The 62,997-nt window shown below is 46.1% G+C and overlaps 1 protein-coding gene across 28 annotated transcripts; it reads left to right on the plus strand.

Moving 5' to 3' along the window:
- The first annotated feature begins 23,360 nt into the window (after positions 1 to 23,360).
- On the plus strand, positions 23,361 to 50,777 carry TPM1 (tropomyosin 1). Of its 28 annotated transcripts, none has more exons than XM_073877128.1 (10): positions 23,368 to 23,598; positions 24,325 to 24,450; positions 24,655 to 24,780; positions 36,613 to 36,746; positions 38,824 to 38,941; positions 40,240 to 40,310; positions 40,567 to 40,642; positions 41,620 to 41,682; positions 41,973 to 42,042; positions 43,462 to 43,544. In XM_073877128.1, exons 1-10 carry the CDS (start codon positions 23,485 to 23,487, stop codon positions 43,542 to 43,544), a joined length of 981 nt encoding a protein of 326 aa, XP_073733229.1. In that variant the 5' UTR covers positions 23,368 to 23,484. The 28 variants fall into 28 exon arrangements, with proteins under 28 accessions (XP_073733227.1, XP_025740302.1, XP_073733224.1 ...); XM_025884508.2 differs by lacking the exons at positions 40,567 to 40,642; positions 43,462 to 43,544 and adding exons at positions 41,072 to 41,147; positions 49,900 to 50,777 and having other exon boundaries at positions 23,381 to 23,598; XM_025884507.2 differs by lacking the exon at positions 40,567 to 40,642 and adding an exon at positions 41,072 to 41,147 and having other exon boundaries at positions 23,382 to 23,598.
- The last annotated feature ends 12,220 nt before the right edge of the window (positions 50,778 to 62,997 follow it).

Here is a 62,997-nt window from a genome sequence, read left to right on the forward strand (position 1 = left end):
TACTTGTGAAGTTGAATAGACTCGTCTAACAAGGAACTTGCTAAAGCACTCCACCCACCCACCCAGAGATTAATCCAGAGCATGATCAAGAGACAACCTCCCCCAACCCCCAATCTGCAATGCTTTGCAAATGAGGCTCTTTGTGGCCTGTCCTGAGATCCTAGAGCATCCAAGATGGGCTACTTCACACTCTATTGTGGTCCTTACAGTGTGGTCCTAGGTCAACCAGAACTTTGGCCTGGGCCCCCGGCCAGCTGTATAACCTTGTGGCTGCTAGAGATGCATATTAGATAGAAAGCCACATTCTGAGATGCTCTGCATCTTTGGGCGAAGGGGAGCCATACGTGCTGTGTCACCTTTCCCAAGGATTATCCCAAGCCTGGGGTGTTCATGAGAAGCGATTTGCAGGTCTCATCCCAGGCCGCTCTAAGAATTAACAATCTCATAGCAGTCTGAGCAAGAATCTGACACCTCTCCTCTGCCTCTACCCCAAGTCCTGGTGATTGGGTGGTGCCACCTACGCTGGCTATGTGGGCACCAAAGCTAAATGGGCAACTGTAAGGTCAGGGAATCATCCTAACGTGGCAAGAAACCTCACTTGTTCTCAGACTCCCTCCTAGAACATCCCAGTCAACTCTATGGGGCCTCTCCTTTGCCCTCCAAAGCATTAATTTGACACTTAGGACATACATTTACTACATTAACAGCTGACTAGTACCCCATTTTCTTTCCCCAGAGTATAAGTTGCTGGGAACAGAGAGCCTTCTTACACTCTTCCTGTCCCCTGCACAACCGCATAGCACCTGGAGATGAATCAGAGCTTAGAAATATTTCAGTGGCTGCTCCATTGAGGGCATAGAGCTCAGGCTGCAGACCCTGCCGCCCACGGCCCCAAAGGGCAAATACTGTGGTGAGTGGAATGATGGGAAGCCAAGACCTCTCTCAGGGCAAGTCAGCTGACAGGAATACGCCAGCCCACCGTGGCCTGTGCGTTTTTCCAGGTTTCAGAGACAGGACGTATCCTGTGCCTGACCAGCAGGACGCGACCATCCCTGAAACAGCTGAGCCCCAACAAGTGTGCTGCTCCAAAAGTTGGTGCTAGCCCGCCTGCGACGTCAGGCCTGCCGGAGCGAGGTCTCAGGTTACACCCCCTCTCCAGCTCCTCAGCTTTGGATGGGAGCTGCCTTAGGACAGGGCCATCATCACCACCCCATTAGTGCAGGAAATATTTGCCAGAGAGCGTCACCGTCCAGGAGGAGAATGACAACTGAAGATCTACATTTCATTTGTTCCAGTACTGTTTTAGCTTAGATAGATTCCTTAATCCTCCCTCCTTCCCAGTCGGCTCAAAGACCTGCAGACTTTCCACACACTCCATGTCCCTTTTAAGATTAGAAATTGACCCAACAATAATGTCTCCTTGCAATATCCTTGCAAACGCGTGCCCCAGTATGCACCGCCTGGTGTGTTTGCAGGTCAGCACTGGGAGGCAGGACAAGGAGATGGTTTGGTTTGGATTAAGGGTGGGAATAGCTGCAACAGCTAACATTGTACTAAATATTTGACAAATACCGTAGCCTTAGAACCGCCATAGGAGGTGGGAATGCCACTTAGCCCCATTTTTAGATGACTAAACAGCAGCTTAGGGGCATTAAGAAACTTCTGAAGTCACCCAACTGGGAAGTGGTGAGACCAGAATTCAGATTCAAGTATGTCTGGCACCAAAGCACAAGCCCTTGACACTCACAGTCCACTTCCGTCCATATCATATGCCTATGATATACGGGTGGCTACGCCACGCGCAGGAAACATGGGGACGATCAAGATACCAACTTGACCCCCACATTTTCAACCTAGCCAGGAAAACAAATTTTAACATATTTTTAAATTCTTTATTACAATGTGATATTTGTAATAATACACAAATACATATAGGAGTGGTTCAAAGGCTGGTAATTCATCCTGTCTATAAGGGAAGAGGAGAGATTAGGGAAAGCTTCACCAAAGGACATTCCAAAAAGTGGAACTTTCTTTATCTATGGTTCAGCTTCCTTTCTACTTTGAACGTGTAATCTTTAGCCAGCATTCGTCCACACCGGCATCCCTCAACTGCACCATCCATCATCTGGGCAAGACCCAGGCAAAAGGGGCCCCTTCTCTGAGCCCTTGCTTTCCTGGGTCTCATATATCACTGACGCAGAATATGTTCATGTCTGAAAGAACACAAGAGTGCTTCTGTCACTCAGGATCCCGAGCTCTGCATGGCCATAGCACAGCCCATAACCCAAAACATCCACTCTCATGAGTAACGCCATTCAAGCCTCAGGGAAACACTTCTCCACATCTTTTGCCTTGGGTCTAAGAATCAAAAGGAAAATGTGCCCAAATGCCAGGGTTTGTGACTTGTGCTGAGCCCAGCATTGGAGATGGACTCCTCCCTTCAGAGGGTGGGCAAGGTTTGAGCAGTGGATGCATAGATAAGAGTAAAGGCAAATTAATTATTATATTCTTCCTCTCTGATATGAACACAACAGATTCGTGCACAGTGAAATATCTTTTCCTAGTAGTGCTATTTCTTCTATATTCTAAAGTGTGGTTCTAAAGACACTCAAAAGTTAATGGCGTATTCACAACAGTTACGCATGATGGCTGGAGAGAATTTTGCATTAGTGAACAAATCATACTTCAAATTTGTATATTTGCAGACCCACCCATAACATACTGGAAGCCTGATACTAATTCTTCATGTTGACCACAGGCAGACACTGAAAGCTAAAATTATAAATAGTTTTATTTTTACAAAAGTACTTTTAAAGATTTAACTATGTTTTCAAAAGGTTATATAACAATTTTTATCTAAATGTTGATTTTTCTAAGTTGATATGAATTTATTATCAGTTATACTTTGTCTTTTAATTTCAATAGATTGTTTTGCACATTTATTTGCATAAATATTTAGTCACTTGAAAACATTAGATGGGTTCACTCCCCATTCCAGTGCTCACTGTCTTATCTCCCATGGAATCCTTCCTGGGCCAGCAAACAGTGAGTTGGCCAGTGTGGTCTCATCATCAGCCCTGGTTCAGCAGGAAGCATGTAAAAGGTTCCCTGGCTAAGGCAGGAGAGGTTTCAGTTGCAAGCTTAGTTTGGTTGCTGCTATATATACTACTCAGTTTCTCACTCTGTCTTGCTTTGACCTTGAACTTCTAACTGTCTCCTGGTACCTAATTATTCACCTGGCTTCCTGGTCTACCTCTACTGATAGCTTCAGCCACTGTCCTCCTGAGCTAGGTCCTCATCAATCTGCTTTGGTGATCACAATCCCTGCTCCCTTCCCAGCAAGTACCCCCTGACATCCATTGGCCTGACCTGATGCAGTTCACTGATACTAACACATCCTTTAAAGATAAGGTCTCTTTTTCTCCCCCAAGAATATTCGGAGAATGGGCTTCTTCATCACTCATTTCATGTAAATCATTTTACAAACTATCCTGATTCTTGTCTCACCTTGCCCCCCTTTCAGGGTGAGTCATATAAATCACTGAACCTAGAAAGGAGAGCAGCCCGTTCATCACACTCTTTTTATAATTGGGGAAACTGAGGTACAAAGACAGGAAATGACTTGCCCATGATCACACATCAAGAAACTGAGACTAGCAGTTCTCCAGTCTCCTTGCCTGGCATCCATTCTCTTGTTCCACGCCACATTTTTGGGTAAGTGTGTGGCATTCCAACAGCACCCCCACCCCACCCCAGTAAGTCTCCCTGTGACATCCCAAAGGATAGTTATTGTGAATTGTGGGAGCCAGGAATTTGATGGTGAGTGCGTGAAGGAAAAGCAAGAGAGGTCATTTCGTAAATGACATAATGGCAGTCTCCAAAGTTGAGCTGCAGGTATTCTGCCACCCTGAGAGTCTGCATGCCTGCCTGGAGACTAAACATTTTCACAGTTCCTTTGGCCCAAGGGTTATTTTCTTGTTGGAAAAAAATGGAAAATCCTCCTTACAGATGGCAAGAAAAATAACTTCAGCTGAACTAATCCAGAGACAAAGATTCTTCTGAAACTGGAGAAGGATAGGGGAGTGAGGAGGAGCAAATATTTACTTTAACTACAGACAGAATGTTTCCTCTGGGTTTCTTTTTATTTGCTCATGCCCAGGAACCCCCAACTAGCTCATTAGAAAGAAGATGGGTCGCATAGGTCATAGGAAGAGCTGGGTGGTTCTAAGCCTGCAGGAGCCCAGGCTCACAGGGGTTCCTTGCCTGGCCAAGACTGTTAGGAGCTGCACCACATAGACCTTGGCTGAGAAGAAGACTATCTTTCAGGGGAAACCTCCCTTCACCCAGACGAGCCCCTCCCTAAAGATGGGATTGTCACCAGTCTAAGACCCTATTTGTTACTTATCTTCAAAAATGTACTTCTTAACAAAAAAACTGCCTTTGACACTGAAAAATTCAGTTGTTACAAGGTACTGCTTGATATCAGAATAATTTATGTCCATTTCATTGAATTCATAATCTATTAATTTCTTATCTGATTTTCTCTCAGTTATTTAGCTAAAGAAAAACTAGTTTCTTTAAGGAAAAAAATCCCAGTTTTAGTATCTATATTTTAAATATCACATCTATGAGACAGACCTGAAAAGAAAAAATGTAACTGTTGGGAAACACTGAAAATATCAATAACTTCAGGTATCATGGAAGAGAGATTTCTCCCGTGAGATGGAGGAAATCTGCGGCACCTGGCACCTGTTCTGAGAGCCCTTAATGCTTTTACCGCACATCTGTAGCTGCATTGTCGTGTGACTGAGAATGTTAAGAGGGGGTGACCATCTTCTAGAACTTGTGTCACAAAGAGACAGTTTTCACTTGCCAAAATGTTTGGAAATGACCCGGAAGCGTCCATGCAAGTGACCGGCCTAAGTGTCACCAGCTTCACAGTAAATCCACCCTGTCAACCAGAAAAGGGGGTTGGCCCAGCCTCCCAAGGGTCATTTCACCTCTACCTCAAGATACCTACCTCACAGCCCATGCGCCTGGGCAAAGCCTGGTAAACAGGGGTCACATCCTGATTGTGTATATGAGTGGAGCATGGGGGGAAGAGCAACAGACTCAGGACCATGTCCCATCTGATTGGATGATACTTTATATATCTGAAATAAAAGTGTATTAACAATACCATTAATACTTCTATAAAATAGTATTAATAATACTAGCCTTACCTGTCTCTCAGTGGTGAGGATCAAATTGTGTAAGATCTGGAAAAGTACTTTATAAACTACAAAGCACTTCCTGAAAGCGTATATATTGTTCATGCAATCATGTGTTCACTAAATGTTTATTGAGTATCTCCTATAAGCTAGGCTCTACTCCAGCACCAGAGATAAAGCATTTAACAAATATTATTATCTTTTTAATATATAAAATTGATTCTCTTTCTGGTCTTTAAGCTGAATGGTTTTTTGATGTGATGATCAGTCTCCAAAATGGCCCCCAATGATCCTTGCCTCTGTTATGGGATGTTGTCCCAACCACATTGAATCTGACCTATGTGACCAATGGAATATGGTAGAAGTGACAGTCTGTGACTTCCGAGGTTAGGTCATAAAATAAACTACTGCTTCCTCCTTGGTCTCTTAGATGACTTGCTTTGGAGGAAGCCAGCCACCATGTCATACAGACATTTATGGAGCCATGGAGAGGCTTGTGGGAATAAATGTGGTGTTCTCTTAGAATCTAGCACCAAAATTTGGAAGTAAATTTTTAGCACCAGACAAGCCTTCAGATAACTGCAGTCCAATTGACATCTTAGCTACAAGCTGATGAGATCTTAGCTACAAGCTGATGAGTTAGCAAACCACAGTTACCCAGCTAGACCACTTCTTAATATCTGACCCTTAGAAACTGTGACAGATAAGCCATTATATTCTTGTTTTAAGCCATTATATTTTGAGGTAATTGTTATGCAGCACCATCTAATACATTCATCAAATAATTCTTCTAAAAGGGTAAACGAAGAGAATTCCACATTTGATCTTGTATCACTACAAACTGGTATTTGTTGCCTTGCAATTGTCATTTGTTTGAGGAAACTTGTTCACATAGCACCACCCATGTAGCCTGAGCCTGTGTTGCATAAAGAATTATTTGTTGGCTGCTGAATTACTGATTTTAGAACTGCTGAGCACAACTATGGCTTATAGGGCAGGGGATAGATCACACAAGAGAGATGGTTGGCCAAGACAGGTCCACCAAGGCAGGGAAGGTGTTCAGGATAGTCTTGGTGATAAGTAATCCTGGAAGTCCAGAGAGGTGGGCTGGCCTAAGGGTAGTTTGAGGGTAACCAGAGGACATCCTGGTGGCTCATCAGAACACAACACTCAGGCAGATCCAGGCTGGAGAGTCTGGATTAAAGGGAGGAAAGTATTGGGCAAGTATAATTTGAAGGAAGAGCAAAGGACAGGTACAAAGACTCCAGGCCAAGACTTCAGACCAAGACTTTGAGGTGGGGTATGGGAGGCTAGATAGAGGAACCCAGTCAGAGACTTAGGGAATGAAGGTAGAAATGGTAAGCCAGTCAGAAGCCCACACCTGGAGCTCAAGTCCAGGTAGAGCTGACGAGTGTGGCAAGGTTACAAAAGGAACAGCTGCCAAGCTGACACAGTACCGATCCACAGAACTACAGCTCCAGATCCCTGCCCTTCTCCCTATCTAAGATCTATCTTGATCCCAGAACGTAGTACAGTGTTCAGAGGAGACGGTTAAAGAGGCTCCTGTCAGGTGAAGTGAAGAGAGAAGAGTAGGCAGACATCAGATTCATCTGCAGTTTGGGAGAGGGCTCTGACTGATGTATATTCCTAGATCTCTTTCCTCAGAGTAGAGACAGTCAAGGAGACATAAAGCAAACCATGAGTTGAAATGTTTATTTCAACCTCTGATCCTCCATCAAAACTGTTTGGGTTTTGTTGTTGTTATTATTGTTACTGGTTGGTGGACAAGTGGATTCTTAGGCTTTCTCTGTGTTTCCTTCTCCCTGGTCACTTTGGGATGGAGGGTCAGGTAGATAGATGGATTCAAACATTTAGAGAGCAGAGTGTAGGCAGCAAGCTGGCTAAGAAAAGCACGTAGGCATGAAGGTGAGTTCCATAGATTCTCAAGGGACTAGAGTGAATGTTCAGCTTCTGGCCCCTGAGGATCTGCACTCTCTTCTGGGGAATGAACCAGCTACTGAGTGTCATGGGCACCCTAGCACACCATCTCCCTTCACAGATCTGGTCCTGACTTGAGCCCAGCTTCTTCTCCTAACTCTCCCTCACCTGTCTGCTCCTTCTCCTCTTCTACCTTTTGGATTTAACCTCAGCCACCTTTTGGATTTAACACCTGTTATGGTACCCTTGGTTTTGGCTTTGACTTCCTCCCGCTATGATTCCTCATCCTCAACCTGACAAAGCATCCTTGAGCTGCTGCCCTAAGGAACACCCTTCCCCCCTCACCTGGCACTTGGACCTTCTTAGCCAGACCATCTTGCCTTCCCGCTAGTAGAGCTCCCACCGTATTCACTTTGCTTATTTCATCCTCTGATCCTCCATCAAAACCGGCTCCTAAGTCTGAATTCACCATGATTTGGGATAGGGGGCTATAACACAGTCCTTCCATATCAAAATCAAAGGGGAAGCTGTCTCTCTTTAACCATACCTTCACAGTTTTCCCTTTTGTAGACCCTGGACTTCTGGAGCAATAGACAATGTCCCCAAAACAATGAAAATCTAGTGATGACACCAGATTGTGAGACTCTGGTGGGGAACCAAGGCAGGAAACTTCACTGACAAAAGAAGGACTGAGTGCAGGAGCTCTGGAGATAGGCAAATGGAAACAAAATGCGGAGTAGTCAAAGTAAGGTCCTCACTTCCCCAAATATCCTTGCTTTCTCTTAACGCTGGATACTCTAACCACAAATATCACAATGTGAGATGACAAGCTCAAATCCAAATTCCCTCCTAACACTGCAGAGACTACCTGTGGTTTTGTAGCATCTCCTAGTTTTTCAAATATATCAAAGACACAAATTTTCCAGGCACTAATCCCAAAAGTAAACTCTCCAAAAAAAAGTTTATCACCCAAAGATTATGCAGATTGATGCTGAGCTCTTCCATGTCAACCTCTGCCGTCTCTCACCCTCAACACACAATGTTCAGGTCCAGGAGAGTTTTTCTATAGCAATTTCTCTACACAACGTTCACCATTGTTAGCTTAACTGACATGAATTTTTGTTCCTTGCTTGAGCTATAAGAGTTGTTACTACTGAAATGTTTCTGAATTCCATCAAATCAGGTTCCAATTCCCGATTAAGCCAACCTCAGTGCCAAGTCCCATGTCGGTCATATTTTGTGGCTCCCTTGCCCCTTCCCCAGGGCTTTCATGACCCATGAGAAAATAGAAGCAAGTCCTCTAGTTGAGGTCTAGCATGGTCAGTTAGGATCCCTGGCCCAAGCTTGTAGGATCCATTCAAAGGAGGGCCGTACCACAAACATATCCATGACCACCATGCCAAGCTCAGCCTTGGGACAGAAGCCAAAGCTCCCTAGGTATGGCATTTGCGCCATGGTCCTTAAGCATCCACCAGCCCATTCTGGTTCCTGTCACCCTCAGGAATGAAGGTCTCCCATCCTCTTCGCCACCCAAGCCCCAAGCCTGATCCCGTCTCCTCAAGGACAATCAAGCCTTCCTCCTAGCTGGGTCTATATCTTCCAAAAAAGCCCCAAGGCTTGATGCTTTTCCTCTTGATCTTTCAATCACACACACAAAAAGCTGTCCCTTACCAGCCCTCCACCCCATACCCCAGGACAAGTTGTGCAGGCCTCAAGAACAGGAAGGCTGGTACCCTACACAGTGAGGCTCAGGGGTTGGCGGGATTAACTCTGTTCTGCTGATGAGCCTGTAGCAACAGAAAGGACAAGACCCTCATTTTTCAATAACTTGATGGTTAATTTATCATCACCTTTCATGTTCTTGATTCTAAAATAATCTATCTCTTTAAAGAAGAAGATCCAGTGTAATAGGACTCACCCATGACCAGGCACACAACAGGGGGCTCAATGCAACTTTACCTATGAGGATTGAAAGATTGTGTGAAGTCCACCTTGCTTTTTTCAGCTCGCTGAGACCAGACTCATTCCAATTTCAAGAACGAAGGTAAGACTCCAGAAAAAGTACACCCAGGGACTGGCTTAGTAAATATACCTTACTAAGAATTTGTCTATTTTGTTTGTTGAAACAATTTGTTGTGTGTTTGTCAGGCACTAAGGAAGATTAAAAGAAGATGACATGGCCCCTACCCCCAAAGACTGTGATCTTCTAATTGGGAAGGTATGTACCCATGAGAAGGATGAAGCTTAATAATTGTAGAAAAATAACAATGCAAGTAAGGTCACAAGACAAATTGACACATCTCATTGGTTTCTTGCAGCAATCTTGACTAGTGTGTTATGACCTCCCATTTTGTAGATGAGGAAACTGAGACTCAGAAAAGGGATCCTGTCCTCCCATAAACCACACTTCTGGTGGTGGAAACTAACATGGGACCAGAGAAGCTGTTACAGCCCCCGCCACCCCCACCCCCTGCTAGCTTGCTCCCCATTCGCCCGCCCTGACCTGTAAACGTCCCAGCACATATACATACAACCTGCCTCTACCTTATGGTGCAACTGACTCTGCAACAATCTATAAAAGTTTTATTATTCCTTCTTCTAGAAAGTTGCTGGATCTCCCCAGCACTTGTAAATAATATGGTGCTGCATCCCTGCCCCCAACTTGTCCCTAACTGCAGGCACCCAGAGAAGCTGAAGAAACACGGTCAGGGGATTCTGAGATCACAGACCTCCACCTATAGGTTGATGACACTGCTGAGGTCCAGGAGAGTTTTTCTATAGCAATTTCTCTACACGACGTTCACCATTGTTAGCTTAACTGACATGAATTTTTGTTCCTTGCTTGAGCTATAAGAGTTGTTACTACTGAAATGTTTCTGAATTCCATCAAATCAGGTTCCAGTTCCCGATTAAGCCAACCTCAGTGCCAAGTCCCATGTCGGTCATATTTTGTGGCTCCCTTGCCCCTTCCCCAGGGCTTTCATGACCCATGAGAAAATAGAAGCAAGTCCTCTAGTTGAGGTCTAGCATGGTCAGTTAGGATCCCTGGCCCAAGCTTGTAGGATCCATTCAAAGGAGGGCCGTACCACAAACATATCCATGACCACCATGCCAAGCTCAGCCTTGGGACAGAAGCCATCTGCTACCACTTGTCAGAAAGAATATTCCCATGATTTCTCCTCCTCCCCAGGCTCAAGCTCATGTCCTGCCCACTGACAAGAACTCAGTCTAATGGGTTAGCCTGGTGATGGGTATTAAAGAGGGCACGTTCTGCATGGAGCACTGGGTGTTATGCACAAACAATGAATCATGGAACACTACATCAAAAACTAATGATGTAATATATGGTGATTAACATAACAATAAAAAATTTAAAGGAAAAAAAAAGAACTCAGTCTAGATATTACCTTCCCCTTCGATCCTTCCTCAGTTTCCTCCATCTGTATATGAGCTAACCAGTCTCTGAAACCCCAGAGTTTCACCTGGATCATTTGAAGGCATGCTTCACCATCTGCTGCTTCTTACAGTCATTTGTGGATCTGCCTTAGGGGATTGAAGTCAGAGCTATGAATCTGTGTCCCACCTCTGCCACACATGACCAGTGCACAATCGGGAAACTGAGCTAAAAGAAGTTCATCTGTAAAATGGGGTTTCTTGAGGATGAAATGAGATCATCAGGAGGAAAGCATTTTGTAAATGATAATAGGCTTTACTTGTGTGCTTAACCACTCTCTGCCCCAGCTTGCACATTCATAAAAATGAGGAGTAGGAATAGTGTCTCCCTCTTGGATTTGCAGCAAGGATTAAATGGGCTCACGTCTGTAAAGCAAACTGAGCACAGTTCCCTGCCTCCATCTCTGTTCCACACATGACATGATCAGAGCTGGAACCATAGACCCAGCATAGACCACCTCACTCTGACCACGAGGTTATGCAGGATTCAGGACACCTTTGCAAACATTCCTCCACATGGGTGACTTTTGGCATCTAGGCAGGAATTCCGATGCTCTGCAATAATAATCATCATCATAAATGATGGTCCCTGCATCTAGGAAATTAGTTTTTAGGGGCCAGGTCTGGCTGTGATAGAAGACTCCTCCCCCCACTCCCCCATCTCCACCCCAAACCAAGGAGAGACTGCAGAGCGTGTGTGTCTATAAAACCACAGCTGATTCTCAGAGCAAGATGAAAGGGCCGCCATCCTGAGTGGCTGGCCACCGCATCAGAGCCAGAAAGTCTCCCTCAGGAGTTCGGACAGCCTTGGTCCTCCATGAGTACTGTTATCTCTGAAGTGCTTCAGTTCAAATTTGATAAAGAAAATGAGTAAGTCAGTTTAGACTTTGGGTCAAGGATCTGTATATGAGAAGGAAAAGAAATCAAGACTATCAGAGCTGGAAGGAGCCAGTTTGGACCATGGTCCTTGCTGAGAACCTCCAAGCCAAGCCCCTCCCCCTTCCTCAGCAGCACTCCCTCTTTTCAGGGGAGGGGGTGGCCCCCAGCCCTTTAGCACCCTGTATCCCTAACCCTCTAGCCACCGTTGATATGACCAAGAGTGGGCCAAGCCAGGCCAGTCAGCTACTCGTCCTGGAATTCTGGAGTTGGAAATCAGATACACTGGTAAGTTTCCATGGGGGACCCTCACCAAGGAAGACTCACTTCCATGGATAGAACACAGAGTGGGAGCCAGACAAGAGAGCAGAGTATGGGGAACGTGCACCTCATTCTAGAGAGAAACAACTCGGGGAGGTGGCCCTGTGTGAGGAAGATTGCAAAAATCACGCACCAAAGACACTGAGCTTCTTTTGCTTCATTGCTTTAGTTAATTAACACAGTGTCTTGCATGTAGTTGCTGCTGAATAAAAGTTTGCTGACACTTGAATTAATCATCAAAAACAGGTGGAAATCTACTCACAGTGTAGATTTTGGGGAGAAACAAATAGACACTGAGCTGCTCAAAATCAGGAGCCAGATTTATATGAAGTTCAAAACCGGGAAACAATCAGGATAGTGGTTACCTTTAGAGAGAGAGTATATGGAAGGAGCACAGGGGCTTTTGGAATGTTCTGATTCCCAATCTGGATGCTGGTTACACAGGTCTGTTGAGTTTGTGAGAATTCAGTGAGCTGTATGATTATGATATATGCACATCTCAGTATTATGGTACATGTCAATAAAAAATTTAAAAAAATAAAACAAATAAGGGTCAGGTCTTGACTTGCCCCCAGAGCCTACCTGATACAGTTCTGGCAGAACTTCAAGGAGCCACCTCCCTAGCATTTCATACAAGTGATATCTGGTTAAAATGACTAACCTAAGTGGTCTGGAAGGGCATAGGAATCAGAAGTCCAAGTCACAGAAGAGCAGTCTTGTTCTGAGAAGAGTTTGGGGTGGAGAAGAGATCATTGCTAAAAAGTCAACCCCAAATGGTGTGATAACAGTATGTTTGGGCTAATGTTTTATACACAGACCAACAAACACACATAGGTGTGTGAACATATATGTTCACATGCCTTGGGCCTTTTGATAAATTCAAAATAATTATAAAAGTAGTACTTATTGAATCTTTCTACATGGTAGGCACTTGTGGTTTATATTCATTAAATAGCTCAATTATCACAACAATCTGACGAAGTGAGTATCATTATGTATCCTCATTTTTCAGATGAGGAGACTAAGGCACAGAGAAGTTTTAGTGACTTGATAAATGTCAAAAGCTAATAAATGGCAAAATCAGGTTGGTCATTCCAAATATTTTTAAAAGAATAATTCCTAGCTCCCAAAAAGGTATAAACAGAGGTCTGTACACTTGACTCCTCCATGTAAAATATAAGAAATACTCAGTTTCATTTATCAATGGTTTATACTGAAGGCACATCTGATAGCAAGACCAGTGAGCTTATTTGTTTCAAGGGGTGAATAGGAAATCACTAATTTGCTGGTCACTTTTCCCTGTGTGACAGCTGGAAGGGAAGCAACAGACACAGTAGTTTTGTTCTCACACTTACTCCTCCTAACAATTTTATGAGGCGGGTATTTTTGTCTCTGGTTTGCGGGAGAAACTGAGGCTGGGAGAGATTAAGGATCTTCCTCCCTATTCAGACTCTTACCTGGGTGACTCCAAAGCCCAAGAAGGCATTTTTCCCCCAAACATGGTGGTCTACATCCTTGTGTTGACCTCTTAACTGGACCACCGAGGCTGTTGGGTTGGACAGGAGGGCTTGTGTGTGGCCTGGCCTTGCTCTAGACCAGGTGTGCTCAGTGACTGGGCTCTTCTCGGCTTTATTTGTCTCTAGCAATACCAGGGCACCCAGGCCCACTGGCTCAGCAAGCACCAAGAAGAAATGATCATGCCAAGGAAAAAACCCACCTGACTGAGAAGAGAAGGACATGGGTAACAGCTTCCCCGCTAACCACACACCTGGGAGAAGCATATCCTTCCCAGCCATGAGCTCACCATCCTTTGCTCAGACGTCAAGGCTGACAGAGTCAGGGGAGGTAAAAACAAACTACGGGGAGCTTGACCTTCTCTCTTCTCTTAGCTGAGAAGATACTGGCTGTGGGCTTTCCTGTTGCTGTTAATGATGTGTAACTGCAAGATCTTGGGACTGCACTTTTTTAATGCACATGTGTAACATTCGTTCACTCGATATAAACATACGTTGCAGGCCTATTCCCAGCAAACATTAGGAGGCATAATGCAGTCTAGCAGTCAAGGAAGGGAATTCTGGTGCCTGTCTGAAATGGGTTCAAGTCCTAGCCTTGTTCAGGCCTGGTCTAGGGAGAGTCTGCTGCTATAATTACTTGTCTTATTACTCAGTGGAAGTCCTAAGCTGGGTGCTTGTGGGGAGAGGGATAGTACTTAAGGAGCGTTCCTGCTAGGAGAGGCATTAAGACAAGTACACAAATAGCCCACGATTGTGAAATAGGAAACATGCAGAATATGATGAGTAACCTAATAGGCAATTTAGAATTATAAGCACTGTCTCTTTCCAAAACTGTTCCTTGGGGAGGCCTCATATTTACATATAAAGCATTGTTGCTGCTGGTTAAAGGAGCTTTTTAACATTTATTGATTTATCATTATTATAAAGGTAAAACATACTTGTTTTTTGCTTTTTTTAAGTAATCTCTACCCACAACATGGGGCTCGACTTCACGACCCTGAGATCAAGAGTGACGTGCTCTACCGACTAAGCCAGGCAGGCACCCCCACATTCATTTTTTAAACTTCGGAAAGTACAGAAAGTATTTCAGAAATGTCTCATAATCCCATCATCCAAGAAACTATAGTCAATAGTGTGCATATGTTCTTTTATTTGAATCTTTTCCAGAAGTATTTTTGAGCTCCACGTTTGGCGCCTCTATTCCCTTAGGCTCTGTAGCACATTCTTTTGACTTTGTCTAGTGAGACAGATCTTGACCCTTTGAAGGTAGGTTGCATTTTGGAAACATCCGTAAGTCATCAAGAACCAGGTGCGGCAAATTTGATGTGATCAAGCCGAGGGCATGTTGCCTTGGGTCCAAACACAAGATGATAGAATAATGAAACTAATTTTATTGGGGGGCTTGTAAAATAGTACTAACGGGAGTTCCAGTGAATTGCTTGAAATTTGAGTTTGCCACAAGCAGCGACTTCGAAATAAAAGATCTTGAGGAAGGTCAGAATGCTGGGTTGTTCATTTTTAATTTCTGGTGCCCAGTGTTATGCCTGACAAATAACAGGCACTTAAAAACAGTTGTGTGCCCTGAAGGAGATCGACCACTTTAGTTTTTAATTGATTGTTAATTGCTGTGTGGCCTCGGCTAGCATTCCTTCCTCTAAGACACTCAGGCAATTATAAACCCTCCAGAATTTTCCATAATATACTCAAGAATATATATATTTTGAAAGAACGGTAAAGGGAAAATAAGAGATTGTTAACACTTTAATTATATAATCCATAAAAATATTCCACTTATAAAAATGAAACCTTAAATATATGGCTATACTTTTGACCACCATTTTCAATCCTGTCCCCCCCAACTCCTCAGAGGAAATGAATTCAGTTAACAGATTGATGGGCAACTTTCCAATTATTCTATGTTTGTATATGTCCCCATATATATTATACATATATATTATATAAAGTATACCTATCATTTTTTACTAAATTGTATCACTGTATGTATGATTCACTGCTTACATTTTTCAGCCAAATAACTTAAAACTGACCACTTTACAGGGGACAAAACCCATTTAAATATTTAAGTTCTGGTTCATTTCCTTTGGAAATAAGCTCCTGACTTCATAACCAAGCCTTCCATGGCATTTGGGAGAATTTAGAGGAGGCTGAGACGTCAGCAGATGCACATAAGAACTTCCCCACGGGCTAGCCCTAGAATTTATCAGCACAGTCCTGCACATATGACAGGCCCTGAGGAATGTGGTGGATAACATGGGCTGATGTCAAACTCCAGGATTAGAGACCTCCTACGACTTTCTCATTGTCCTTCATGACCCATGATGCATCTGTCCTCCACAAACTTATCAGGCTCCTTGAGAACATATTTCTATTTCCAGCTTGCACCATCTTCAAGGGATAATGAATTCAATGAGTTATATCTGCAATGAGAAAGATGTTTGCATCCCCATCATCATCATCTGATATAGAGCATTGACTGGACTTTGTCTCTCATCTTCACATATTTTCATGGATATCAAAAGAGGATTTTGCTTCAGGGAAATATGTGTTGAGAGCCTCTTGTTGCCTCTGTCTGGCATAAACGGTAGAGACAAAAAAACTGAAGATGGGAGCCAAGAGTAGAATCATTATAACTAAACTGGCTGCTGTCGAGGTAGACAGATCCAGTGGTTTTCTCCAACCTCTTCCCAAGGCAGAAGTCACATATCTCGGCCAGGATCTGTAACAGCCCCACAGTTTGGGGGAGGAACAAGAAAAGGAACAGAGCTAGAAATGATCTGGCTCTTGCAAGAAAAGCCTCCCTTGGGTGGTATTTTAGGACATTAGCTCAGGCTGCCTTGTCCTCAGTCATCTTGCTAGCATTTAAGTAGCCCCTTGGGTTACAGATCACGGCAGGTGCTGGGAAAGAAAGAAGGCCATGCTAAAAATAACCAGCCTCTTCTGGAACCCTGCCTCTAGCCGGGAACTCCTTCCTCAAGCAGCAGCACCTCAGAAAAAGAAGAGTCTCCTCCACCTCGAGCAGTCAGAAAGGTCTGGTTCTTTCCTCCAGTGAAGTTATTGAGGTGGAAATGGTCCTCTGGAGAACATACACTCAAAGAAGCATTTCTACTGAGGAATAGCAATTTCTATTAAATCAGGAAAACGGGCTCTCTTAAGGAGAAACCAGGGCCCCAGGCAGAAAGTGCTTGGGGAGAAGGATTTTGCTAGTCAGCCAAGAAAGGGTCTTTACAAAAACACCAAAGTTCACTGCTTCTTTTCAGTCACCTGGGCCTACCTGTAGGCCTCCAAACCAAAGAATCTCAACTGAAAATTAAGCTGTTGGCCGTTGAGTATGGCAAAGTCGCAGGAACAAAAGTTTTAGAGATCCCAAGTTGGAGCATGCCGAACACAGCCGCCTTCCGAGAGCCTGGGGGAGTGGCAGCTAGATGTCAGCTAGAGCGGGGGGCTCTGGTTTGCCCACCTCCACGGGCCCTTTTGCATCCGATTTCATGGTATGCAGGGTAAGAGTGGAGTTCTGTCCGCCACTCCGGAAGCTGCAAAGGTCACTTTCACATATGTTCCTGTTAAGGACATCAGTGGAAACTTGAGAACCAAGTATAAAAATATAAAAATGAACAGGTGGCATCCAATACGAAAAGAATGCGGGTTTTGCTGGGAAGTGATGATTAAAACCATTCCAAAGCTGAAATGTGGCCCCTGAGGCTGGCTCAAGTCTCTCGACTGCAAAGTCTGTGAACGCTTTCATTCAGCACAGCTGGAGTGAGGAAGCACTAGCTGCTATCTTGACCACATATTATGTCTTCGTTTCCCCCCAAACATACTCCTTGGATTGACTGGTGGCTCGTTCCTTTGCCAATCCATGAGTTTTGAGAAAAGCAGGTGTAGATTTCTTGCCATCACCCCGAACTCTCCCCTGAAGCTACTAAGAACAAATTTAATGTGCCTGCCTTTCTCTCTTCATGAAGATGTCCTTCCTGTCCCATCTTCAGCCATCAGTGTGAGAAGAGAGAAAGGTCTCCTCAGCCCAGGTTCTCCCGACAGTCCAGGGTGGGGTGTAGGGGCCAGGGCCGCAGTACAGAGCTGGGCCCATACAAGACAACACACCCTTTCAGTCCCAGCCTGACTACTGTCCCCTGTCAACCATGTTCATATGTAGAAATGACCTCTGGTGGCCCTCTGTTCTCTCCTCTTCACCTTGTAATGTGTTGTGGGCTGGGGCAGGGTTAATGGAAAGAGCACCATTGCTTGGAACTGGGATATCTATGTTCTTGTCCCTGCACTGCCACCTCCCAGCTCAGTGATCCTGCACTGCCCTTGATATTCTAATCTGTAGAGTGGGAATAATAGCCCTCATCCTGATGCTGTCATAAGCTGCAAGGAGGAGATAATAAACATGAATACACTGTACATACAGACGTTCTTGAGGCTGCTAAATTTCACAAGTCAGGCTTGAGTAATCCTTCACATAGTTGGTGCTGTTGTAAGAAAAGAAGATGTAAGGCAGGAAAAGCCATAGGCCTTTTTTTGTCCCAGGAGAACCATCTTGCCTGTGCAAACCGTCCAGGTAGCACCCGCACTTGGGGGCCTCTCCGCAGCGTCAGGACCAGCCGTGAGTCACTCAACAATGAAGGAAGGAAGCATCCACGGGGCCTAAAGACTTTTCTCAGCACTCCGAACCCTTCCTGGAAGCAGAGCCTATTTTCCTTGGGTCCTTGGTAGCGGTGGCATCCCAAGCCCATGAGAAAGAAAACTCCCCTGTGGATGAGGAGGACACGCTGTATCTTGTTCCATGAGACAATGAGCCATGAGCATAATAACATGCTGCATTCCAAAACCCAGTAGAAGAAGCAATTGTCTCTCGATTTAATTATAGATTCTTCACTTTCCCTTAATTGCTTGAGTCAGCACTGTTGATTCTGGGGCAGTCACCATACGCAGAGCTATTGCTATGAAACAAGGTGTGACTATCAGGTAATGAGGTTTTGATTTTTGCTTTATGTTTTTAGACAAACAAACCCTCATGTACATATTCAAGTAAGTGCTCCTGTTAAAGGTATCCCCGGTAGCAAGCTTTGCTTATGTTAACTCTCTTTTCTAACCAAATATTGGGAAATGTAGTGTGGCAAGTAGGGGTGCTCTTATGGGGGTAAAGGAACAGTCTATTTAATATTAAAGCTCTGATATAAAATATAAAACCTGAGATACGTGATCCTCATAGCTATAGGAGGCCCAGACAGCATTTGGGACAATGGTCGTAACACTGTTGGAAATACACAAATAAATGACCCCCAGAGAGAGGGTTTTATCTGCAACATACATATTTTCCTGGAGAAAAAGATCCATGTCTCTTATCCACCTTCCCTGACCTCATAAACTCAGGTTAAATGCCTTGCACACCAAAGGTGTTCAATAAATATTTGAGGGACGTTTGTCCTACCCTATCAAAATACTTATATTTATTCTTCAGAAAATAAACCACGGAGTCTGTATTTTCAATGGAAATAAATCTTTCGCGCCTAGTTTTGTTATCTTTCCTTCCCGGTACTGTTTCTCCTACTTATTCGTATGAATAACAGCTAATAAACTGTCATTCAGCAAACATTTATTGAGAAATGACTGATACCAAGCCCTGGAGAAATCTGGAAATTCCACGGACGTTCTTAGTGTCCATACAGAAGCTCGGGGCCAAAGGTGTTGTGCAGGCTTCTACACCAGCATGATTTGGTCAGCTTTTTACTTTTTTTTTTTTTATTTTTTTTTTTTAAATATTTTTTTTTTTTTTTCATGAGAGAGGGGGGGGGGGGGGAGAGAGAGAGAGAGAGAGAGAAGCAGAGGGAGAAGTAGGCTCCCCAGGAGCAGGAAGCCCGATGCGGGACTCGATCCCAGGACCCTGGGATCATGACCCGAGCCGAAGGCAGACGCTCAACCATCTGAGCCACCCAGGCGCCCAGCTTTTTACTTTCAAAGAACACAGACTTTCTCATGTCACCCCAGGAAAGAGAGTTATTACAAGGACCCTTGGAACTGAAATATGATCACATTCTCCCAGTCTCTTTCTCTCCATGGTCTTTCTGTTTATCTTGATAAGTCTGTTCCATTCCTTCTCCATAACTCAATTTCTCTGCTTCCTCATAACTTAGAGGATGCATGGCCTATTGCAGTGTATTAGTCAAGGAAAGCTAGTTATGCTCCAGTAACCCCCGACCTCAGTGGCCTAAAATAGCAAAGGTTTATATCTCACTCTGGCTACATGTCCACCAAGGGTTAGTTGGGGAGAGGGGGAATTCCTCTTATCATAGCTACTTGGGAACCCAGAATGACAGAGCAGTGACAGTCTTGAAAAAGGAACATGAGGAGGCATGTGCTCTTAAACGGTCCACCATATGTCACTTCTGCTCACATTTCCTTGGCCAAAACAAATCATTACCACAACTAACTTAGCTGGGTGGGGATGTGTAATCCTACCAAGACCCTGATTGGAGAGAAAGCCCAAATATGCATAAATAGCCTTAATCACCCTCATTAAGACATCTCTAGCCCAAGACTGCAAACCCCTTTTGGTTTCAGCAGCCACAGCTAATGATTCACATTTTCCATGTTCCTTCATTCAAAGTGCAGTGAGAGAGAAGCTGAGTATCCCAGTCCCTCTGTCTGACAGGCTGCAACTTAGGTCCCTGGTTAGCCTATGGATCTGTCCTTGAGTCATGGCCAATCAGCTGGGAACAGGGATATACACTGTAGCATGTGGCTGTCCAGCCCAGCCCTTTTGATCCTCTCCAGCCACCAGGAGACCTGTCCAGTACGGAAGAAATTGTTTGAGTTAAGTCATGATGTTTGCTTGTCCTAGCTCTTGATGACACAGAGGTCATGGATGTGCAGTCCATCAAGCTGGGTGGGGTCTGGCTGTCAGGCTGTTTATGGAGCAAACTCTCAACAGTGATGAAATGGAAATTACTGAGCCCAGGGACCTGCTATGTTAACCCATCAGTCTAGGGATAATGATGTGGTACTACGGGATTTTTAAAAAATTGGCTCTATGTAGCTCTGTTTCCACACTTGGACACCCCAGGCTTCCTCCTCTGCACGTAGACTTAGGTGGGAGGTGCAGGAGGGGAACAGAAGTGATTGGCTTCAACCCACACAAGAAGACCTGAATATGTGAACCCCGAAATTCAAGCCCCATATGCCCCCCATCTACCTTTCCAGGCTCATGTCCCAGTTCACCCTCCAAATAAACCTACTGTCCAACCACTGTCAAACATTCCTTGTTTTTCTCTCGGCTCATACAATACCCTTCTCTTTAACTGCTACCCTTCCTCTAAAATCACTTTGTTTTTTTTTTTAAGATGTTATTTATTTATTTGAGAGAGAGCGCAAAAGAGCACAAGCAGGGGGAACAGCAGACAGAGGGAGAGGGAGAAGCAGGCTCCCCGCTGAGCAAGGAGCCCAATACGGGGCTTGATCCCAGGACCCTGAGATCATGACCCGAGCCAAAGGCAGATGCCTAACCGGCTGAGCCATCCAGGCACCCCTCTAAAATCAGTTAAAAAACTACCACTTTAGGGGCACCTGGGTGGCTCGGTTAAGTGTCTGCCTTCGGCTCAGGTCATGATCCTGGGATCCTGGGATCAAGCCCCGCATTGGGCTCTCTGCTCAGCGGGGAGCCTGCTTCTCCTTCTCCCTGTGCCTGCCTCTCTGCCTACTTATGCTCTCTCTGTCAAATAAATAAAATCTTTAGAATAGACAAAATAAAATAATTTAAAAAATGAAAACCACCATTTCTCAGAAAAGTTTTTTTCTGTCTGCTATGACCTGTGGTCATTTCTAGGACTTCCTCCTCTGAATTCTTCTACCCCGGCTCATGCTGAACACCTGGAAGGCATGAACATGTCTTACTCATTTTGGAATCCCAGAGCTTAGTGCCTGCCTAGTATATAGGAGGTGCTCACCAACAGTGTGTTTAATGAATTATCTGTAGCACCAGACATTTCGGGAAACTTTAACGAGATCCTCTGCTCTATTAGGCACAGTGGAGGAAAGTCAGTAATATATGATCTCTCCAGAAGTTTCCTTAGTTTGGTTGCCTGGTTTCATAGATGAGAAAATTGAGTCCCAGAGAGGAGAAATGATTTGCCGTCTGCCACCCAAACAGCCACTATCGACCGAGCACTTGGCTATGTGCTAGACAAATGCTTTTCACTCTTTATCTCATTTTCATCTTGTGACAACGCTAAGAAGGGAGACTTTTTACACCTACTTTTACAGAAGAGAAAACGGGGGCTTAAAGGGGTTGTAACCTGGCTAAGGCCACATTGCAAGGAGGTGGCCAGGCCAGGTTTGGATTCTGCAGTCTAACTCCCGAGTCCCTACTCTTGCTTGCCCCCTGTGCTGAGCTCCAAGCTAGGGAGTCAGCTCCCTGTGGTCCATGCATCCGTCTATTGCCCAGAGGCCTTCAACCTTTTCTGTGCTCCAGTGGCTGGGTTGACATAGGGTGATTACAGGGTCTTGGTGAATTTCTGTGCCAGGCGGCTCCTATGCACACAGGTCTAATGTTCTGACCACTAATTCAGGGTATTTTTTCCCACCTGGGCAGTTGGGTTAGTGGAAGAAACCTGACAAAATCCTGGAGAGGAACTTGATCATTCTCTGAAGGACTTACAAGTCGTTTGGCCTGCCTAATCTGCTCAGAAACCGTCTGGGGAATATTCGGTATCCATGTAGTACAGGTTGTGAATTACTCTGCGGAGACTGTTAACAAGACCCTCACCAACTCTGCCTCGGCCAGTGTCAGACAGGGCCCTAGGACAGCCCCCTTTCTTCCCCATCCACCAAAGCTCTGAAAAGAATAGGGTTTTCTCTCTTGGGGGCTGGGAGGAGTGAGAAATGGAAGGGAAACCCTCCTGCCTCCAAGCAGAGCTCACTATACACAGCTGGACCTGATCCCTCCTCGGGGCTATGGCTGTGGATACAATGACTTAGCTGGGATAAGTCAGCGTTTTGGCAACCTGGTATCTGAGCACCTAAACATGGAAAAAGGCCGACTCCCTAAAATCAGTGCAAGAATAATGACAAAGAGTTAGATCTGGAGGCACCTCAGGGATCATCTACCCCCTGGATTTAAAAAGACACTGAAGCTAAGTTACTTGTCAAGGTCACACAGCTGCTGGTGATAGAGATTGAAGACCATGGTGCCTGAGTCTAAGCTCAAAGTTCTTTCTCAAACTCCCACCCACCCACCTACACACCAACACACACAGCCTACCCTTTGCCATACCACCACACACAGGCACATGCACAACTAAGCCAACTAGGTCCTGTGTCCCTAAAGTCTTTGACTGTCCCTCCCCTGGGGAGAAACGCACTCAGAAGACAGATTCCCAGACATCCTGACCCGCACCAGCAGGAAAGTCTCAGGAGGAGTCCCCACGTCTTCCTCTCAACTCTCCCTTCCCTCCTCCAGAGAGGGAGCACCCAGATGACACCTGGCAAGCTGAGAGCTGCGGGGGAAGCACACGGGGCGGGTGCGGGGAACGCGCCGGGCGGGGACCAGGCGCGGCGGCTGCTGGGGGCCCCCCTGGGCCGGATGCTGAGAGCGCGGGGGTCTGGCGGCTCCCCCGGGCGACGCGCACCCACTACCTGCCCCGCTCCCCCGGCCTTCTGGGGCTCGGGAAGGCCCGGCTGGGCACCCTGACGGCCGGGCGTGGGCCCCGGGAGGAGGGGGCGCGGAGGGCACAGGGCAGAGGTCAGCGCCTCGGCCCGGCTGGGCCCTAGCGAGGCCCCGGCGCCCTGTCCCTGGCGCGCAGGTTTGGAAACAGGGCGGCCTCACCCGGCCGCCGCCTCGGCGGCTCCGGTCCCCATATATAGTCATATCCACCGTCAACTGGGAGGCCGGCAGGCGGCAGCGAATGGGCGCGCGGCCCCCGCGGGAAGGAGCGGGGAGGGGGCAGGGGGCGGAGGGAGGGGGGGAAGGGGGCAGGAGAAAAAAGCTTTTCCAAAAAAGTATTGGCTGTCTCGAGGAATGCGGTCGCCCCCTTGGGAAAGTACATATCTGGGAGCAGCAGGCGGCTCCGCGCTCGCACTCCGGCTCGGCCGCCCCACCGCGCGCTCTCCTCGCCGCTCCCGCCGCAGCCCCAGGGCCCCTCGCCGCCGCCACCATGGACGCCATCAAGAAGAAGATGCAGATGCTCAAGCTCGACAAGGAGAACGCCTTGGATCGAGCCGAGCAGGCGGAAGCCGATAAGAAGGCGGCGGAGGACAGAAGCAAGCAGGTCTGCACCTCCCCGACCCTGCGCCCGCCCGGGTGCCCCCGAGCCCTGGGCGCCTGGCACCCCTTCCCGGCCGCTCACTCCGAGGACGGGGGCGAGCCGCCCCCCACTCCTGGGCCACCAGGGTCGCGCAACTGAGAAGGGAGAGGGGAAGAGCAAGACTCGGGCTTATTCTAACTTTTTGGTCTCGTCTGGGGACCTTTATTTCCCTCCTCTGCTTCCCAGAGTCCGCGAAGTCAACTCAAGTCCTAGAGGCACTTGATTCTCAGGATCGGGGATCAATGTTGTATCCGGGGGGGGATGGATGAGGGGAATCGAGTCCAGAAAGTGTTACCCATTCTTCTGGACTTTTGACTGGAAAGAATACAACTGGGATAGAGACTGGGCGCGGGGGGCGGGTAGTCTTGAAGTTTTTTCCTAAGAACAAAGATGGGACAGAATAGAGAGTACGGCCCGAAGGCCAGGGAGACAGGGGCGTTTTTCTGCACCCCCAGTTGTGGACTTGAGCCCGCTGAGGCCTCGTCCCGCGGGAGTTGGGGGTGCAGGGTGGACCACAGTGCGGTTCCAGCTTCGGGAGAGAAGAGGTTACTTAGAGACCCTTGAACCCCAAGTCGGCGGCGCCCCAAGCCGAGGGGCTCCAGCCAACCAGGCGCTCGTGTGTTGTGTGTGTGTCTAACACCCGGTCCGTGCCGGCCGCCCGCGCCCGCCCGCCGCTGCCCCCCCCCCCAGCTCGAGGAGGACATCGCGGCGAAGGAGAACCTGCTGCGGGCGTCGGAGGACGAGCGGGACCGGGTGCTGGAGGAGCTGCACAAGGCGGAGGACAGCCTCCTGGCCGCGGATGAGGCCGCCGCCAAGGTACCCGGGGCGCGCGGCGTGGCGCGGCGCACGAATGGCTAACTCTGTCTCTCTCTTTCTCTCTCCCTCCCTGTCTTGCCCTCTCTCTCTCTCCCGCTGTCCCTGTCCTTCTGGTTCTGTGCACCCACACCCCTCCCCTGCGGGATCACGCTGCCTGCTGCACCCCACCCCCACCCCTCCCCGTCCCCCACGGCCAACTCCCAGCTGGAAGATGAGCTGGTGTCGCTGCAAAAGAAACTCAAGGGCACCGAAGATGAACTGGACAAATACTCCGAGGCTCTCAAAGATGCCCAGGAGAAGTTGGAGCTGGCGGAGAAAAAGGCTACAGACGTAAGTGCACGCACACACTACCTCCCTCACCTCCTGCCCGGTGGCCACTCTGCGGTCACCACAGTGGCCAAGGAGCAATGGAGGAGGGCCACCTCCTCCTGCTGGAAACCCGCACACAGCCCTGACATGGCCCAGAGCACTGGATGCTGCCTCCGACTTCTATTGCACACATTCATTTATATTTCATCCACTCCTCTTTTTCTCCTTCTTTCCCCCACTCCTGGGGGTGGAGGTGGGCGGGTGAAAAGCTGGGAGTGGAGTGGCTGAAATTGGATGCTGGAGGTGAACCTTGCCTCCCTGGTGGCAGAAAACCTCTGAGGTGTCATCACCAAGGTTTGTGCAAACAGAATGCCTGGTTTTCTTTACTTTCCTTTGCCACCTTAGGTGGGTGGGAATGCCTGGTTGTCCATGGTGAGTCTAATCAGGGTACAGAGGACCTGGCCTCTAAATTGAAGCAATGGCATGGTGCTACTTTTACTTATTAGGCTGAGTTTGATGTTGGAGTGCAGAGACCCCTGAGGCTTCCTTTCTCACTAGGGAAGCCTTAATCCAGCCCTTAAGATCTGCCTGGGAAGATGATACTTGCTTGGGTCTGCAGTCTGACAGCACTAGATCCTGAAAGTACCCTGGGAGTTATATATAGCTCAGTGCTTTATATGGTATAGTGAGCTAACTGCCCCCTGCCCCTCCTGCTTGCCCCACCCCCACCTGTCAGCCTTCTGACAACCACCACATAGTTTCAGGGGTGATGCACATACTGCAAAAACTCTACCAGCACTTTGTCCACTGCACTTTGGAATCTTTTTCGCTGAAGAGCCTGTCTCTTCTGCCCCATAAGTCAAGCCAAGCATTAGATTTCCAAAGGAACGACTTCTTTTCATACTGTTGGATTCCATTGTAGAAGCTCATTAAGGCTAGAGGCCCAATTAGGAAAGAATTCCTTGGGAAGTTAGTAACAATTCCAAGAATGTATGAGCACCGGGGAAAGCTGTGCCCAGAAGCTGAACTACCAAGCACAAAGGCAGAATTTCTTGTATGAGAGTAAAATGCAAATTGCTGGAGGGTCTTGGGTCTTGAAACCAGTAAAGGCTTTTTGTGGCTTGAAAGGCTTAAAATGTAATCTCCAAGCATGCTTTGTAAATGAGAAATCCAGACATAGGACATTTAGAATAGACAAAAGTATTTCAATGACCATCAAGATTATTGGAAAGGGGTTCAGAGAAGCACTGACTTAGCTAAAACATTAAAGTTACAAACTACCTGGCTTTAGAAAAAGAGCCAAAAAACACACATAACTCGGCGCCTGCTTTGTATAATGTAGATCAGATGTCTGCTCCGTATAAGGTTAAATGGAGGATGTCTGTCTCCCCCAAATTCTCCAGCAGGACGTTTATTTAGCTTTTTCAAAAGAGCCGCTGATAGATCAAGGAGAGATATTCCTTATAAGGAAAAGAATGCAGAGAATTTGAAAATAGCCCAGTAAGACTGAAGGCAAGAGAAGGAGAAAAAAGCTACTACAATTCTTAAAGGGAAAAAAGATCGTAATTATTAACTATGTAGTGCTATCATGTCCTTACGGAAAAGTCTTGTTCAAGGGAATGCTGGAATGAGGTGGGGCAGAAGTGGAAATGAGGATATTTAAAGCTACCTTGGGGGGGCGTGGTTAGCAGGGGAGGGAAATTTTCGAAACTGTTTTGGTTCTTTTTTTTCCTGCTGGAAAACTGTCCCCAATATGGTACTTTTCTTTTTTTTTTTCTTCTTTCTTTTTTTTTTTTGTAGTATATTGATCGTCTTCCCTTTTAAGACATTTTAGGTTGTTTGGAACCTGTAGGGATGTTGAAGAACATTTGTGAAGAAATGCTATATTTAAAGTGATTCCTAACTAGTAAAAATAGCCAAGACTTAAGGAGAAAGAGACTGATATCACTAGAGAAAGAGGGAGGTAGGTCAGCTTCCTGAGGTAGCTTCATACTACATTTGGAATGAGGATACTTTACTGTCATTACTCACCAGTGTAAAAACATTTTCATTTTTTCCTACTACTAAAAACGTTTTTCTACTTATTTACCAACATACTTTACATATCTTATTCCAGAAGGAGGGGGTCTTTCTAGCTTGAAAGATTGTAATTCACAAGGTAGCACCTTGGTGGTTTTGGTGTGAAATTTTTGGTGTTCCACCTAAATGAGCCTGAAGGGGATCAAAGGTTCCATTTTCTCTCTGGCCCCCCACTCCTTCCCCAATAATTGTGATGTATCTAATATTTGCAGTATGTGAGTCTTTATTCCTTGTAGGTTTTTGCTTCCTAAATCAGTAATTCCCCACCTTACGTAAACAGAATCTCCTAGGGAGGTTTTAAAACCCCTAATCCAGGCTGCACCCCAGGTCAATTAAATCAGAATCTATGGGAGTGGAACCCACGCATTAGTATTTTTTAAATGTGCAGCCAAGGTTGAGAACTGCCCTAAACTCTTGTATAATGACATCAGCATGAAAATGAACTCACCTGAAACTATCTTTCCCAGGTGTTTGAAAAGCAGGACATTAAGTCATTAGTTGGCTGCCGAGAGCACTTGAGAGCACTTGCAAGTGTCAGGCAGTTTCCCTGGCTCCTCCTGGAGGCCCCCAGACGCCCCCTTCCTCCACCTTCAAAGTTGGAGGCCCACAGTCTGTACTCCTCTAGGGGAGAAGTTTGTAACCTTCCTCCTGACCAGATGAACTGTGTGGAAACAAAGCCAGAGGCTCCACCTACAGGACGTGAGGGCACATGCTGAGGTTTGTGAGAGTCTTAGCAGAGACTGAGACAGAGTCCAAAGAAAATGAGTGGGGGAAAGCAAAGGAGGAGGGTCGTTGTTAGGGCTTTGGAGAAGGGGGGTGTCAAGTATATTTTTTATCCTTCATTATTCCCACACTTAAACACATCAGAAATTGACTTGAAGGGCCTCCTGTGAGAAAGGTGAGGAAGAGAGCCGTGAGACTTACAAGGCATTTAAAAATCAGCCCAGTGGGAGAATTGGCAGAGGACGGTTCCCAGAGATTGGGTTTTCAACCAGCTGTAGCCAGAGGCTCTCATAGGGTTCTGTAGCCTTCACGGCTGTGCCTTTTTAAAGGCATCTCAGTCCAGCCCAGAATTGGTCGGATTCCAGAAGATCTCTGAGGCTGATCTAAAACCAGAGAAGTTTGTAAGTATAAGGGACCCTCGAAATGATTGTTTTTATGGAAAGGAAAGTGAGCCCCAAAGAGGCTCCGGGCCCTGAGAACACAGCTGGTTATGCGCCCCCGCCTGACTTTAAGACAGTGCCTGCATCTGTATCACTAAAGCGATCATTTAACTATGCACAATGTATTGTGCTAAGTGCTTTGTATGATTTCATAATCCTTGCCACAGCCCCATGAGGAAAGTAGTACCATTAACCCCACTTTTATAGATGAAGCCCAGAAAAGTCCAGTTATTTGACCAAAGTCAACAGCCAGGAGAGATCTAGGAGCCGGATTCTAACCTAGGAAGGCTGCATTTAGAAGGAGGTTTAATCACAATGCAATATGTTAGTGGCTTCCACTTCGCGAGTTTGGTGAGGGAGGAAGGTTGTTGTGGTTAGGCCCTTGCGTGCTGGGGTTCTTTAGGTCCCTCTGGGGACACATTCTGGCCCCAAACCCCTCGTTCAGCTTCTCTCCCTCCCCGGCTTGGGAATCCAGAACTCCTGAGTGCGGTGCTCCCGCCGCCAGTAGGCGGCACCGTCGCCCTTAACAGCCAGGTCCGTTACCCTGGGTCAACGTGGAGCCAGGGAGGGGCGCTGGGAGTCCAAGTAAAATCCCTGGCACGCTGGCCTGCCACCCGGCCGTGCCCAGCTCTCCAGGTGACCCTCAGCGCGCCCACCGCCTCCACCCGCCCGGATGCCACGAGCATGCGCAGTATCTCCCCGGTTTGCAAATTCCCGGGGTCCGCGGCGCGCGCCCCGCCCCGCCCCGCCCCGCCTGCTGTGCCCGCCCCCGGCGCTCGCGCACCCGCCTGCGGTTCGCCTGCGCCGCCCGGGAGACCACCACTTCCGGGCTAGTCCTGGGCCGCTGGGGGCGCCGCCGTTGCGCGGCGCGGCGCGGCGCGGCCTGGGCGGGGCGGCTGGGCGCTCAGGAGTGCGGCAGTGGCGGCCGGAGCGCAGCAGCCGGCCTCTCCCACCGCAGCCAGCCGCCGCCGCCGCCCCGAGCGATGGCTGGAAGCAGCTCGCTGGAGGCGGTGCGGAGGAAAATCCGGAGCCTGCAGGAGCAGGCGGACGCCGCGGAGGAGCGCGCGGGCAGCCTGCAGCGCGAACTGGACTACGAGAGGAAGCTGAGGGAGACCGTAAGGGACCCACCCATCGCCCACCCACCCCCACCCAGAGGCGCCTCCGCCGCCCTCGGGCCCATTGCGAGGTGCAGGGCCCTCCAGAGCCCACCTTCCCCTGCCCCCACGCCTCCGGGCGTGCACCTGGCGCACCTGGGGCAGCTGGCGTCTGGTTCTAGGGAGCGGCCCTGCCTGTTCTTTTCAGTCCTTCCTTTCCATCTTAGCTGGTTTAAAGTAAAAGCTCCGAGGGGAAGCAGGAGTGGTGTTGAGAAGGTTCTGGAAGCAGCACTTTCCCAGAAAGGGCTCTATTTGGGGGTTTTTTGCATTCGGCCCGGGTGTCTTGGGTCCCCCGGGATGTGCACTTTGCGCTGCTAGCCTTATTTACTCGAAGGGTGGGGAGGGAAGAGGGAAATCCGTTCCTTTGGAAAGGGGCGCTGACAGGGCAAGTCTGGGGTACTGCCAGACTTTAGGGCCTGGGAATGCTAAACTCCACCGTCCCCATTGACCATTGGTTTTCTGGAAGCCTGTTTCTTTGTGGTGGTTGAGACGTTGACAGCGCCAGGTTCTGACTCAATAGTAAGAGACCCGTTCACCGTTCCCTTTGTATTAACCATCTCTCCTCCCTAGTGGTCTTATACAGACATTCCTTTGTTACCGAGTATTGAAAAAAAGTTGGCTAATATCCACAATGACTGGGTGTGTTCTCTTGCTGGCTTCCCCCTCCCCCATGTTGAATGTAATACCTGGTAGCTTCCTTCCTTTCTCCTAAGGCAAATGTATCCAACAGACAGGAAGAGGATTTCAGAGGTAGTTCAGGCATTTACTATTTGTTGGTTTTTGAGTGTGTGTTTTAAATCAGGATACTAAAACACCTTGGGAATTTAATGACAAGCATAATATGGTGTCCAGCTGTGCTTAATATGGACCCATTCTGAGTTGAGTAAATCCTATTGGTTAGGTGTTGATAATGGCAATATGGCTGGCTGCAGAAACTTCAAGACCTGTTTTGCATAAAATGCATAGAAGCAAATGGGTTTTCTTAGGAGGAAGCCCTAACTAGAGGAAATTTGAGATAAAATACAGACGGGAATCAGGAAATTAACAAGCAAAAGATAATTTTCTTCAGAACCAGTCAGCAGAGACTGCATAGATGTGTCTGAATTTGACAGGGCAATACATTGATTCCAATTCCCTCTCTGGCTAGCCGCTGTCCTTGAACCATTTAAAACTAATAGAACATGATGGATAAGAATGAGAACTCTGGACCCAGACTGCCAGGATTTGAATTCTGGCTTCCGCTACTTCCTACCTTTGAGACCCTGGGCAAATTAATTTCTGTGTCTCAGATCCCTAACTTTAAAATGTGGATAATACTAATACGTGCCTATTGAGGTGGCGAAGGGAATTAAGTATGTGTAAAGAAGTTACACATAGGGGTGTAAAGAAATACACATAAGTATGTGTAAAGAAGGGGTGTTTGGCACAGCAGAGGGAGTGCTAAGTGTCAGCTGGTATTAAAACTGCACAGCACTTGGCTTTGCTCATTGCCCCTTTGCCTTCAGTTCACCACCTATCAGAGGGTCTTTAAAAATGGCCTGCTCGTTTCACTACATCTGAAACCACTCCATATAAATGCTTTTAATCAGTTTTTTTTTTCTTTTGGAACTTGGAGAGAGGACATGGGCAGACTGGAGAAGCTGTTTGGTTGAAGTGATGTCAGTGGCAGAAGTCAGTAGGACTCCCCTCACCCTCCTAAGAAAGGGAATATGTGGTCCTATCCAGGAGCGCCTTGTGATTGACGTTAGAAGCAGAAGATTAATTTCACGAAGGGCACGTTGTTACTCTTACACTCCTCTTCTCTTTTGTGCATCGTTTTCATGACAGTAGTCTTCCTGTGCCTGTCGGCCAAAGACGATGTTTTCATTCTTTTCAAAGTGTTGTATTTAAAGGGGTTTAATTGGTTCCGTTTTTTGTTTTTGTGTTTTTTTTAAGTAATTTGAAAAACTATCCAGGTGACCCGACACAGAACCTTTTTAAGATAGCGGTTTGAGGACTGAATCAAACCATTGAAGAGACCGTTTCAGATTGAGAGTTGTTTTTGACTTCTGCAACTGGAACTGAGAGCTTATTGAAGGTGGCCTCTTGGTAGTTGTCAGAGCTGTGAGTTAAGCTTAGTCAGTTTATCTTGGCAGCAAAAATACAGGTTTAGTGACAGAATCCTGAGCCACTGCAAAAAATATTTGGAGAGTTGGCCCTAAATTCTGATTCTCAAAAGTTTGGACATGCTATAGTTAATTGGCCCAATTATGTCAGCACTTACCTTGGAAAAATTGGCTATTGCTTATTTCCTCCTGGTTTGTTTTTCCAAGGTGTGTGGGCCCTTCAGACTGTTGGAATGAGGATACTTTGCCTGATATAATGATTGACTCTGGGTCTTGTGACCCACTAGGGTTTTGTATGTTTTTTGTCATTCTCAAAGGAAAAAGTAGCAAGAAGGAGCCAGTCTTTCCCCCTTTCTGGGTGGTATCCCCCAAACAAGGAGAACGTAAAGTTATAGCCTATAGGTTCTTAACTGGTAATTTTATTAAATCGTGGGAAATAACCAATTTACAAAACTCTCCTGCCCTGTCCCACTTTTGAGTTGGTAAATATCTCTGAAACCAGGAGGCTCGAGAGTGTGCTTTGTGCTCACATTGGCGCCCCCAGTTCCTGGCAGTAACTGGAATATACACTCACGATTTCTGTTTTCATATGTGGGCAAAGCAAGGGCACTACAATGCCCTGTTCATGTCCGTTCTCCCTCATTATACAAATATGCCTCATAAATTATAGGCTTTGGCACAGATAGAGGAGGTTGTGTTTATCTGTTATCCATGGGAGTGCCCCTTAATGTCATCAGTGGTTTTTTTCCCCCTTTCCTTACCATATAAGGGCAGAAGTTTAACTTGGCTGTAGTCACTTGGTCTTACACAGCAAGTTGGGTGAAACCTCTGTGTAACTACAGTTTGCGTGAAATAAAAATGCCTGACCTTTGATCATCCCATGTTCCACTGTGGTTCAGGCAGGGCTTTGAAAACATATTCCAGAGGATCACTTTTTAGGCTATCATGTTATTTTCCTACAATTATTTTTTTCTTATTAGTATTAACTAGAATACTTTTTTTTAAACAAACATCATTGCTATTTTTTTTTTAGTTGTATTGGCCAAGACATCTGGATTTCATGAAAATGTAGGCCTCATAAAAGTTTTCTTTCAAATCAGATTTGAAGTAATATTTTGCTGTATTGTGGTGGCCATACCCTTGATTTCCGTGTGGTGCCGTGTTGGGTGGGGAGCAGTGGTGTGCCTGCCCTTGTTTTCTGTGCAGGTAACTAGTACCTTTGGTTTGGGTGAGGGGACAGGGCAGGCGCAACTGCAAAGTACCTGGTGGTTAATAACAGATCTGCAGGAAGATAATTGGTAGCCTTTGCTAATATAGCAGTCTCTTTTCTGAAGAGCTCATTACATGCTGGGACACAATAGCACTTTTGAAATAAAAGAAACCAGCATCCCAAATTGAAAGACTCTACCAGCAGTGTCAACACATGGGCCCGTTGTTAGAAGAAGCTAACCCAGCACACAAAGGGTGATTTCCATGCCTGGAGATAATCTGCGTCTGGGGTCTAGACCCTTCCCAAAAGCCTTGTTACTTATATGTGCTTTTAAAATAACAGATACTCATTTGGCTGTGGGCTTGTACTGGCAGAGGCAGTTGCAGGTTAAATCTTAAGTAGACTGCCCAGGTTCTGTGATGAAAGGAGCCTTAGAGAATACCTAAATAAACCTCAGAACTTAGAAAACACCACAAATAAAAGCTAGTGTAGGTGAGAGGGGCCTTTTGAACACAAGGCAAAATCCCAAATACACACATACACGTGTGCATGCACGCGCACACACACACGCATGTGCAACTAAAAATAAGAGAGAAAGAAGTGCTCCTATTCATTTGTGGAATTAAACTTAATTTGAATTCTGGGGACCCAAACAGCATTGTGACTACACCAGTATGGTAGGGCCTGAGAAGCCAGTGAGAGTCCAGGTTTTTCCCAGGGAAAGCTTTCATGGGGATAGACTTACCCCAGACACTGCTCTCAGGTCCCCACTGGAGCCTACAGGCACCTGTGCCTGTCCTGGGAAACCTCAGGGGCAGCAGGTATTGGCTTCCCGGCTTGAGAGCAAATGCTCTGTGTCCATACGGGAGGGGTCACCCATGAGTGCTATGTGATGAAGTTTTGTTTCGTTTTAAGATTTTATTTATTTTTTGACAGAGACAGCGAGAGAGGGAACACAGGCAGGGGGAGTGGGAGAGGGAGAAGCAGGCTCCCCGCCAAGCAGGGAGCCCAACGCGGGGCTCGATCCCAGGACCCTGGGACCATGACCTGAGCCGAAGGCAGACGCTTAACGACTGAGCCACCCAAGCGCCCCTGTGATGAGGTTTTTGATGTAATACCACACCGTATTTCAGAAAGGACTGAGAGGACTTGTTTAGTGGATGATATTCAGTACAGTGACTCTTCTAGCCCTGGTTGGCCTCTGTCACGGAAGCCTTTCTTTTGTGTGGGGAGTTGTGTTAGGGGAGGCTGTAGAGGACCTCCCACTCTGACATAGGAAGAGAGAAAGCGCCGGAGATCCCTGGAGGCCATGAGAAGTGACAGAGCCCACACACGAGGACCCAGGCAACTGGGGCTTTAGTCTTGTCTCCCACTGATGGCCTGAGCAAAGTCAGCCGTCTGGATCAGAGATCCCTCTCCTTTCTTTTGAATGGAGAGCTCAAAGAGTGGTTCCCACAGGATTAGCCAGCTTCTGTGGATGGTGGGGCGGGGAAGGTGCAGGAATGGAACAGGTTGCTTATTTATATTGCAGATGCCTGCCCTCCCTTCTGACCTCCCTCCTGAATCAGAATCTCTAGGAATGGAGCCTAGAACTTTGCATTATTAACGCGCACCTCCTAGTGGATTCTGACACTCAGCCAGTTGTGGGAACTGCTGAACGATGCCTAGGGACTCTTCCAGCTAAACAGATGAGACCCCATTTTGTGACCCACCTACATGTCTGCTCTCTGTGTGCGAACAGTCCTAGCTCCTAGAGTGGACCTCCATTCCCAGTTGTGGCTTGGGTGCCCTATATGAAACCCTGTATGAGGCCCTATAGGACACAACCCATAATGTCAGGAAGTCTTACGTTTCTATAACATGCCCCCAGAGAAAGAGTTAGTTACATTTATAAAACAGGGCCTAGAACTAAAGGAGGGAATGGTTAGAGTGAGAGGCAGTAAGAGGGAAGATACAGATTGATATGGTGGACCTCTCAGGTAGGGAGCTCTTGTGTACAGAGGCAGGAACGAGCATGGGGTACGGTCTCCTTATTCTCTGGTGCCTCAGCCACATGAGGACCTAGACTGCCCTGTCACCCAGAAGGTCCTTTCCTTAGAGCAGAAACAGTCTTCTTTCTGTGAGTAGGAAGTTCTCAAGATTGGGGCCCAGATGAAACACAAAGCAGAAACTTAGAATGTGGTGGCTACAAGAAAACATTTGGAAAATCTTGTTGACATTTCTCTGGCCATAGCGCCTGTAACAAAGATATTTGCCTTCATATTAAAAGAAATAATAAAGAAGGCGGGGAGAAAAATACTTTTGAGTACATGACATAGACATTCTACTATGGTATTTTTGTTTTTGCTGTTCATTTTTGTTTTCAACTTTGCAACTTGCTTGCTAATCTCCCCCCCGCCCCCCCCACCCCGTTCATAAAGGGAATAGAATTTTACTGGAAATGGAAAATAGAGAAAAGTGAACAAAGCAGACCTGACCCAGAGTATACCCTAAATGTACCAATTTTTTAAAAATAGAGCTAAAAAGACAGTTCCTTATATGTAAGAAATGTATTGTCCCTATTACCCTCACCTCTCCTCTAGAAAAAACCATACTCACCAGCTGGTCAGACTTAGCAGAACCCAGTAAGGATTTACCTTGTAGGCCAATGTGGTTATAAACTGTCCTCCTCAGATCCGTTTCCCTTTTCCCCTATTCCCTGACTCCGTCAGCCAATTATTACTACATAATTAATTTTTGATGAGATAAAAGTGTATTTGAATTTTTTATAGAGTCCTTCACCATGGTTGGAGATGCCCTAATCACCTCTTTTCCAGACAAAACTTGGCATTTAAAATTTTACAAATCCTGATGAGCAAAGAGCTGGATGTTCTCATATTCATTTCATTCAAGGCCATAATCACAGCCTCTCTCTAACTACATGTGCCTATCAAACCGTGTTCGTCATGGGTCCATGAGCTAAGAAAGTTGCTTTGTTTAAATTAGGTTGATTTTACTTGTTTTATTCAGTAGACATTTACTGAGCCCATATTGTGTGCAGAGAACTGTGACTCCCTACATATAAGAGGCTTCCTATTGAGTAAAGAAGACAGGAATATAGAAGGAAATCACATGGGTGCCTAAGTATGTATGTATTGTAATTTTTAGAAAATTCTCAAGTGTCCTGAAAACCTTATCACCCCATGATAAGCACATATTCAAAGTGGATGCCGATGAGGAAATGGTACCTGATTAGTAAGTGCTTGCTGACTTCCATGCATAGTATTTAAACACACCCTAATGCAGTGTATATGAGGGACCGTCACAGTCTTACAAGTGTTCTGAGGCTCATAGTAGCCAGCGCTTGTCATAGTAGGTAATCATTGCATCCCCAAAAAAGAAACATCTTAATTCAGATACAGATATCAATAAAAGTAGTCTCTACACTGCTTTTCTTCTAAGGAGTTTGAAACTTTTCTTGTAGTAACCTTGTAAGAAATGCCAGTAAGCTTATCTCAAAAATACATGGGAAATTTGTCTTGGCCCTGCTCCAGCATGACCAAGTTCTGCAGGGGTCACTGAGAAGAGGGTGGGGGAGGGGCGGTCACTGGATTTCGTTGCATCTGTATGGTGTATATCTTAGAACAGCTGAATTTTTAAACCTTTTAGTTCCTTTATAAGACTCCTTTGAGCAAGTGGCCAGGAGAGAGGAGAATGCAGACCCCTGAGTCTGGTTTCTGGCTGTCCTGCTCTTGTCTTGTGCGGCCGAGCCTGGGTAAGTCTCGCCTCTGTCCAGTCCTCGCGCCCTGGTGAGTGAGGTGGCTGTCCTGAAGCGCTCCTTGGGCAGTCAGGTAGGGCCAGTGTGGAGTTCTGTGGAAGAAAGGAACCCAGCGAGAGAGCACTTGCTCACAGTCCCTCTGGCTGCTGAAAATGGTGCGTGTAGACTTGTAAACACACAAGTGTGTGCGTTCACTGTACCACATCAATGGAGCCACGCCTCCGAGAACTCCAGAGTGGACCAGGGCGTGTGGTGCACCTGGAGGTAGCTCCCCACAGGGCCAGGCTTCCTGTCTGAAGTCGGTGTTTCAGGCTCCGCCACTTCCTGAAGGCACTGCCCTCGCTTTCTCTCCTGGTCTGAAGCGCCTTTCACTCTCTCTGCCTAGGCTGAAGCCGACGTAGCTTCTCTGAACAGACGCATCCAGCTGGTTGAGGAAGAGTTGGATCGTGCCCAAGAGCGACTGGCAACAGCTTTGCAGAAGCTGGAGGAGGCTGAGAAGGCCGCGGACGAGAGCGAGAGGTGAGCGCACCTCTCCCAGCCCACCTTTCCGCACCAGCCTCTGCTCTGGGTGCGACGGGCGGCTTCCCTGATCTTTGGGGCTTAAGAGTTTTAGAGTCCCTTGGTGGGATCCTTTCCTCAGTCGATCCCAGGTATAACTTTACTAGGTTTGTTTGTTTAACATGAGTGGGACACCTGTGTGCCAAGCGCTGTTCTAAACCCCAAGGTTACAAAGAAGAGAACGATCCTATTCCTGCTCTCATAGAGCTCACCGTCCAGCAAAGGAGAGGGACATTAAAATGAGATATTCTAGGGATGCCTATCGGTTCCTTCATTCCTGCTGACCACAGAGCAGTTAGGCATTTTTTAAAAGATAAACTTTATTTTAAAATATGCAAAGGGGACTGGGCCTATCAGTTGTCAAATAACTCAAAAAATAAGTGGAAAAGGAAGCACAGAACAGAAATATGATCTGTGAAAGTAATTGTTTTGGACTTAGTAACACTGATAAGACACTCATGCACATCAGTACAGTCGGATACTTGTGTATTCTGAGCCCGCTCCCTGTAACCTGGCTCTACCTGACTGACTGCTCTAAGATTCAGCGTTGTGGTAGTAAAGGAAAACCATGGCCATATAGCCCAGCACAACTCCATGTGTTCTAGAAGGCATTTTCCCGTGTGCTCAGCCTCTCAAGCTCGTGTATTCATATTGCACAGAAGCATTCCAGGAACAACTCCACGAGACTAGAGAGAGTTCTCCTGCTGGAGGGTTGAGAGAGTAGTGTGGTGGCTCAGAACGCCGGGAGTGCGGATCCGTGCTGTGACCCGGGCAAGTGAATGCAGTCAATCACTCTTTCCATTTCTCCCTCTTGGATAGAAGTGAGTTTCTGCTCCCTGCCACCAGGGATAAAGAGTCATTTTGGACGAAGATTCAAGAAGCTTTTAAGCTAAAGTTTCCAGCTCATTATTCACTGTTGCTTATTGTTTCTTCCCTAACCAAGAGTTTTGGAATTCCTCAGGATGACTCATCATCTCTTACAGTACGCACATACCAGTGGTTTTGTGGCTGATTGTTCCTGAAATGTACTTGTTAGTGAACCTAAAAGGCAATCTGGCAATGTTAGACTCGGTGGTAAAAAGGAATTTAGAGGTCGTTTACCCCAGGCCCCTCATTTTACAAATGAGAAAACAAGGGCTTAGCAGTTGATGAGGCCTGCCCAGTCTCACAGCGAGTTGACGGCCAAGCCAAGCCCCGGACCTCAGTCTTCTGATACATACCGTAGCACTTCATCAAAAAGTAGGGGCTCATTTATCTGAACTGCCTGCTTAGATTTTGCTACCTGAATCCCATTTTAACATGACTTTATCCGTAAAACTGTAATATATCACAGACCAATTAACATTTTCCAAAATTTAACACCGTGGGATCCAAACGTACATATCAGCATAGACATTGGTATCAGTCCGTTTCTCAACACCTCTAGTATGAAAGAATTCTATTAAAGGCAAAATTCATAGTTTCTTATCTAAAGTATTAGGTTGACCCTTACGAAATTGCCATTTTTACAGGTCTGATGTCATCAAGTATCAGCAATTTCATATGGTTCAATCTGATAACTTACATTTGTAGCTAATGGGCTAAGAATAGCTACCTGCTTTGTAGGAAGAAATACATGAGGACAAATTTGTTTTTGTTATAACTTTGGTCCATTTTCAAGCTGAAGCTTCCCACCAGGAGAAGGAAAAAATCCCATTATTTATATAGCAAGTAAAGTATGTTGGCTTTTCCTGTTTCCATGCCTCGCAGTTTCAAACAGCATCCTGACATGGTACCTTTCATTTAACATTAGATCCCTGGACAGTTTCACCAGTATTGAAAGTGAGGGTTCATTCACAATAAACAGAGAAGTGTGTGGCTTTTTCTGTCTTCAGCTCTGGAAACTCTTGCTTCATGGTTTGGAAAGTAAAAGCAGCTCTATGCTCTATTTGGGTCTGTCAGTTATACCAAGCTTCACAAACCAGTGCAGTGCAGTGCAGTGTGGGTTTACGTTGGTTTCCTCTAAACCTTGGGTCTTCCTGCTCGTCTTTCTTTTCAGAGGCATGAAAGTCATTGAAAGTCGAGCCCAAAAGGATGAGGAGAAAATGGAAATTCAGGAGATCCAACTGAAAGAGGCCAAGCACATTGCTGAAGATGCCGACCGCAAGTATGAAGAGGTCAGATCTTGGGGCCCAAAGCCTCACAGACTTCCCAGCAGTGGCCTCGGTGGGGGCCAGGAGCAGTGCTTACAGCCTTGTGTTCTTTAGTGAAACGATCTGCTTTGTTGGTGGAAATGGGTGGTTTTGAGAAGGCAGAGTTCCTCTGTCTCCAGAAAACAGTTCTGATTTGATCCTGCTAAGGGATCCCAGGCTTTATCATGAAGCCAGTCCATAGCACTGAGAAGGACTGAAGCTTCCCCCATGATCCCCCACCTTGGCCACCCCCAGACCAGGACAAAGACCTCTGGCCAGGAGAAGGGAGAGTTGGGCCTCTTGTCCCTTGTAGAAAGAGCCTCTCGTATTGTCACCGTGCAGGCCACTCTTCGGTGTGATTCGCCTAGCACCACCCCGTTCGCACAGCATAGAGACACAGTCCATGCACTGAAGGCCGTGTAGAGTCAGGAGGCCCTTTTCAGTCCATCCTCTCTTCAAGATGGTAGAATCCCACTGTCAAGAGAGGTTCACCAGTGAATCAGCTTCTGGTCATGTCCCCATGAGAACGACCTCCTATGATAACAAAGCTAATATGACTTGTTTTAGTTTTCCCTTAATGTATCATGGCTATCTTGAAATGGTACTGACACTACTTTTTTCCATCATCATCATCATTATTATTACGACCACCCCATTATTCTTATTACTATTGCTCTCCTTGAAACGCTCCGAGGACCCCTTCTTCCCCCAGGTTCTTTCCCCCACTGAACACCGACTTGACTTCATTAGTCACCTTACCAGCCCATCCCATGTTAGCTTCTGCTGCTGTTCTGGTGTTATTTTTAACCTCCTCCACAAAGAGGAGGTTGAGGTACAGAGCTCTAAATTGACAGAGTTCTAAGGAGTATTTTCAGTGTTTTTTGGCAGCCCCTACCTTTACAGCATCAAATGCAGCATGTCTCAGCATGCTGCTATTTTTGAGATTGTGAATTTTATCTCTCTCCCTCCTTCCACACTTTGGCTGGCTGCTGTGTAATTATATGGACTTCACCTGGGTCAGACTTAAAATGAGACTGCCTACTCAATAACCAACCATTCTGGTCTTTGTGAGCAGAAGCCTCTGGTCTACTCTCCATCGGCCCTCCTGGTAGAGAGTGGCTTCTCTCCAGCCCACGAGAAAAAGGGCCATCTGATTTGTCCGTAAGAACGTCTAGGGGCTGGTGGATCCAGTAGCCGCCTCCATACCCTGCCCCCTTACTTAACGCTTGCCAGCCCCATGGTGTGTGTGTGTGTGTGTGTGTGTTGTGTTTGTCGTGCTGCAGGTGGCCCGTAAGCTGGTCATCATCGAGAGTGACCTGGAACGCGCGGAGGAGCGGGCTGAGCTTTCAGAAAGGTAGGCGGGCCCGGTGCCGGTGTCCTGTGTGTGGGGTGCTCCAGAGCAGTGACTAAACAGCATGACCTTCTGGCAGCTGCACATTTACCTGTTTCAGCTCCGGGCTCCTTCTGCGCTCATCTGCCATGGATGAGCTGCGAGTATGGAACACGGAGGACTTGTGTGGGGTGTCTGTATGAATGCGTGTATCACTGCATGCCTTCCCTGCACACTGATTTTGAGAATGGCCTTGTGCATTTCCTGTGTCCACTAACAGCCAAGTTCGACAGCTGGAAGAACAATTAAGAATAATGGATCAGACCTTGAAAGCATTAATGGCTGCAGAGGATAAGGTACTGATGGCTCATGTGTGGTTTTAGGTTTAACTGCAACCCAGACGTCTTTCAGCTTCCAGTGTCTACTGGTTCGTTTGGTATAACGACACCCTCTGCTGTCTTCTATCTTGCTTTAAATGCTTTCTTTGGGTCCTTTATACTCCTTTGTTTTTCCTTCATAAATGCTCTTTGGTGCAGCCAAAAAAGAAGCCAAATTATCACACTTCAGAATTGTTGGATTTTGTCACCCTGCCTTGGTGCTGTTGCAAGGTTGGGGGCAGTGTCCTTGGCAAAATAGAGCATTTTAATACCTGACGATTTGGCTACTTTAAGGCAGCCCTTTGTTCTCTAGGACTCAGTTCTCACTTTTTCCCCTCCCTCTCCTTTTTCTCTCCTCCTTCCTTGGGCTTGTCTCCCACCCTTTCTGCCTCTGATCGAAAACGTTAGCAAATGTGCCGAGCTTGAAGAAGAATTGAAAACTGTGACGAACAACTTGAAGTCACTGGAGGCTCAGGCTGAGAAGGTAGGCCAGGAGCACGGTGTGGGGGAAAGGCGTCTTGTAGGAGCTGCTCAAAAAGCACGCACTCTTTCTCGTCTGAGGCCCCGCCGATGAAAGCAGGAGTCCCTTAGGCATTTTATTTAGCAAATGGCATCATTGTGAGGTGATTTCTTGATGGTTATTGGATAACAGATTCTTTTTTTTTTTTTCTTTTACTAGAGAACATATTTTATGTTGAGTAGGTGAGTCCGTCGGCAACAATTCAATTTAAACCAAGCGCCACGTGGCCGAGTTATCTTGTTCTTGTGCCATGTAACATGATAGGGCAAGAGAACAGAGAACGTACTGTAGCGTGCCATTTGGTATCAGAGGCTCCAGTACCTCCTCTAGGAGATCCTCAGCATCTGTTGGCTGGGCTGGCACTTTCTTTGTATTTGAAGACCTGAGGTTAGGGTGAGCTGTAGCCTGACATCTGGAATGCTCTTTCTCATTACAGTACTCTCAGAAGGAAGACAAATACGAGGAAGAGATCAAGGTCCTTTCTGACAAGCTGAAGGAGGTAATACTCTGAATGTTTTAGATGAAGCCAACTGGATTTTAACTGAGTCCCGTTTTTATGGAGCTGGTTAGGGCTGCTTCGTCTCAAAAGTATGGTGAGCCCAGTCAGCAATATTCAAAGGTGGTCCTGGAGTTAATGTGCTGTGTTGGTGACGAACTGACAGGCCCTCCGTTCCACACCCATTTTGTGGGTGCTGTGCTTGACTTTCATTCTCTAGTTCTCCCTATATTTGTAGCTACTAGTGATGTAAAACTTCCCAATTCTGACTGAAATAAATGGCATCCTTACAGGCCGAGACTCGGGCTGAGTTTGCGGAGAGGTCAGTAACTAAGTTGGAGAAAAGCATTGATGACTTAGAAGGTAAGATCTTAAGTTTTATTTTTTAGTTAGTTCTTATGGTTGACTACTGACCTCACAAAGCAGTTTTCCAATCCAAATGCATCCTCCTTGATACACTTCTTTGCTCTTGCACATTCTTCCTGTCTGCCCTTTGGGGTTTTCATTCTGTGGCTCCTAAACTCTTGAACCTGAGTCCTCTGCTCACCAGATGACTGCTAGCCACTAGACGAGGCCCGTCTCTCTCTAACGGCAGATGCCATCCGGCTTGACTTCACACTCTGAGAAGTGTGGCGGGTTTATTTGTCATTGTGGGTGAGGTGGTTGTAGGTGAGAGCGACTAGCGTATTTTCTACTCAGTGATACCTCCTAATTGTCAGAGTGGCATGGATTTGTTTTTAGACAAAACTCATCTTCCAAGTAAGAATCCAATGTAAGGGTTGGGTTTAAGCCCTTCATATCTTAGCAAGTGCTCCACATTCTGAAAGGGGTGTGGGGGTAATAGGACACTGTTGTTTGAGATGATATTTAAGCCTTTCTCCCCTCAGGTGTGTAGGTTTTGTTTTAGTAACACCCACCTTTGTCTCACAGAAATCCTAAATGTTGAACTCTGAGGCGTGTGGAGGGTCAGCTATGAAAAAGAACAGACGGGGAAATATTTAAAATGGACAAGGAAGGCAGAAGGGGCTGGTGAAGGCACTGGACGTTGGTGCTGATGAATACCAAGCTGGTGGGGAAGAGAGGGTGACAGATGGTTGCAAAACAATCTGCCGGAGTGCAGCAAAGAATGAAACCCTCCTCATTACAGAGACTAAACTGGAGACTTGGCACAGCACCACCCTAAACGTGTGGCTCCCCTCGCTTCTCAGTCCCCCCAGGCCAGGAGCAGGGTAGCTTAGCAACTCACAGGGCACTCAGAAACCAGTATTCCAGGAGGCTAGTTTGATCAGGAAGTCAGTGGTTGGAAGGCGGAGCCAGATCAGGATGACAGACCAGAGACACAAATTGTTCTTCCAAAACACTGCCCTTGGATATTTTCCCCACTGTTTATAGTCGCAGGTGGCTGACTGCTCCAGTGCCATGAAAATGGAGCTATAGATGGGAGAGGTGTGCTGTCACCTACCCAGCTGACAGCCTTCTGTGGTTTCATTTAGGGTTTAACATGGTTTACTGCTCTACCAGCCATATTTGTGATGATTTTCATATTGGGTCTTTCTTGTTTTATTTTCTAATGGCTTTTGTTCTTTTTGTTTTTGTTTCAATTCATTTAAAAACAAAACGCACGCCTCCTGCATTGGCCACCTGCTGCGATACCACTTCCTTCATGCACTGCCCCTTTCTTGCTGCTGTGTCGGGATGGCGTCCGCGCCACCCTTGCTCACCCTCCATCTCTTGATCACTCTCCATGCCCTTGCACCTCTGCCTTCCACTTCCTGGTCATAGACGAGCTGTACGCTCAGAAACTGAAGTACAAAGCCATCAGCGAGGAGCTGGACCACGCTCTCAACGATATGACTTCCATGTAAATGTCATCCACCCTGCCTGCTCACATCCGTGCCCTCATGCTAATACGATAAACTCACCACTGCTCCCTTCTGTACTTCCAGAAGCTCCATCTTCACACCTTTCTGTTTACTCTCTTTGCATCACCTAGGATAGTTTGGTTTTGTTCACATTCTACTAATATAAAAGCCAAGCAGATTAAGTCTCTCTGTACAAATCATTTTCCTTTCAGAATCTGTTTCTTTCACAATCTCTGAGCTAGATTGTTCCCACCAAGCAGTGAACTGAAATATGAAGGACTTGAGAGCTACCCTTTTAGGAAATCAAACTAGGCTCAAGTAAAATTGAAGGCCATGCCATCGTGCACAAACTTCGCCAGAAATATCCAAAAAATTGGTATCCTGAGATTCAGTTAAATACAATATGACCATTTTTGTAAAAGATCTATAAATTTAAGGAACCCTAAAGTTCCTTAAGTCCAGTTATTGATGATCTGAGAGGAAATTGATCTGGTACAGCCTAAGAAATGGTGCTGTGAGAGATCATCTCTTCCTCGCTTTTAAGAATTCTGGAGAGAAATGGTTCATCTGCTGAATACCAGAGCCTTTAATTTTCTGTGTTTAGATAAAAGGAATTGAAATATTCACAACGAACACCACAACTGGTGTCAGAGAATTGGGAAATAAAACCCTGATTGCCCAGTATGAGTTCGGGAGTTAATGCCCACTTTTAACTGCATGAGGCAGTGAGAGTTGGAGTAGATCCCTTGTTCTCATGAGAGTTTTGAGCATATACAACTAATCCGCATATTACTAACTAAACCTAAGCATCACACTTTTCTGCCTCTTTAAATTCTAACCTGGAGCTTTCCACAGAGGGTTCCCTTCGTTCTAATAATATGGCACTGAATTCCATGTAAGCTGGAAATTTGCAGACCCACCTATGCAGGGAAATGATAGCCTGAAGGGTGTGGCCTGTCCCTGCCGCCTCACAGGTTCTAGAATCTCCACATCACCATGAGATGCATTGACTGTCCCCATGGAAAGTAAAGAGAATTCCATGCTCCTTTCCCTCATTTGTAAATGCGGGATGAATCAGAATCGCTGTCTCTAAGGTCTTTTCCAGTGCTAAAATGTGGTGATTCTAAAGGGAAAACTCGTGACATTGTGTACGATTAACTATTCTGAAAGGTGGGTTAGCTTAAAGTCTGTTTTTAAACTCTTGTTCTTGGGTCTTCTTCGCAATGGCCCCTCGCCCGGAGGGGCGTATGCTGGCCTTGGGTCCCAACGCTGGCGGGTGAGGATGGGCATCCTCCTGCAGGTGCGGCTGGCAGCGGGTTTTGCATGTCTGCTTCTGGTCTGTGTGTCAAGTGCTGCTCTCCTCTGTTAGTTTGATTTTCCTTTTTTCCATTGTGCCACTTTGTTTTCCTTTTCTCCCACCTTTTCTCCTCATGCAGATAAGTTTCTTTGCCTCACTTCTCCCGAGACCCCTTCATCAAGCTGGCTGTCCCACCTCTCTGAGCTCTGCAGTTTGTCTCTTCTCCAGCTGACCTGGCTCGTTCCTTTAGCCTCCTGCCTCAGGGCCAGGCACACTGCTTTCCATTGTACAGAAGCTCTTCATTTCAGTGTCAAATAAACACTGTGCAAGCTGTTTCTGTTTGCTCTTCTCTTTACTTATTTATTGACATTTTTTGTTTCAACACTGAATAAAACTACAAATCTACTTCACATATATGAGGGTTAGTTTTTGGCTGCTCCCCCCCTTCATGCTGAACATTAATATTAAAAGTTTCTAAAGCAGTAGTTCCATACGGAACTTTTAAAAAATACTCATGCGTGGGTCCCTCTCAGAGTTTTGGTTTGTAAAGTTTAGAATGAGGCCTGGGCATCTCGGTGGGGGTGGGGGGGTTTGTTTTGTGTTTTTGAGAGGGTGATGGTTCTGGTATATAATCCTCATTGAGAACATCCGCACAGGGGACATTGCTTGCTGAAGTGAGAAGATGTGCCTTGAACAGTGTCTTCCTCTGCCAGAGGTTTGGTGTGGGATGTGGTGAGCCCCCTGTGCGGATGCTGAGGTGGCCCTGCTTGCTGGGACATGACTAACTAGCGGCCCACACTGCCAAGAATTCACATACCGGGATCTCAAAAAATTACTTGTGTCCTGACGGTGGTAGTTGAGGTTATTGTTGGTCATCCTTTTACAGGCCAAAGAACCATTAAAGCTTGTTAAAAGTATATTCGTTACTCAGCCACCTTCATTTTGATCATGAAATGACATCTTAAGTTTGTTGTTGTTTTTTTAAGATTTTATTTATTTATTGGAGAGAGAGCAAGAGCACGAGCTGTGGGGAGGGGCAGAGAGAGAAGCAGGCTCCTTGCTCTGCAGGGAGCCCAACTCAGGGCTCGATCCCAGGACCCCAGGATCATGACCTAAGCTGAAGGCAGACGCTTAACTCACTAAGCCACCGAGGCACCCCTTAGTTTTCTAAATATGATAACATTTAAGTCAAGGTTCATTTTTGTGCCCTTAAGGACATCACGTATTTTTTAGGAGGGTTTGTATGTACATAATCTTTGTAATATCCTTCATTTGTAGGCATTTTTAAAGATAGCCGTTGGAGTTTATTCTTTTTTTTTTTCTTTTCCCTAAAAGCGAAGTTAGTAGAAATTGTTCAGAATAGAGTTATATTTTATTTAGGCTTTACTGGTTCACTTCAAAAATAGCAGCTAAGTGATTTTCAAAGAGAAACACGTTTCAAAATTAGAACTTTAAAATGATACGGACTTTTGTTTCTTAATTCCCAACATTTCTGCATCCTCAACAGTCTGGCTCTATTTCTCTTGTGCTTTAAATGTGGGTGATTTTCATCTGTTTTTGTTAGTCTGAGAGAGTTGATATATACCACTATACTCAAATAAATTTAGACAAACTGAAAATAATGTCATTCACTCTACAAAGACTTCAGAGCAGAAGAAGAATAGTCTTTAAGAGGACAACAAATTAAAGTATTTTAATAGTGTTATAGTAGGCTCTCTAAAATTTAGAATCTGGAGTCACTGTCTCTCCCTTGAGGGTGTAGACTTCTATAATTTCATGGATTTTTTTCCTCCCTAAGCCTCATTGGGTCTGCTTTTGACTATAATTCCTATCCTTTTTTTTTTTTTAATTCCTAGTGATAGTGGGCCCTTCTCTGGGCGACCCTGTTTCCTGCTATAGACAAAATGAGGAGTCTAAAAGTTCTGAGCAGATGTGCCGTTAATTCTGGAGGCACATTTTTTTTTTTCTTTTTTGGAAACCCTTCCAGAGACTTTCACACTTTCTCTGTAAGAACGTTCTCCAAGGGAAATGGGAAACTAATGGTTTAGGAAGGCAAATCTAGACGAGCCCCAGAAGGTATGGGTTCACAAGAGGATCACTAGCGACTTGAATCTGTCCAGAAATTGTCAGGGCCCAGGTTTCTAGTTCAGAAGGCCAAACCATAGCTGTTGCTACTGCAAGAACCTGGTAGGATCAAACAGAAAGCACTGCTGAATCTGGGCCCTAGAGGTTCCAGATGTCTGGGAGGTAGGACAGGAGGGGAAAACCCTTCCAAATGTGTAACTGTTTCTGGTCCCTGCCCTCAGGCCCCCCGGGCAGACAAGCTCCATGGCAGCTGCAGTGGAGCAGGTCCAAAGGGGGGGTGTGGTAGGAACATCTGTCATTTTAGCTGAGTTCACATCGACTTTCTGGGTTCTCCAGGGTTTCCCTAAAGTTCTTTCATTCCAGTTTGGCTGGACATGGACTCAGCAAACTGAGACATCCTGCCTGCCCATGGCGATCACCCCACATGCGGTAATGGGAATGTGCCAGTGGGGTTTAGCTTTGCAACTCCAGAGCCACATCCCTTACACAAGACACTGTGGAAGGCAGTGGAGATGTGAAGAGATGAGCCGGAAGTGTTCTTTGCCCCTGATGAGCTGGCCGCCTTGCTGGAAGGTAGAGGAGTGAGGCGTGTCTGAACTCACAGATGGTGTACACTTGGAACTACACGGAGAAGGTGACATTTGACTAGTGTTTTGAATATCCAGAGAATGTGGATGAGCAAAGAGGACAAGGTAGCAGATACTTCAAGCTAGAAAGCCTAGTGCATATGGCATCTTCCCCCCATCCCCTACCACTTAAAGAGAGGGAGCTGAAATAAGACTTGATTAATTTCCTGACACACCTGGGGGCCGGAGGCTGGATGGTTGCATTCTCCCCAGGGGTAGGATTGTCAGCTTTTCAAGATAAGTAAGTAGAATTTCTGGGTCCAGGTTGTCACTGTCATTCGAACCAGTTGTATATCCTCCTGCTTTTCATGGTAAGTGCCAGCTTCTTGTCATTTTGGCGGCATCCCCTGGGCCGTCAGATACAGCCTGACACCTGTGGTTGGCCTCCCTGCCATGTGAGCAGATTGTATGCCCTTGTGTAAAACTGACATTGCACTGCTCTCCCTGTGGATGTTTGAGATCTTGTTCACTCTCTACACCTCCATCTCGCACCATGCATGAATGCCATTCTCTTCAAGAAGTAAGCAAATGAATTTTAAGTCTGTTTCGTGTGGAGATGAGTGCTTGTTGGTTTTGCTGTTTGAATAGAGTAGCACCCTGTATGGTGGTGACTGGGGGAGGGACAGGGAGCTTAGTTCTGTGTTTCAAGGACTGTAAACGCAGCAGCCACTGGGGGCCCCCTCTCGGTACTTCCTGAAAGGAAAGCCAGCCCCGGGAGTGCAGATGAAAGGGGTTCTGGGAAGAGGTGGGCAAAATGGGCAGGTTGAGGTTTCACTGTAAGTTCTCCACTATGACGCTCGGGCTGTTGCCAGAAACTGCATGTGGCTCATTCACACAGTGGTTTTAGTAAGGTGCAGGAGGAACATCTCCCCTCTCTTGTCTCTCTCCCTCGCCCCTGTCACTCCCTTTCCCTCCGTGGCCACCGAGAGAAAAATTCTGGCTCTTCCTAAGTCTGCCAGGCCTTTACTGCCCACCCTGCCTGGGCGCGGGACAGCTGACCACCGGGGAAGGGTGAGCTGCTCGGCAGGTGACCCGAGGTATCTCTGTGTGCTGTCTGTTAACTCCTTTACCAAGTCTGGCTAACCTCTCTTCCTTCTGCCTCCTCTCTTCTGCTAACCTGCTTGCTGACCTGTCCAGACCAACTCTACCAGCAACTTGAGCAAAACCGCCGCCTAACTAACCAACTAAAGCTGGCCCTGAATGAGGATTAAACTTAAGTGGGAAAGAGCTTGGGCTGAATTCTAGGAATGGAGGCCATGGGCAGGAAATCTAAGACTGCCATACCTTCAACTAATAGGGCTGACAACACTTGCTTTCTGCAGAATTGTACATGGAAGGGATTAGCTGAAAAGCTGGCTTCACCTGCATTTTCCTCTTATATCTGGAATAATTAAGTTATCTTTAAACCCCGAAACTGCTTTTGTGGTAAAATTACGTATATGTATATGGATTAAATATTTATAACAGTTCAGCAATCGCAGGTCCTCTTGTTTGAACTGATTCTATTTCCTACAGAGAACTGAGTCCTGCTTTAAGTTAGGAAGCCAAAGCAGAGGAGTAACTATACACACATATATATATTATATATGGGATCCAATATATAATATGTATACACACATAGCTATTACGTATTCATATTCCTAACTTCGTAATATCTGGTATAGTGTTTGATTAAGTGTACCTATGCTTGGGCAAAATAGCTTTTGAAAACAGGAGCTCATGTCAGAAGTCCCTGATTGTCTGAAAGGTATGCTTTTATTCCGTCTTGTGGTGGTGTTGGAACCTGGTGAGAATGTCATGCTAATAATAAATAGAACACTATAAGAATAGTAAGAGAATGTCCTACTGAAGTGTGCATGAAATATGTTGATACTCATTTTTTTTAATGAGCAGCAGAAATAAATCGTTTTAAAAGTTGTCAGAAAACCTACTTATGTCATCTTTGTCTTCTGTGAGATTGTGTTACAACACAGCTCCCAGACCTTTACCTGCCTGTAAGTCAGAAATGTCTGCTGTATTAACTGCAGTGCTGCAGGTACCCGTCCCTGTCCCCACGGCGTACGGCCCGTGGACCTCCGCCAAGCCCCACCGGCGCTTTATTCTGAGTGGACCCTTGGTGAAGGTTCAGCCGACCGCTCTGTGAGAGCCTGCTGTGCCTGTAGTTCCTTTGGGTCAAAGACGTCTTCCCCCTTTGTGGGTCCTTGTCTGGAAATGAGTAATACCTCACCAGCATGCCTGTCCTAATCATCTCATCTTTGTTTGTGACTTATGTTTGCCTGCCTAAATGTACAAACCGCCGCTGTGTCCAAAGTGCAGCTATTCATGACTTAATTTTCTAATCCCACCACAGAGAAAGTGGCTCATGCCAAAGAAGAAAACCTTAGTATGCATCAGATGCTGGATCAGACTTTACTGGAGTTAAACAACATGTGAAAACCTCCTTAGCTGCGACCACATTCTTTCATGTTGTTTTGTTGTTTTATTTTGTTTTGTTTTGTTTGGAAACACCATGCTTACCATAAAACCCCTTAAACGCATTTTTATTTACTTTTACACTGTCACAGAAAAACAGCCACGAAATACCAGCTAGATCAGGGGATGGGGAAGACACACACACATACACACACACACACGCGCGCGCATGCGCGTGAGCCCATGGCAGGGCCGTAATGACTTAAATGTGCCATTTCCCAGGTTGCCGTTGCCACACTTCATAAAGAGTTTTGCAACCCAGTGTACTCAGCCAGTCCAGGAATCCTCACTAAAGCAGAAAGATTTCCACTCAAAGTGCCAACGATGTATTCAACAGGCAGATTAATGATGAAAACGCAATCAGGCGTGGATTGGTGCTACTTTAAACAAAAAGTCCCACTGTGGTCTTTCGTTCAATATTGTACAATTTAGAATTCTGTCCAACACTAATTTATTTTGTCTTGAGTTTTACTATGAGATGAGTCTGGGTCCTGTATGCCTGAATTCACTAAAGCCAAGGGTTTGTAAGGCACGCTGCTCTTGTAAGACTTTTATCTCCTTCTCGTTGGCACACTTGTGGCTCATTACAACTTGTAGGATAGCATTCGATGTGGATTTCCACTCTCCATTTCTCCATGTTAAAGATTTAGGCACTACGTACAATTGGTAAAGAAACATTTTCTTAAGAGTTATAACTATATGTAAACATTGTATAATGGTATGGAATAAAATGCACATTGTAGGACATTTTCTAAATTTGGTGGTCCTGTCATTTGTACCTTTTTACTTTGTGAACTTCGGATGGTGTGGTTGACCTACCTTCCCTCATGAATGGTTTCTTAAAACAGTATCCCAGAGATCGGGGGAAGCTGGGTTTTGTGTGTCATCCTCCTCCCATCACTCCAGGCGGCATCCCTTAGGTCTGTTACAGTTACAACCCAGCAGGAAAGACCCTTTCCAAAAGCCTTTCTCCATGTTATGGGCGCCTATCTGCACACACACAAAGGTTTTTGCAGGGGTTGTACTGTTTGGGGGATTCTCCCTCGAGTCTTAGCTAAGTCTTTAGCCCACACACATCAGATCGTGAGTGAATGCACCAAGCGAGCTCTTGTCCCCCAGCCATGTGACTCTACTTAAAAGTATTGCTCTATAGGGTCTCTGTGATTTTCTGCTTTTGCACTCCTGCTGAGTTCTGAATTCCCACACATCTTCATTCTCTCCAACTTGGAAACTGAAAATACCACTGGTCACTCTTGAAGACTTGAAGCAAACAAAAGGAGATTATAAACAAAATCAGTTGGCCAAACTTGGGCCGCAGGGCGAAAAAGGATGTTCTCTTGAAAAGTGAATGCAGTAGACTGGAAATAAACGAAAACTCATTTGGATGACAGATAATGTTTTCACTAAAAAGGATTAAATATATCTGTAGGTATTCTTCCAAGCCCTCTGATCAGGCATTTTTCTCCCAACAGAAAGGAAGGGCGTGTAAGGCAAAGAACCCAAAAAGAAGCCTGGAGGCCAGGCTTGCGGGTTCCCACTTCTAAAACACGGTCCCCTTTCTCGAGGCAAAGAAACGCTCTAGGTCTCCCCTTGTCTTCAGCACCCCAGGCTCCCTGCTGCCTGTCCTCAGCTAGACCAAGAGTGCCTCTCTGCCTCATTGTAGTCACAGAAGCCTTGAACCCAGCACCCTTTGACTTTGGGAGCCAGGTCTGGCTTCACCTTCACTAGCTGCCTAGCCCATCAAGTCCCTCAATCTGAGATTCTTCATCTATGAAATGGGGACGAGATTAGCACGTAGCTCCCAGGGTATTACCACGGGACTGGAATGTATCACCCATGTCATAAAGCACAGCACCTGGGACATGCTTGATAACCATCAACTGCCTCTGTCCTCATGCCACGTGTGCTCCAGAGACCACCACGAAGGGCCTTCAGCAAGCCTTCACCACCTGACTCGGTGGAGCTAGGCCAACACCTCGCCCCCCAAGACGTTGTTTAGTAATACTGTTCTCAGAGACCATACGCCAGAACCTGTCAGAAGTGCCTCACGGGGGTTCTCTCAGCTTCCCGTCAGTCCCCGTTTCATTAACACGGAGACCGAGGCTTTGACAGTCCATGAAACTACTCAGTCCTGTGGCTCCCGGGGAGTGGGGTCGGGCGTCAGGTTTCAGACCCGCGCAGATCCTCATGTGTTTCAGATGTTGTGCAGCAGAAGAAAAGCCACTGCTAGATGTAGCTAGAACCAGATGAGGCGGCAAACACGGGGGAGGAGACAGGGAAGATGTAGGTGGAATCAGCTTCGGGGCTGCCGTGACCATTAGTGAGTGGTTTACCGCCTAACTTCCTCCCTGGGCTCCAGGGGCCCAGTGAAATCACGAGTTAATGAAGCATCAGGCCAATTCCAAGAATTCTTCCCTGATCTTTCTGATAACAGGGAACACCCTGTCTCCACATGGCACACACCTCGGGTCTGTTCCAATGTGATAATCTGAACATGCCGCCCCTGCCAGGTCAGGAGGAAGATAAGGGCTCTTCCAAGTGGGAGCACCGAGGCTGGAACCTGATACAGTCATCATTTAGAAAACCATGAAGTACAGAGAAATAGTTCAAGATTCATACCCTAAATTCCATTAGCAGGCCCAGATTTCAGAATAAGCAGGTGGAGAAGTTGCTGTGTTCAGGGTAAAACACTGTGGCTCTCCACAGAGAAAGGGTACAAGTAAGGAATCCTCATCTCCCCAGAATGTTTAAATTTATAATGAGAGTTCCATAATCTGTTGCTGAGGGAAAAAAGAAAAACACTTTCTGGATACATTCTTAACTTTTTGAGACTGGCATTGAGGAGAACAATTCCCCTCCTTATTGCTCCTGGAGAGGTCATTAGCAGAAAGAAAATCTAGTTTTTATGTATGCTGGTATGTATTCTCCAGAGTGTAATATTTTGGTTATTTGGAGAGAATTTGGTTATTCTCCAGGAAAAATATTTTTTCCTGGAGAAAAAAAAAAATGTCTTTTTACTTGAACAAGTATTTGAGTGTATGTTAACCATTTTTTCCAACTTGTCAACACTATTTGTAGATGTGATTTTGTTTCAAAATCTGCAGTCAAATCTACATACAGAAGGGAAAAAAAATCTGAATTCTCCAATCAAAACAAAAACTCTGGGGGGTTCAGGGAGCCATCGTTTCCCAAATTGGAGACAGGGGTTTGGGAAAAAATTAGAAATGTCAGGCAGTGCAAGAAGTGTTCCTTCCATTATATATACTTTTTGACGTTGAGAGTTTTCAGAGCTACATTCCTCTAACAGATGTCATAAATTTTGTGTGTCAAACAATGAATGAAGCTATGTTGAGGGTTCACTAACATGAATGCAACTTTTGCCAAGTTTTTGACAAATGGGCATCGACCTAGAGGATAAGACTGGTTCCTGCTGCCTGAGACAGTTTTCTTTCCATCTGTTTCCAAGGCCATGGAGAACAAGAGTCAAGGCCTTATCAGGGCCTGCCAAGGCTGATGCCCTCACTGAAATGCTGATTCAGAGCCCAACTGGAAGGAGGCTTTTAATCAAGGCCTAGAGAGTTTCGATGGCTTGCTCAAGGTCATTCAGCTAGTGGAGTTTAGCTCTCCTGCAGGACCTGGAAAGCAGAGGGGCAAGCTCTGAAACCTGCTCCACCACTCACCGTGACCTCGGTTCATTGTACCATTTTGAGCAGCAGTTTCTTCAGCCTTGAGGGAGAGGGTTTGCCTCTTCACATATTCTGCACTTCTCACAAGCCTGGGAACTAAACCAAGTGGTGTGTGTTGATGCTCCTACCACCTCCAGGCCCTTTTCTGCTCCTCAGCCTGAGCCTTTTCCCCCCTCCCTGGGGGATCCTTAGGGAGACTGAAAGTAACTCTGTTCCTTTTGAGGTGAAAAATCTCCAGGACCATTCCCCCTGGAGGCCATCCGTGGCATGGCCTCCATACCACATATAAAAGCCATTCAGAATACGGTCACTGATGGGACAAATGGCCAAGACACAAACGCTCAAGTAACACTTCCAGAGTCGTTACCAACAGTGCACAGAAGGTAAAGAATGTTTCAAAGCAATAGATTCAAATTCCTTTTTTAAGCAAAACCCTGGCCTTTGAAAATAAGTTTCTATTGCTGTGTTCTCGAACTGCATTTGGACATGCTAGAGAGTGAAGCGGACAGTAGGAATACACGAATACTGCCCAGGGGCCCTGAAGCAGATGTGAACGAAGGCAGGCAGCCCTGGTTCAATCTTGAGCAGCCACAGGGCAGGACAACTGCAGAACCCATGTCTCCAGAGGAAAGCTAGTGATGGCCAAGCAAGCCCTTTGTGTGTGTGGCCCAGGATTGTTCTGTCTCCCAAGGGGCCTCCTGGGCCTGGGCCTGGCTGGTCCAAGGCTCCTCTGGGCGGATGCTGCAGGACCAGCGGGGGAGGGGGGGAGGGAGGGGGGTAAAAGGAAAGCACACTTCATGATGGTGAGTCCTGATCTGTTTTCAACTTTGGAATGCTAGATGCTCAGGAATTGGAATTCTTGTTCCTTAGACTCAGATTGGATATTACACTCCCAGGGACACGCAGTAGGATGGTATAGCCCTTTGGCCTTCCAATGAGCTAGGTTTTGATGGGCTGACCACATTCTGCCTCAGCACCCCCACCCTGCACTCTGTCCCACTTCCTCTGTGAAAACCATTTTTCACACTAAAACAATTTGCCAATAACTACTTGAATCATGCTGTGGTTCTAGGACACCGTTATCTAAAGCAAGCCCTGTCACTATCCCAAAAGGGTTTAGTACTGGTGCTAAAAGCCCAGAGAGTATGTTAGAAGTGTGAGCCAGCCCCCAGGGCAATAGGGTTTTTTCATTTTTGCTCTTAAGGGACTGCTACATATTATATCTCAGAACCCAGACGGGAAGTGATGAATTACTGATTTATTCAGCTTGAAGACTGCCATTCCCATGATTTGTCTTCCTCCTGTGTTCTCACAAAGTACTCCTTTCCAGAATACTCCAGAATTATCTGCCTTAGCACCTTCCCAAGAAATTAAAAAGGAACAAGTTGGAATAACTTGTCTAGGAATAGGAATATAATAAATGTAAAGAAAATGTGCCTAAGTGAAGTGTTTCTAGACTCAAATCCTGGCAAACCCGGTCACATCTCTTCATCCTTGAAAGCTACTGTCTGTTTCTGGGCTTGTGATCTCCCCTCTCCAGCTACCATTTTTTTTACTACTCTGTAATCGCTTGTTCTGCTCACTTTCTCTTAAACACAGAAAGGAATCCCATATTGTCTTCTAGTAGCTAGAGAATAGATGGAGATTAAGATTATACATGACTTGGCCTCTGGGACTAAGAAACTCTACTTCCACTTAAGAAGCATGCACATCATTTTAGAAAGGAACTCTAGGTTGGGGGTTGTAGAACAATATCGAAAAAGCGTAAAATAGGCTTCTTGCCCTCAAAGTCTATAGAAGCAGCAGTGCACACACGTTTAAAAATAATAGGATGTGATTACATGGCAAATTGAGAGTAAATGATAGAGGAGTGCATTGAAAACAGGCATCATGCCTCCTTCCTGGAAGATTGTTAACCACCTAAAACTGGGCCTGCTGCGTCGTTTTCTTAGAAGTACTCCCATCACAGGCGGTTCACGACTCACCCTGACCTCTCAAACCTTAGAAACAAGACCTCCGCTCACTTACAAATGCCTTGGTTTTGCTCTTTACTCAGGCCACCAAGTGTTTTGTTCTTCACTGTAGTTTTCTTCTACCTGACTTTAATTGAAAAATTCTCCCTTCTTCCCCACCATCCTATTCTTTGTCTTATGCTGTTTAATTTGTTTTAAATGAATCTTTGGTTTTGTTCTTACCATACCTTTGCTTTTATCCTAGAGCATCTCTCAATCTTTAGAGCAAACAGTAGAGTATAAATAAATTCGTACATAGACTCTTAGAGACTATAAACTCAGCATTCTATGCCAGTAGGGAAATTTGCAGGGATTTCTGGAAAAGCAAATGGATGAGAGATGCCAGGAACACTCCCTTCTTCCGTGGGAAGATCCTCCTTCCCACGGCACTCTTTCTTGTAGCCCTTAGAGAAGACAGTGACCTGATCTGCTGGTCTTCAACCTTCCTAACAGGTTAGGGGCCCTGGGTGTCTCCAGATAATTCATTTTCCAGCTTTCATGGAAAGATGAAAAGTGAGGTGGTGCATGAGAGAACATTGAGTTTCACTACCGTATTGGTAAGAACTGCTGGGGGTCGGGAGCGCTTCTTTTGCTTTTCTAGTTTGGGTTCCTACTCAAAAAGGTAAGTGCTAGGGATCAATATGGTGTAATTAAATTTGAGTGACAAAGACTCTAACCCAAAGAATTGATCCCAATTTGTATAACAGCAGTGGATGTGTATTATGTATTTAAAGGAACATGTAAATTTCATGCAGCAATTTGCAAGTTCAAATGAAAAGTTCTGCCATATTTGGATACAAGGTTGCAAGGTAAATAAGCCAGAATGTATACATAAGGTACACGCCACAATATAATTGTATACACTTTGAGTTTTTCATTTGTCACATGTTATTAACACTATAGAGAAAATCAGTAAAGGAAAAGTCATTCATAATCTCACCACCACTTTTAAAAGTAATTATTTTTCATATGTTTTGCCTGTATGTATATTTAGGTCTTTTTATTCAAAACTTAGTATTTTTTATCCAAAAATTTTTGCATAGGTAGCTACTTCCTATGCTGCTACGCTAGTCTTCATGTATTATTATATGGTATTGCATCTGGTTAATGTACCATAATTTGTTATTCTATTTTTGATCATTTGGAATGTTTCTGATTTTTTTTTTTTTGCTTTCATAACTAGAACTGGTGAGATTCATTATAATTTTGGATATTTCTGACTGATGGGACATGAAAACATACACTTACAGGGGAGAAAAAAGCTATTTCTTTTTAAGTACAGGCATACCCTAAATATGCTCTAGCCAGGACCAGACAGCCCATTTGGGTTCTGAGCTTTGGGTTCTTAAAAAAGAAACAAAACAAACACTTCCCAAACTGGTTGAAATAGAAACTTTTGAGAAATCTAGCTCCACATGTGGTCTCCGTTTCTGCCCAATCTCCTCCCGCCAACAAAAACACAGAAACTTGAGCTTTGAGCAATGGTCTCACAGCAGTTACCCTGCTCCTTCCTATACCCCATGTCTAGACCCAGAACTGATAAATGTGAATAACGGGCATGGAGGCTCGGTGGCGCCGTCCAGGGCCATTCTTGCTTCAGTTTCGGGAAGCCCCTTCCTTACTGATAATGAACAGTGACGGAGGGGAGCAGCAGTAATAGAGTAACTTCAGCTATACTACAGAGGACACCGCCTGGGACAGTGGTTACAATCCCAGGCTTGGAAGTTAGAGCAGAATTGGAAGGCCACCCATGGCTGTGTGACTTAACTTTTCTGTCTGCAAAACGGGGAGGTGATACTAATAGTACCTGCACTAAGGTCATGACTATGGAAGGTAATACATGTCAAGTTGTTAGTACCGTGCCTGATACAAAAACTCCAGGATGGACAACTTCTTTTGTTGTGTTATCATCCCTGAAACACACCTGAGTCTCGAGTCCCTGCAACCAGCCCTTATAGCCACTCTCCCCAGGCTTCTAAGGAAAGCCCTTGTCCCTTCCATACTCACCCCTGTGAGGCTGCCTCGGATGCCCATCAGGACGGTTCAGGGCCAGATGGTTCAGTGGGTTCTTCCCCCTCTTAAGTTACAAGGAGGCAAGGCTTTGTGGCCCTTCAGCACTCAAATCCAGCATTGGGAAACAAAACAGCCCCTCTCCAGTGGGGAGGAGAGGGGCCTGAGTAGACCCTCAGTGACCGAGGCATCGACCAACCATCACCATCTCTCAGGGAGTCACCTCTTCCATGGCATCCAGAAGAGAGCACCCAGGTCCTCTGTCTCCACCAGAGCATGATGGGGGGTTCCCTCCAGGGTTTGGTTTCCTGGGGACTTCTCAATAACACTGAAAACCCAGCTCACCTAGTTGTTGATCTTACTCTCAGACACTAGAGCGTTAGTTAGGGCACTTGAAAGTTTTCTTCAGATGATAAAATACTTCATCCTCCTCTGGTGGAATCCTTCATATCTAAGGTCCTGCTTCATGGTTTCTTCTGTTGGGATGCAGTTCCTGCCTTCTGTATCTTTAGTCTTGAAAGACGGGGTTGGCAGGAGGAAGCAGGCTGTCCTCATTTGGAGCAGATCCTAGATATGTGGGAGGAGGCAGGAGCACAAGCTTCTTAGCTGTGGCTTTTGTCTAGAGAGGTGGGTGTGGGGCAGGGTGCAGCGACCCACCAGCCAGCACCAGGAACTAAAGCCAAGCACCTGCTCTGTGCTTTTGGGTCTGGTTGGCCTGGGTATCTGACACTAGGGAACATCTTTCCTTTCACACCCTATTGTCTGGGGCTTCAGTTACATTCTTGACTCAGAGCCCAGGAATGGGGAGAGCAAGCACTCCAAAAATCCTTAGAGCAGTGACTCACTTAGGTTTGCAGCCTCCCTAACAATGAGGCACGCAACTGGTCTTCCAAGTGGAGGGTGTCACCACTACCTCCAAATAGCTGGGTGAGCATCTCTTGGCCTCAGCGCTGGTGTTAAGATGGGTCCTACAAGGATGGGTCCTGAGTGCATCAGCAAAAGAAGAGCACCCAAAAGAAAAGGAGATAGAATTTAATATTTTATATACCCCCCCAAAAAAGCATTGATGAAGTCATCATTGGAAAAATCTGAATGTCCTTGGTCTATTTCCACTTATTCTATAGTGATATTTTATTTCAATTTATGTGTAAATGGTGTCATAAGGGGACTGCATATCTCATCGCTGCCCACCACCAAGAGGAGCTGGGTTCCTCTGCAAGCTTCTCACTTGTGCCCTTGACTCTCCCAAGGACTCCATCCCACCTTCCCCCAACGCACGCTCACACATGCCCACACCCAGAGCCATCATCATTGCCTCCACCACCACCCACATGGGACAAACGCCAACCACAGTTACATCTTATGTGTTATGTTTCATGTGTTTTTGTGAGTCTGCAACACTGACAAAACCTGGTTCTATCCCTGGTTCTTCCCAGCGAACAACTGGGGAACTTGAGGCAAGTTACTTGGCCTCTCTGAATTTCAGTTTCCTCCTCTGTGAAAGCCTATCCTTTAGGGTTATGTTAAAGAATAAAAGGTAAAATGTGTCCAGGCCACCTGACAGGCTGTCAGTAATTAGTAGGGCTGTTAATGCCCTTTCTTCACTCCTGGCCCATCCTAAAAGGTAGATAGAACAGGTCCCTCCTCTGAGAGAACCACCACCATTCCCCACCATCCCGTGTTAGTCTGAGGGACTTTGTAGGGAAACATCACCCTTCGAAGTAGCTTCCTGAGTCTCCTGCCCCCACTACCCCAAACTTTTAAAGGGGAGGAGCTTCCCTGGAGAGAGGCTTACTCAAAGGGTGACACTGTCACCATTTTCTGAGGTCAGTGCCTATTTTTTTCTTTTAGTGTCAGCCATCAACTGGAGACCGCATGAGTGTGTCTAAGGAGCCTGGGCCAAGGATGCCTCAGGGAGCGAGCCCATCTTGGAAGGGGAGGGCCAGCACTGCGCCTTCTGGAGTTCAAGTTATGCATTTCCCATGAAGGCCCTTTCCCAGGCCCCTGTGGCCACGAAGCCCAAGGGGACTCAGTGGCGGGACGGTAGGGAGAAAGTGTACATTAGCACTTCCCACATTTAAATGAGCACAGGAATCACCTGGAACCTTGTCCAAATGCAGGTTCTGGCTGTGGTCTGAGGCAGGCTGGAGGGTCTGTATTTCTCACCAGCTCCAGGTGATGCCAGCGCTGCTGGTGGGTGGACCACAGTTGGAAGAGCAGGGCTCGGAGGTGTGACTTGGAATGTAACATTGGCATTACTCAGAGAGACTATAGATGTCCTGTGGGTGGGGAGAAGAAACAGAAAATAACTCATTTGGCTCAGAAGTCACAGTCCAGGAAGGGAAGACATGATGCCCACACCATGCTCAGGCTCTGAGGGTGAGGCCAGCCTGGAATTCCACAAGACTATCCCATGAGAAAGAAGGAATTCCTCACCAGGAAGTTGGGGCATCTCAGGAAGGGGATATGAACACGAGGTCACCCAAACTCATCCAAGTCCGTTCCAGCCCTCCCGGGACCACAGCTGGCCTTTGGGGAAGCTAAGGCACCAGCAAGGACTAGCGTGAGGCAAGTGAGGCACCAGGTGCAAAATTTGAGGTTCTCACTCTCAAGGTCATGCAGTATTTGTGTGTGAGGCCTCCTTGACCTCTGTGCCCTTGAGGCTTCACCTGCTAAGGCAGGTGCTAGTCATGCTCCAGTTTCCCACTTTGATATTTGATCTAGGACAGCCAGCTAGACCCTCCGTGCCTCTGGTTTTCCCTCAAGAAAATAAGATAAGAACTAAGTGAAAGCAGGGAAGAAAGTCACTTACCATAACCTTCTTTGGAATTTATTTATCTTGGAAGGTCTGGCACCTAATCCAGGACCTAGAGTGAAGTAAGTGTTCAACAAATGCTTTGTTCAATGAAGGATTGGATACTATTACTAAATAGAAAGGACTTTTGATGAGCAGTTGCCCCCTGTCAAAGAGCAGGGGCTATTTTTTCATGGTCTTTGCACTTAGTGTGTTCCTAGAATATAACAGAGGTCAATAAAAGTCTGTTGAATTTGATAGAGGTGAAACCCATTCTGTGTGGAAATAAAGTTAGTACTTGTTTTACCAAGTGTCAAATGAGAGGCACCTGGGTGGCTCAGTCGTTAAGCGTCTGCCTTCAGCTCACGTCATGGTCCCAGGGTCCTGGGATCGAGCCCCGCATCGGGCTCCCTGCTCAGTGGGAAACCTGCTCTCCCCCTCCCATTCCCCCTGCTTGTGTTCCTGCTCTCGCTGTCTCTCTCTGTCAAATAAATAAAATCTTTATAAAAAAGTGTCAAATGAGAGACTTTCAAAATATTTTTCTTTATTCTTCTTGAAATTCCTGTATTAATAATTTATTCCTTTGACTTTCATTTTCCTTACCCACTTCTCTTATTTTAAAATACCAGAACCAGGGTGCCTGAGTAGCACAGTCAGTTGGGTGACTGATCTCTTGGTTTTAGCTCGGGTCATGATCTTAGGGTCGTGAGATCAAGCCCCGTGTCGGGCTCTGCACTTAGCAGGGAGTCTGCTTGAGACTCTTTCTCCCTTTCTCCCTCTGCCCCTCCCCCCACTCTCTCTCTCTAAAAAATAAATAAAATCTTTAAAATAAAATAAGTTACCGGGATGCCTGGGTGGCTCAGTCGGTTAAGCGTGTGCCTTCGGCTCAGGTCATGATCCCAGGGTCCTGGGATCGAGCCCCGCATCGGGCTCCTTGCTCAGCAGGGAGCCTGCTTCTCCCTCTCCATCTGCTGCTCCCCCTGCTTGTGCGCTCTCTCTCTCTCTCTCTGTATCTCTGTGTCTCGAATGAATAAATAAAATCTTTAAAAAATAATAATAAATAAAAATTTTTAAAAAATACCAGAACCAGCAGTACCTGGGTGGCTCAGTTGGTTAAAGGTCCAACTCTTGGTTTAGGCTTAGGTTGTGATCTCCAGGTCATTGAGATGGGGCCCTGCTGGGCTCTATGCTCAGCAGGGAGTCGGCTTGAGATTCTCTCTCTCCCTCTGCCTCCCCCCCTCCTTGTGTGCTTGCTCTCTCTCTAATAAATAAATAAATCTCTTTTATAAATAAATAATAAAATAAAATAAAATAAAATACCAGAACCACAAGAAAAGGATTACATTAACCAAAAACAAAACTTACCCTCGTGTGTCTTTGTCCTGGGAATTTTATAAACTAGGCAAATTATCACCTATGGGCCAAATTCAACCCACCACCTGTTTTTGTACAACCTGAGAGCTAAGATTGGTTTTTAAATTTTTTAATGGTTGAAAAAAATTCAGAAGAAGAAGAATAGTTCATGATATGTGAAAAGTATATGAGATTCACATTTCATTGTTTATAAAGTTTTATTGGAACGGTCATATCCATTCAATTATGTGATGTCTAGGGCTGCTTTTGTGCTACAGCTATGGAGCTGAGTAGTCATAACAGAGACTTGTGGTCCAAACGTCTAAAATATTTACTATCTGGCTTTTTACAGAAAAGGTTTGCTGACTATCTACTCTGAAGGGAGGCTCTTCTACTTATCCCATCAGCTTGTTCCAGTAGTTTTTACTAAATCACTAGATATAATCTAGTGAGGAAGTGATAATCTGTGAGATACCTAGATTCCTAGAAAGTTTTGTATAAATAGAAATCTTATGAATAAAATCATTTTTAAAAGATTTTATTTATTTATTTTAGAGAGAGAGAGAGAATGGGCAAAGGGAGGGGCAGAGGGAGAGGGAGAAGCAGACTCCCCACTGAGCAGGGAGCCCGATGTAGGACTCGATCCCTGAGATCATGACCCGAGCTGAAGGCAGACGCTTAACCGACTGAGCCACCCAGACCCCTAAAATCATATTTCAGAATATTTCTTATATTGCTACTTAAAGTAATTATTTTGGTTTAGAGAAATGAAAACATTCTCTCTCTGAGTTTTGGCAGTCAGGTTTGTCTGAAGCAGGCACCGCATTGTCCCAGAGGCACCTTCTCTTTATCTTTTCTCTGCTCCTAATTCTTGGGGCTCGGGCCATCGGTGCTGATGCACTCCATACTTCATCTCAGTCTCAGCTCACTGGAGGCAGACTGTTTGAATTATGATTCAAGTAAGAAAGAGACCTTTCCCAGGGGTAGAGAAGGAAGTGATTTACTCCAGGTACTCCCAACAATATGCCTGGGGAATCATCTGCGTGCAGCCAAATGGTTTCCATACTGTAAAGAGTGTGTGTGTGTGTGTGTGTGTGTGTGTGTGTGTGTGTGTGTGTGTG

The sequence above is a fragment of the Callorhinus ursinus genome, unplaced genomic scaffold, assembly GCF_003265705.2.
Source record: "Callorhinus ursinus isolate GAN/ISIS: 27379988/994484 unplaced genomic scaffold, GSC_fseal_2.0 scaffold25, whole genome shotgun sequence".
In the NCBI taxonomy this organism is placed as follows: domain Eukaryota; kingdom Metazoa; phylum Chordata; class Mammalia; order Carnivora; family Otariidae; genus Callorhinus; species Callorhinus ursinus.

Excerpts from the sequence above, each read along its gene's own strand:
- TPM1 (XM_073877128.1), top strand. The coding sequence starts at position 23,485 with ATGGACGCCATCAAGAAGAAGATGCAGATGCTCAAGCTCGACAAGGAG. Across the intron at positions 24,451-24,654 it reads CGGATGAGGCCGCCGCCAAG|CTGGAAGATGAGCTGGTGTC; the intron begins GTACCCGGGGCG and ends GCCAACTCCCAG. Across the intron at positions 41,683-41,972 it reads TTTCTGACAAGCTGAAGGAG|GCCGAGACTCGGGCTGAGTT; the intron begins GTAATACTCTGA and ends GCATCCTTACAG.